A 55,399-nucleotide genomic window follows, 5' to 3' on the forward strand; every position below is an offset into this window, starting at 1 on the left:
CAAGTTAACTTTAAAGACCTTACGATCTATAAGGCAGATGATGTAAAGGTCACCTGTTTCTGTGGACTAGGTTAACGAGGATGTCTTGGCCAGCACAATGACCAACCACCTTACTTTTCCCCAACTAATGTCAAATACCATTTAAATCTGGTTGGACTTAGAGGTATCCCAAAATTCAAATTACCAGTCTTCAACGAGATAGGGTCTCTTGAATGAATAGATCTACAATTTTCATACTAATAGATAAGATAATAATAATTAATATACAAACAATACTTCAATTCATTTCTTTTATTTCCACAAATAAATGAATGCATTATATGATTTGAATAAAAATATATATTAAATTATATAAATATTTCTCATTGGATAGCTTGGATATAATACAGGTATAAAAAAAAATGCACTGTCTCACATTTACACATATTTATATATAATTTAATTTAACTACTATAATTATGAATTACAAAAAAAAATTTTTTTAACACACATTATTTCAAATATTCTAGGTAAACCTGCCTATGTATTAGCTGATATGTTCAAAATTCATCCCACAACTGCATCTAAGATATTCATATACTGTTTTGGATGTTATGTATGTCAACATGTCCGATTTGATTTTCTGGCCCAATAAAGAGAGTCTCAGGCCCAAAGAAATTATTAGTACTTATGGCAGGAAGGTGACAGTAATAAATGACTGTTTTGAAATTTTCATTGAAAGACCTAGCAGCATTAAAGCACAGGCACAAACCTATTCTTCCTGTAAAAAAATATTTGTAAAATGTTTTACATGTTTCGGATGTTCCTTCAGAGTTGAAGATAGTTTACTTCCTAGTCCAAACCTCCCGCAGGATGATGACGGGGGATGGGAGCGGGTAGGGTTTAACCCTTGACCGTCGATAAATCCGAACGACAGTCCAGTGCGCAAACCGCACGACCAGGCAGCCATCCTATAAGCACAACATAGTAAAATATCTGATTGGAATAACACCTCAAGGTGTTGTCTCATTACTTTCAATAAATGAATTAAAAATATTTATACTAAGCTTTATAGTTTCTTTGGATTTAATAGCCTTTAAATTTTTATTTTTAGAAGTGATGTTGTTCACAAGAGAATCAAATTTAACTTTTTGTTTTTCATGAGGTGAAGTCAATCTCAGAAACCTTAGTTGGCAAAACTTTTTTAAGCTCTGATGGATTTATCCAGTAAGATGACAACCTGTAACTAACTGTCTTACTGGTGTTGGCTTCCAGCATAAATAAAGTGGCTGCCACATGAGTGCAGGACTCTCCAAGTCCAACTGTACAAAAACAGTGGGCTGATAGAATAATACCATCTCGACTTATCCAGGGCTGCAGTACCTTTTCTGCTAACCACTGAGAGTGAAGAACCTATACATGCAAATACAATGAATATCAAGATATTAACTATAATATAACAATATTTATTACTTACCTTTGCTAGTGGTTTAAAAGCCATAATATCTTGAACCCAACCATCTAGGAACTGGTTGTAAGCTGCTAAACTCTTGTAAGCCTGTAGACATTTTCAAAAGTAAAAATAGTGATAACATTTTAGTAATAGATGTAGAGCTCTTGTATAATGAAAAGAAAAAAAAAAAAATAAAAATATAGAAATTAAAAACCCAAGTCTACACCAAAAATTCAATCGAGACTAGTCAAGTGCTTCAGCCGCAACAACCAAAAGCTTTGGGCTAAGGTGTAATTAGCTTCAAATCTTAAGGAGCATTTGAAAGTTGTAAAAGAAACACAGAACTAGTATCAGATCTAGGACCATTAGATTTATCAAGTTACTAGACCCGATGAGCCTAGTCCTAGAATAAACTTTAAAAAGTCTTCAGCCCTAGACTTAGATCTAAACTGGATAGTAAAGTTTTCTTTGGTTTAGAAGTTAGATCTGATCTAGATAATACTAGTATCTAATAATAAGTAACTATTATCTGTAACCATAGTCCATATATATATATTTATAAGTTATCTCTAATCTAATAAATTATAATACTAATATGTAATATATATATATATTTATATATATATATATATATATATATATATATATATAATATTATAGATCTATCTTGGTGGTCTCTCAAGATTGCTTGCGGCTACCTATGGAGGGGGCTAGTGGTTTGACATTCGACTTGTGCAGAGATGTGTTTAATGAGCACCTAAAGGCAGCACTGAAAACCTTCCAGATACCTCTCCTCTCCGGTCCACCAATGAGATTGATTGGACCATAGCGCTCTGAGCATGCTATAAGCATGAAAGTAGCGCTATATAAAAGCTAAATTTATTTATCTTATCAAGTGACCTAGAAGTGAAGACTAGATCTAGCTATATCTATTAGATAAAGATTAAGTCTCATATGCTTAAAATATGCAGCAACAGAGATATGTAGATTTTAGATGTTATCTAGATCTATTCTATAGAGTCTAGATGAGATCTAGAATGACCTACTATGCCTAAGTATTATGTAGGCTAGACTCTAGATCTAGTCACACTCTAATCTGAGACATCATCCAGATTTTGTATATAATATATAATAGATCTATATAGCCATAGATCTAGATCTAGAATACTAGACCTTAAAGGCTTGAGTAAAGAGTAGATCTCTATCACAATCTATATGAATGTTGTATATATGAAATATATGTCTAGATATGCTAACTTAAATAGGTAGAATATAGATCTAGAATCTAGTCTAGATTAGTAGATCTAGATCTAATCTAGGTCTAACAATAAAATTGATTCGGAATACCTTGAATTCATCCTTTGTGATTGTGTAGGCACTTTCAGTAGAACAAGATTATAAGTGAAGAGATCTGGATAACACAAGGAGGGCAGCAAATCATTTTCTTTATTATGATGGCTTGCTTTCAAAGTGTAAGGATCAATAGTATTTATTTCTGTAATTTCCTGACTATATCTTTCTTTGCTCGACTTATCCATGGTAAGTGCCTAAAAGCGTGTGTTGACTGTGCATAGAAACCAGATTTTTACCAACAATATGTGTGCCTGATCACATGACTATGTCTACCAACCTAAAGGTACCTGATGTGATGGGGAAGGTAAAGGTGGGTGGTTGTTGTGCTGACAACCTCATTAACCATGGGCCACAGAAACAGATGACCTTTACATCCTCAGCCCCATAGATTGTAAGGTCTGAAAGGGGAACTTTACTTTGATTTACTTTAGTGGGAAAAAAAGTTTCTTCTTCCATTTTTTATTCATTAAACACTGTTTTCTTGTGTTCTTTTCACTCAAAGAACTAAAGGACTACTTTTAGCCTAGTCAATTTGATGGAGGCGTGGTGGCTGAGTGGTAAAGCTCTTGGCTTCCATGCTGGGGGTCCCAGCTATGAATCCTGGTGAAAACTGGGATTTCTAATTTCTGGATGTTTGGGCGCCTCTGAGTCCACCCAGCTCTAATGGGTACCTGACATTGGTTGGGGAAAAGTAAAGGTGATTGGTCGTTGTGCTGGCCACATGACACCTTTGTAAATCATAGGCCACAGATACAGATGACCTTAACATCATCTGCCTTATAGACCACAAGGTCTGAAAGGAGAACTTTTACTTTTTTAATCTGTTTGATATGCTTTCACTCATTTATGCTTTCACTCATACTAACCTTTATAGATTTATGATTGCCCAATCCATGGTTCAACAAATTTAAAGATCTGGCAGTATGATTAAAATGACAGTCTTTAAAGTCAACTAAAAAAAAAGTGAAATTGAAAAAGATATAAAATGGAAATATAAATTGGGAGCAAATCACAACATTTTGAAATAGAAATGTACCAGCTACATCATGCTAGATGCAATGGATACCAAGTCACAACATTTTGAAATAGAAATGTACCAGCTACATCATGCTAGATGCAGTGGATACCAAGTCACAACATTTTGAAATAGAAAAGTACCAGCTACATCACGGTAGATGCAGTGGATACCAAGTCACAACATTTTGAAATAGAAATGTACCACCTACATCACGCTAGATGCAGTGAATACCAAGTCACAACATTTTGAAATAGAAATGTACCAGCTACATCATGCTAGATGCAGTGGATACCAAGTCACAACATTTTGAAATAGAAATGTACCAGCTACAACACACTAGATGCAGTGGATACCAAGTCACAACATTTTGAAATAGAAATGTACCAGCTACATCACACTAGATGCAGTGGATACCAAGTCACAACATTTTGAAATAGAAATGTACCAGCTACATCATGCTAGATGCAGTGGATACCAAATCACAACATTTTGAAATAGAAATGTACCAGCTACAACACGCTAGATGCAGTGGATACCAAGTCACAACATTTTGAAATAGAAATGTACCAGCTACAACATGCTAGATGCAGTGGATACCAAGTCACAACATTTTGAAATAGAAATGTACCAGCTACAACACACTAGATGCAGTGGATACCAAATCACATCAGTGTAACTGGCAACTCAGATGTAGACTTCTTGGACAACCAGGGAAGGCTAACACCAACCACCTAGCAGGCTGTGAGCTTCCATAAGCAAATTACATTTTGAAAAAGAAATGTACCAGCTACATCACTCTAGAACACAGTGCTACATCATATGATTCAGCAGTCAATTCTAAAGAAAATAGACAAAGTAAAAAAGTAAAACAAAAACCTAACTCCAAACAATGAAAACAACAACCTTCAAAGCAATGGAAGAGATCATTTTTTCCCTGGTTTCTCTGGACAAAATAAAAGAAATAATAATCCTTACTCAGTTTACTAAAATGGAAACCTAAGAGAGCTACCCACTCAAAACTTAAACCCACAAGTCTGGCACTCAAAACTAACTGAAAAGACCTCATTTCATACAAGAATCTCAAAGAAACACCACTTATAAAATATAATTTATGAATCAGTTAAACAGTGCAATGAATCTCTTCCCTGGGACCTAAGCTCTCTTTCTGCTGTAAGAGACAGTATTGAAAACATAACCAAAAAATCTTATCACAATCAGAAAGATCTCAAGAAAATGGTGAATATTTTTCTACAAATCTAATAAACCAATAACTAGTGGGTCAATTATACAGATGAATCATCTTAAGAATCCACCAGTAACAGAGGAGCTGTCTTATTCAATAAATGGCTCAATTGAGAAAGATTAGAAAATTTAATTGCCACTGGCGATCTCTCATGCACACTTTCTAATGAATAAACATTTCTTTCTAATGTTTAAAAAAAATCTGATGCCTCCTCTATCAAAAAGGTCAGGACAGCTCTTATAAATCTCAACAATAATAGCAAGAAAACTGTTCTCCAATGGATCCCAGCACACTTTCAAATAGAGGGGAAGAAAAAGCTGACACTGCCCAAATGGGAGAACAACTAAGCAGTCTTAAATTCCATGGGAGGTGCAGTGGCTAAGTGGTAAAGAACTTTGCTACTGAACCAGGGTGCAGGGTTTGAATCCTGCTGAAGACTGGGGTTTTTAATTTTGGGATCTTTGGGCACCTCTTGAATCCACCCAGCTCTAGTGGGTACCTGACATTAGTTAGGGAAAAGTAGAGGTGGTTGGACACATGACACCCTCGTTAACCATAGGCCACAGAAACAGATGCCCTTTACATCATCTGCCCTATAGACCACAAGGTCTAAAAGTGGTACTTTACTTTTTCTTTTCTTAAATTCCACTATATCTGGAAGAGAATAGAAAAAGAAAAAAAGAGTAGTATAAACCAAAAATATAACAGTTGTCACTCAAACATCAGGATTAAGGATGTTTGTTACATTCTATCAGGACACAGTCAATGAATTATTTTTCTTATATAATACAGACGTTACTTCAAAAAAGAAGATGATTACGTCCTACGCGTCATGCATTTAGTCATGCATATTAACCAATGACTTAAATTCTGCCAAGTCACTGGTTTTCCTGGCTAGCTCAGGCAACCCATTCCATGCTCTAATAGCACTAGGGAAGAAGGAGTATTTGTACAAATTTGTCCTAGCATATGGGACGAGGAATGTGCCTTTATCTTTGTGTCTTTCAGAGTATTTTATTAAATTTTGTTTTTGTATTTGAAGATTATGGTTCAGTGTTTTATGTATGATTGCTACTTTACTTTTGAGCCTTCTGTCCTGAAGGCTTTCTAAATTTAGTGATTTTACTAAAGGTGTTCACCTTTGAACAGGGCACAACATAATGAGGCAACACTTATTCTGAATGTTGAAACACGTGGCCTTGTTTTATTATGAGGCCCATTCAAAATACTGGCCCCCAACAGTCCTTTAGAATAAAGATTGTATGGAAAGCTGCCTGATCTGAAAAGAATGGAGTTCATCTTCGATAAATATATATATATATATCTGAACCCTACAATTTATAATGAGAACACAGAGAAAAAAAAAACACAAACAGTATGTAATATTTAAGTTACACTTTTGTCACACAGTCTCATATTTGTTTATATTGACTTTAATATTCACATTTATTCAAATAAAATAGCTGTATATTTTATACATTTATCCTTAAAATGTGGTGCAGTATTGGTCACTAGTTCAAATGTTTGATGTGTTTAAGGCTATATAAGGTTATAACTATTCCTTTGGCTCACATTGAATTAAAATCATACATTGTAATAATTTTTGTGTGTGTCTACATCCTCTTATTGTTTATTTGTGTTTTCAGGTGGCGATTTTATTGTTTACCATGAAGTTGTCTACTTTTCAAATTTTACTGACCAAGTTTTGTACAGTGACTGATCCATCTGCAGTTTCCGAACCAGTAACTGATATCTCAAAAAAATATTGCTTTATTGATGGTGTCTGGTCACCTCAGGTAATCTTTCTCTTTTTCTTTTAATATGTAAAGAAAATTATATGTATGTATTTTTTTTATATAGAAATGGATACTGTTTGTCTAAGGTGGATACTGTTTGTCTAGGGTGGATACTGCATGATCTTTGCAGAAGCTGTAGAACACCTTTCCACCATGGAATCCATACATTGAAATGAAAATGTTCAGATTTTATCCATGATCACCTGTCTGAAGATTAGGAACTAGATATAGGTCTTGAAGTATTACACTCAATGATCTATTTAAACAAATAAAAAGAACTCTACTGTTTAACCACAAATCTTAATAAAATTTGGAAAGACCTTCACATAATCCTTGTTAATTTTTATTACCTTTTCAATATGTTTAATTTGTTGATTTTTTCTTGAAAAATGTGTAGTTTTGGATACTGGATAGACAACACACATACCCACATTCTCATTATAAAATAATTAGTTTATATTTTTGGACATTATGACAAATAATATAATCCATTAGCTTTGTGGAGGTATCAGAATGCTCTATAAAAAGATACTAGATTCAAGAAACACAAGGAAGGGAAAAGAGAAATCTATTGTACATAAGTAAGAAGTAATGGGATGCAGTATGCACAGTGGATATTAATAAAAAAAAAAGTAAAGTTTACCTTTCAGACCTTGCGATCTATGGAGCAAATGATGTCAAGGTTATGTTTCTATGGCTAGTGGTTAATGAGCAGGTCGTCATGTGTCCAGCACAATGACTAACCACCTTAATTTTCCCCACCTAAAATCAGTTACCCATTAGAGTTGGGTTACTGAGGGGCACCCTAAAAATTCAAAATCCCAATCTTCATTGAGGCTGGAGGTTCAAACCCAGGACCCCATTGTTTTCCTATGAGGTACACAAATCCTTTAGCCGACAAAAAATCAAAATATTGATATAGAAACGAAATGAAAAATGACTGAGCTTTTGGCCCATGACTTTGAAAGGATAATATCTATGTATACTTCTTTATGTTGGCAGAGGATCAACATGATTTGTTCATTGAAAGACACTTGAAGGTGTAAGTTGTAAAAGGTTTTGAAAGACTTGCCAAAGCAAGGCATTCTTGACAGGAATAAACATTGGGAGCAGCTCTAGCTGACTCAGCTCAGAGGATGACATCACAGTTAATTGACATCTTTCTGTTAACAATGCATGGATTATCTTATCTTCTTCATTCTAGGGGAATTATGCATTGAGTGAAGACATCTTGCTGTAGAAGAGAAGAACAATTCAGATAGTTCACATGATTTACAATATGGCTTTGATTGTCTTATGTTAATGGCTAGTAGAACTGAAACATGTAGGCTGGAGATCACTTGATAGAAATTAAGGTAGGACTGCACTTTTGCACAGAGTAAAGTTGAAGCATGTAGTTACCAAGTGTAAAATAATATTCAAATTGCTATTAGCTAAACTAGTGAAACCTGTAATTTAACATACATTAACATTCTTTTCTTATTTGAAGTCTACTGTTAAATTTCAATTATAACATTAACCCTGTCAAGTAATTTACAGGTCATGTTTCTGTCTATCAAGCTATTTACTTCTCATATTTCTATGTATTCTGCCATAAATTTCTATGAATGAATTCAGCCTTGAGTGTATAATTTTGTCTGTATTTGCAAATACATATTTGTGTTTCTTTTTGTATTTCTGACTTGCAACTTCTGAATTGAATCTCCTTTCTTTACACAGAAATCTCTGATCTACATTGTATGAGAAAATCATGAAGTGGTAGTTGTCATTGATCCAGAAACTAAGTTGCAATCTGTCTTGATAAATATATCATACAGATTTAATGGTAGCCTACTCAACCCGAGGCGGCTTAAAGCAAAAACAAAAACAAACGCAGCAGTAATCAGAGACTTGCTATTTGCTGACGACTGTGCCCTAAATGCCTGCTCTGAAAACGATCTGCAGAGCATCGTCAGTGACTTCTCAAGAGCATGCTCAGACTTTGGCCTTACCATCAATACGAACAAGACTGAAGTCTTATATCTACCTGCTCCTGGGAAAGCCTACATGGATTCAAGCATTACTATAAATGGACAGGATATAAACGCAGTGGACAAATTCACATATCTTGGCAGCACACTCTCCAGAAATGGAAAAATCGATAGTGAAATCGACCTGCGTATCGCCAAGGCCAGTGCATCCTACGGCAGATTGTCTACAAATGTCTGGAACAGACGTGGTATCTCCACAAACACCAAGCTAGGGGTCTATAGAGCCGTCATCCTCCCTACATTGCTATATGCCTCAGAAACATGGACAGTGTACAGTAAACATGCAAAGAAACTAAACCACTTCCACATGACATGTCTGAGAAAAATACTAAATGTCAAATGGCAAGACAAAATACCAGAGTGTGTCTGCAAAGCATCCACACAATCCTGATGCAGTCCCAGCTGCGATGGGCAGGTCACGTCTACAGAATGGAAGACCACCGCATCCCTAAACGACTCCTGTATGGCCAACTAAGCGAAGGAAAGCGCTCGCAAGGTGGTCAAAGAAAGCGCTTCAGGGACACCCTCAATGCTTCTCTGAAGGCGTTCAGCATAGACCCAGGCACGTGGGAGACAGAGGCACATGACAGAGCATCATGGCGTCGCGCTGTGAAAACTGGCGCACAGGTTGCTGGGGAAAAAAGAACAATGCTGGCAGAAGAAAAACGCCAGAAAAGAAAAGCAAGGCCCACGACACTAGCTCCAGCTGGAATAACCTGCCCAGTATGCGGCCGAACATTCCGGGCTCACATAGGTCTCACCAGCCACATGAGGAGGCATAAAACCCCAGTGCAAAGCCCTCAGCCCCCTGGATGACAAAGTGGTCATCATCGAACCACGATGGACGAACTATAAGTTGCAATCTGTCTTGGTAAGCAGTATTGAAGTTAGGGTGATAGCTTTTTTGGTCACAATAATTTAATTTGAAAATTAAAGAAATTTTTTTTGCTTTAGTAGACAGATTTATAATCATTAAACATTGTTTTAAATGTCTAAAAGATTAATTAAAACTTGTAAAACTGTTGTGAAATTATTTTCACTGTTATCAGTATTTTTTATTCCTAGATTTATCAATGCTTTTAGTTTCCTATATAATCGTTGTGTTACTATTCAAATCTTATCTTATCTTATCTTATATAATACAGACGTTACTTCAAAAAAGAAGATGATTACGTCCTACGCGTCATGCATTTAGTCATGCATATTAACCAATGACTTAAATTCTGCCAAGTCACTGGTTTTCCTGGCTAGCTCAGGCAACCCATTCCATGCTCTAATAGCACTAGGGAAGAAGGAGTATTTGTACAAATTTGTCCTAGCATATGGGACGAGGAATGTGCCTTTATCTTTGTGTCTTTCAGAGTATTTTATTAAATTTTGTTTTTGTATTTGAAGATTATGGTTCAGTGTTTTATGTATGATTGCTACTTTACTTTTGAGCCTTCTGTCCTGAAGGCTTTCTAAATTTAGTGATTTTACTAAAGGTGTTACTCTAGTCAAATGTGAATATTCGTTTGTTATGAATCTCACTGCTCTATTTTGTGTCTGTTCCAGTTTCTTAATGTTTTCTTGAGTTGAGGGGTCCCAAACGGAGGATGCATATTCTATTATTGGCCTAACCAAGGTTAAGTAACATTTTAGTTTTATGTTCTTATTTGATTTATAGAAATTTCTTTTAATAAATCCTAATGCTTTGTTTGATTTTTTTGTAGTTTCATCAATATGTGGATTCCATGATAGTTTTTCATTTATTATAACACCTAGGTATTTTGCGTTTTTAGTCTGTGATACTGGTTTGCCATGAATAAGATAAGTGGAATTAATTTGTTTTAGTTTTTTTGTTACTCTTAACAACTGACATTTTTCTGGGTGGAAAGACATGCTCCAATTTGATTCCCATTTCTGTAATTCATCTAATTCTCTTTGTAAAATATCTGTGTCTTGTGTTGTTTTTATTGTTCTATATATTATGCAATCGTCTGCAAATAATCTGACTTATGTTCCTGAACTAATGCAATTTGGTAAATCATTTATGTAAATTAAAAATAGTAGTGGACCCAAGACTGTACCTTGAGGTACACCTGAGTTTACTGTTATCGGTGTTGATTTAGAGCCATTTATTATTACAGTTTGTTCTCTCCCTATCAGAAAGTCTTTAATCCACTGATGCAGTGGACCATTAATGCCGAAATATTTTAATTTTTTAAGCAAACTATGGTGGTGAACTTTGTCAAAAGCCTTAGAAAAATCTAGTAAGATAGCATCTATTTGTTCACTATTATCTAAACCTTTTGAAAAATCATCAATTAGTCCTATTAGTTGTGTTTCACATGATCTATATTTCCTAAAGCCATGTTGGTATGGTGTGAGGACATTATGTTTGTCTAAGTGGTTTATGATGTTGCTACATATTATGTGTTCTAGGATTTTACATGTGATGCTGGTAAGTGATACTGGTCTGTAGTTCCCTGGGTCAGATTTTTCTCCTTTTTTAAATAGGGGGGTGACATTAGCTTCTTTCCAGTCCTTTGGTACTCTGCCCTGGTTAAGTGAAGCCTGAAAGAGTATTTTGAACACTGGGGCTAGCTCATTACTTAGTTCTTTGAGTAATCTAGCTGGAATACCATCAGGTCCAGAAGCTTTATTTGGTTTGGTGTTGGCTAATAGTTTTTGAATTCCATTTTCTTGTACTACTATATCTTCTATGTTGTCTACTTGGTTCAAATTCAGTAATATGTCTTTGTCTCCTGGGGCTGAGAATGCTGATGCAAAGTATTTGTTTAGAATGTTTGCTTTAGTTTCATTATCATTATGTATTATGTTATGTTCATCTTTTAATGGCGCTACGCCTGTTGTTTCCATTTTCTTAGACTTAATGTATGACCATAGGTTTTTGTTGTTATCTTTAGATATTACATTGTTTATGTATTCACTCTGCAGCTGTCTGCTTACTTTTTGGGTTAAGTGTTTAATTTTTATATACTTTTTGTAAACTCTTTCTGCATTAGTTTCTTTAAATTTTCTATAGAGGTTTTCCTTCTGTTTACAAAGCTTCTTTAGTCTATTATTAAACCAGCATTTATTTATTTTGTTTGATGTGTATTTAGTTGGTATATGATTTTCTATTATGCTTTTAAGATGGTTTTTAATGAAATTCCAGAGGTCATCGACTGGTTGGTTAATGTCTTTTTCTAATAAGAATGTTTGTTGAAAGTTTAGTGCAGCTTGGTGTAGTTGTGTTAGGTTACATTTATTCCAGAGTAAGATTTTTCTTTTGGGTTTTGTATTGGCTACTGCTTTTATCTGACTGTGTATTTTTATGATCTCATGGTCTGATAGACCAGGGATAATTTCATAATCAACTACTAATCCAGGTCTGTTGGTTAAGAAGAGATCTAATGTGTTGTTTAATCTAGTTGGCTTTTTAATGATTTGATCTAAACTTAGGTTGTGTAAAGTTTCTATGAAAAGCTCATTTATGTCCTTAAGGTTTTGGTGTTTATCTATGGTTAGTGTTTTCCAATTTATATCAGGTAGGTTGAAATCATGAAAAAATGTTGTGTAAACATGGGGGTAGTGTTGTAACCCTGCCTTGCACCAGTGCTTGAGGTGCGCACTAGCGCACTAGTGAACGTAAACAGGAAGAGACTAGAATGGAGAGAAGAACAGGGCATCAGGGATTGTGAAGAGTCTGAATGTTTGGAAACTAAGAAGCAAGCTTTTGGTGCTGCCTGAAGGTTGTAGAAGGGACCAGGAACGAAGCGGGGAAGGCTGTCGTTGGTCCACATTCGGGTTGCTGTCTAAAGGACTGGTAAATTAGTAGAAAGACTCTGAGGAAGCTGAAGGATGCTATGTGTTTGTCCTAGTGAATAAACACCTGTCTTTATTTCCTGTTACACTGTGTTGAGTTGCATGCCTATTCGTTGAGTGCCTAGCCGAGAGTTGCAACAATTGGTGTTATGACTCTACAATGCACGCTGTCATTAGGTGTGAGACTGCGCACCATGAGACACAGGACAGAGACATGAAATAAGAGAGGAAGTCAAGATGGCCGATGATTAGAGATGAAAACGACGCTTGTGATGTGATTAGTGTAATTCTAGATCTAGTTTCCTATTTGGTTATTAAACATTCTATTTTGTTATTTTATACTCCTTTCGTTGAGGTTATTTGGCTAAGTTATAGCAATTGTTCTGGGTGGAAAGACATGCTCCAATTTGATTCCCTTTTCTGTAATTCATCTAATTCTCTTTGTAAAATATCTGTGTCTTGTGTTGTTTTTATTGTTCTATATATTATGCAATCGTCTGCAAATAATCTGACTTTTGTTCCTGAACTAATGCAATTTGGTAAATCATTTATGTAAATTAAAAATAGTGGTGGATCCAAGACCGTTCCTTGAGGTACACCTGAGTTTACTGTTATCGGTGTTGATTTAGAGACATTTATTATTACAGTTTGTTCTCTCCCTATCAGAAAATCTTTAATCCACTGATGCAGTGGACCATTAATGCCGAAATATTTTAATTGTTTAAGCAAACTATAGTGGTGAACTTTGTCAAAAGCCTTGGAAAAATCTAGTAAGATAGCATCTATTTGTTCACTATTATCTAAACCTTTTGAAAAATCATCAATTAGTCCTATTAGTTGTGTTTCACATGATCTATATTTCCTAAAGCCATGTTGGTATGGGGTGAGGACATTATGTTTGTCTAAGTGGTTTATGATGTTGCTACATATTATGTGTTCTAGGATTTTACATGTGATGCTGGTAAGTGATACTGGTCTGTAGTTTCCTGGGTCAGATTTTTCTCCTTTTTTAAATAGGGGGGTGACATTAGCTTCTTTCTAGTCCTTTGGTACTCTGCCCTGGTTAAGCCATGCCTGAAAGAGTATTTTGAACACTGGGGCTAATTCATTGCTTAGTTCTTTGAGTAATCTAGCTGGAATACCTTCAGGTCCAGATGCTTTATTTGGTTTGTTGTTGGCTAATAGTTTTTGAATTCCATTTTCTTGTACTACTAAATCTTCTATGTTGTCTACTTGGTTCAAATTAAGTAATATGTCTTTGTCTCCTGGGGCTGAGAATGCTGATGCAAAGTATTTGTTTAGGATGTTTGCTTTAGTTTCATTATCATTATGTATTATGTTATGTTCATCTTTTAAGGCACTATGCCTGTTGTTTCCATTTTCTTAGAATTAATGTATGACCATAGGTTTTTGTTGTTATCTTTAGATATTACATTGTTTATGTATTCACTCTGCAGCTGTCTGCTTACTTTTTGGGTTAGGTGTTTAATTTTTATATACTTTTTGTAAACTCTTTCTGCCTTGGTTTCTTTAAATTTTCTATATAGGTTTTCCTTCTGTTTACAAAGCTTCTTTAGTCTATTATTAAACCAGCATTTATTTATTTTGTTTGATGTGTATTTAGTTGGTATATGATTTTCTATAATGCTTTTAAGATGGTTTTTAATGAAATTCCAGAGGTCATCGACTGGTTGGTTAATGTCTTTTTCTAATAAGAATGTTTGTTGAAAGTTTAATGCAGCTTGGTGTAGTTGTGTTAGGTTACATTTATCCCAGAGTAAAATTTTTCTTTGGGGTTTTGTATTGGCTACTGCTTTTATCTTACTGTGTATTTTTATGATCTCATGATCTGATAGACCAGGGATAATATCATAATAAACGACTAATCCAGGTCTGTTGGTTAAGAAGAGATCTAATGTGTTGTTTAATCTAGTTGGCTTTTTAATGATTTGATATAAACTTAGGTTGTGTAAAGTTTCTATGAAAAGCTCATTTATGTCCTTAGGGTTTTGGTGTTTATCTATGGTTAGTGTTTTCCAATTTATAACAGGTATGTTGAAATCACCCATAATCCAAAAAACTGCATTTTTATCTGTCTCTCTAAGTGTAGTAATCTGATTACATAGTTCCTGCATGTATTCTAAACTAGAATTTGGTGGTCTGTAAATGCTGCCTATTATTAGGGATGTTGAGGTGGTATTAATTTTACAAAATGTAGATTCTATATTTTTGAGTTAGGTAAGGTAATTTCTTCTGCTATAAGAGTGTTTTTTATTGCTAAAAGAACTCCTCCATGATTTTAAGCCCTATCTTTTCTAAAAATTTCATAATTACTATTGAAAATTTCTGCATTATAAATTTCAGTGAACGAATTGTGTGTCCCCTTACCTGTCAATTCTGTTTAGTGATGGTCAAGCTCAACTGATATTATTCTAAGCAGCTTTTATTCTGAGAATCATTCAACCACAGAAGCTGTGAGGGATATCTGAAATCCATTGCTTACTTGTCTAGCAGAAAGATTTCTATCCGTTTAGTGATAAAAGATTGAGATTAATTGTATACAACTTTTTGTAGTCACTAAATAACACACTTTTATGCTCAAGACAATACTGTTCATGAATGGTTTAGTTTTCTTAATGCTGAGAGTGTTCATGAAAGAAGGATCAAAGGTCAATTTGGGTGTTTGTTTTTTAAGACAACTTGCAATGTTTATTAATTTAAATTTACCAGGTACCTATTATTCATTTACTTTGGATTTTAAGATATTTGTCATTGAAATTTAAATAGCTATAAGTACAGTTAATTAACCACAGGATTCCATTAAAAAATTTAAATGCTAAAGAAATTTAAAAAGAAAACATTTCATTTTTGAGATTACATCATCTTTATGTGGAATGTTTTTTGAATAAATGGTACCTGTACAGGTGATTAGACCTATTAATAGATGATAACTGGATATATTTGTATTTCAAACCACTGGCATGTATTTTACTTGTTACTAATAACTTAATTTACTTTTTAATATATGCATTATCTTCTATTTTGAAGTAACATCTGTATTATATAAGATAAGATTATCAACTGTAGTTTTCTTTTAAGAGTTCTTTATGAAAATGTTACCACTGAACACTGCTATATTACTAGACTTTTTTCAACCATGTTTTGTAAATGAAATATTGTACAATGGCATATTTATTGTATTACATAATTAAGGTTTTTATAGCTATATATTAAAAACATCTCATATTTAATGTACTCTCTGCACTGAACAATTTTTTTTAAAGTGATAAAAATTTTGGTTTATTCATATCAAGTTTGTTTTGTTTGTATATATGTAGAATATGTATATCATAGTGAAAGCATTTATTTACTTGCATTTTAGTTTTTATAATCATTTATAGAATTCAGTGTAAATTCATTGTACATTGAACCTCGTTGGTAGTGACAATGTTATTAAGTTGACATGAAGTATTTATGTATAGTCCTGGGTGTTAACTACGTTGTTCATTAGATGACTGCCTGATAGTGTTTTATCCCATGGGAACCAATAGATCAGCATGTCAATATATCTGTTGTAAGATGTTTAGAGTATACAACTCTAGCAATAAATATTCTGATCAAGTTTATATTTTTGGAACAGAATATGCTAATGTGTTAAATACATTTTTTTTTATTTTAAGAATAACAACTGGTACTTTATTTTATCCCTTTGTATCTTTCTTTTTTTTTTTAATGTCTAAGTAGTATAACTTCTAATTTAATTGTCTCCCTTTTAAAATCAACCATCTAAATTAGGGATGGCAAACTTTTTCTGTTGAGGGCCGCATTAAATTTTTTTTTTAGGAATAGGGGGCCACATATATATAATTTGTATTTACAACTTAGAAAAATATGCTAGCTGTCTATTAATTTACTTGTATACTGTATTAGACATTCAAATTGAGGAATTATAACAAGATTTAGCAATTTTTGAAACTAATTTAACTAATATTTTAAAAAATTTTGTTACTGTCTTTTTACATCACATTCATTCTTCACAACAATCCAGTTATACTTAATGTGAAGTATTTAATTGTGCATAATGTTCCGGAACTCTGGAACTAGCTTTACTAGTTCTTATCTTTGTGACTGCTGTTAAATTACAGCCAGTCAGCATCCACTTGTTCTTCTGGTTGCATATGTTCAAACAAAAGAAAATATTCTTGTGCATCCAAAAATGTCAAAGTTTAGCATCAAGTCTTTTTAAGTGTGGAAATACAGCTTATGCACCCTTCAAACTGCTTCTCTTTTGGGTCATAATTTGCTAGGAAGTATTTCCTCTGGAGCTGAATCAGCTTCTGTACTAAATGGTGAAGTGAGGATATTCAAAAATGGTTTAAGTTCTTGACGTCTTAACATTTGTTTTCAAATTCCATAAGTCTTGTTCTTTTCTTTTTACTAGAAATAGTTTCACCTTTCAGCAAAGGAAAATGTGTCACAGTCTTAGTTGACATTGCATGATCTAAAGTTCACGTCATGTTAAGAGTTTAAAAGACACGTGGAATTCCTGATGTTGAAAACAGGAAGTAGAATGAATAAAGTTGACTTTGAGTTCAGTCAAGTCAAGTCAGTAAGGTTTTGCTCCCGGTCCAGGAAGGTTGGACGTTGCTTCCTTGACTGGTGTATATATATGTATATAGCATGAAAGTCGATGGACTAATGATTGTTGATTAATTATATTTGAGAGTTGATTTCATCATGTGCTTATTGAATATTAAAGTATTATTCGTATTGCAATGGATATCTATAGTTGGAGCTCCAGTGTCACTAGTAGCAATTGTTCTTATTGTTACCCGCTGAGATGTGGACGTGATTTGTAACTAACATATATTGGATACTTTTGATACCGCTGTTATGTGGATAGGATTGTTATTATTTCTTGACTTGTAGCACTAACAAGGAGTGCAGTGTACTATTATTATTATTATGGTAAAATAAACTTCATGTTGTCTGCTGAAACGGACTTGAGTCAGTTGTATAGTATGTTTAACATTTACAAAATGATAAAACCTGTTTTCACTTGCTTGACTGGAGAAATGGAAAAGCTTGAAAAGATGCTCATAAATTTCATGATGTGCAAGTAGCCCATTGCAACTCTTCATTAGAAACATTAGTAAGAAAGCCACTGTCAGTGTCATTAAGGAAAAAAAAAATTTTCCTTGAGACCCCATATTCTTTTCAATACCTTGCCCATGTGGTACTTCTTGAAACTGTCTGTGGCTCTGATAAGTTTGATCACAGATGATTAGGTCAATAATATGTCTGATATTCACTGTTTTTCTCAGTCAAAGCATGGGCTCCATCAGTTGTTACACTTGACATCTTGTTCCAAGCCAACCCAACACTTTCAACACAGTTCTACATAAATACTGGTCTGAGTGTGTGTCTTGTTTCGAAATATTACCAATAAGCATAATCTTCATTTGCTTAAAACTTTAGAGAATGTTTATTTAGCTTCTTCATCATAATTGATTGATTTGATTTTAGGCACATCGGCACAATTTAGGCCATTTAAGTATCATAATTGATAAGATATTTAAAATTATTTATTTTTAATATATTTGCATTTTTATATGTTTAATCTGTGGGCTCACCTGAATTCTGTAGGTTTCCGCGGGGCGCAAAAAACACTTTGGCAGGCCGCATGTGGCCCGTGGTCTGTAATTTGCCCACCCCTGATCTAAATGAATTAAGTTATTTCTACTACTAAAAGTAATATCAGGACTACCTATGTACAACTAAATATTTATTTGTGCAGCACTTTCAGTTTTATTGTGATATCGTATACATTGATTTGATTGACTCATTTTGATGTATATGTATACCTTACAATCAAAGTGACATTCATTTTTTTTTTAAAATTGTAACTGGTCTGTGCTAAATTACTGAATTCATATTAAGAGATAACTATTAATGTATTTGAAAGTTAATGGTAAAGGGAAAATAGGTCATTGTGCTGGTCTCAATACACCTTGAAATGTACAGTAATTACTTCAATGAACAAGAAGAAATTAATCAGCAATGAAATTACCAAAAAAGATATGACAGGAAATGCTACTAACATCTAGTCAGTGATTACCCTCTACAAAGTCATAGTCAACTAATCTAATTGACTTCAATATTCAATCATTATCAAAAATAAACCATTCCAAAGACAAAGTGAATGATAGACAAAAGACAAGCTTTTAGATGTAGGGCAAAATGTGAAAATATTCAAGTTAAAATACATTTCCCTTTTCAGACTTTGCGATCTGTAAGACAGATGATACAAAAAATCATCTGTTTCTGTGTCTTATGGTCAATGAGGGTATCAGGTGGCCACCACAATGACCAACCGCCTTTACTTTTCTCCATTAAATGTCAGGAACCCATTTGAGCTGGGTGGACTGAAAGGTGCCTAATTGTTTTTCTTTATATTAGGACTATTATAAAAAAAATGGTCTACTAACCCTAGACCTATGTTTGGCAGCCAAGCACTTTACCGCTTAGCCACCACACCTCCAAGTGAATTCTATAGAAACTTTTAACTGTTTGCTCATCTTTCATTCTACAACTAAAGCAAGGTAATTATGTATTGTTAGGGACAATGCTGTCTGGAATGAGAGAATATGTTAGCCTGTCGGGGCCTAAGGTCATGTCTAGCCTGGGATAACAAGAAGTTACAGTTGCCAGATTGTAACACTACTGGGTGGGTTGTATCTGTGCACCTCTGTGACCAAGGGGTTTGAGTCATCTAAGCAACCAGACAACTAAACTAAACTAAACTAGCGAACTAAAAGAAATCTAGAAACATAAAGAAGAAATTCAAAAATGAGACTTTAATTTCAATGACTAAGGCAGCAGTTACAATCTAGTACATAAACATTAGAAGTGGCCATCATGACAGCACTAGTTTTAAAACAAACTTTAGAAAAAAAAAACTGCTAGTTATTTTGACAGTTGTTCAAATATAAAACAGATTTACACATAGTAAAATTTTAAAAAATAAAAGAAAAATTCTGAAACTTACAGGCAGTCCCAGGTACAGAATAATTAAAACTGACACAGAGACCACTGGTCAACAGTACAGGAAACAGCATAGGCTCTATTTTAAGTACTCCACCCTAACCCATATAATAGGCAGAAATACAAGTATACAGCTTAGCACTAGCCTACAGAAGTAAAATTTAAAATACATAAAAGTAGCTTTGGGAGCGCCAGTTCACAATTATAAAAATTTACCTGTTAATAAAGTCTAGGTCTAATGTTTGTTTTGTTGGTTTTACATGTGTTCCATCAGAAAGAGAGATTACATCCTAGCCGTAACCTCCAACAGGACAGTGAGTGTTAACACCAGAGACTATGGAGATGACAAAGTGGATACCCCATGATCACCAATAGATAATACAAAGTGAATTAGTATTTGAAAATTTTAAACACACTAAGGGGATAAACTCATTGCTTTAGTGAAGACTGACAATACCAAGTAGTAAATATTATTATACTCTTTATAGCAAAATATGTAGGTCCTAGCTGGGGAATACTGCATACTTCTCACTAATCTTCGGACTGGAAGATAAGCCTTATTATTATTATTTATGGAAAATTTCTCCTCTAAGAAATCAGACAAAAACTCAAAACTGTATTCATGGTAACAGCAAAACATTTATATTATAACAGCATAGAATATAATATAAATATAATAATATAACAATATTATAATAGAGCTAAATAATGTCAAGTCGCTATTTATACTGTAAAAAAGCATAGAACAAATTGTGCAGGGATGTGACACAAAAAATTATATGATAGCACACTAAAGCAGGGGAGATAACAAATTGAATTAAAAGCATAATCTAGCAAGGCTTTGGCGTTGTGACTGTACAGAGTATTGAATGTTAACTGAAGACACGTATAGTTGTTACAACATTTTCCGGTGGAAGTGACGTTCTGCTTTAGAATTCATGAATAATTAAAGATATACAAGTTTGCTTAATACTGGTACAATAATAATAAGGATAATATACCAAAGCACCTTCCTCCTTCAAAATACAAAAACATGTAAGATTGAGGGGAAAAAAGGAATATTTAAAAAAAAAATGAACAAATGACTGGACTGATTGTCAAGATATACCTAAACATAGAACAAGATTTATACAAGTCAATTATGGTGATTCCACCTAAATAGTTCTCACAAAGTACATCACTTGAGTACTTGTACCTGTTCATTGTTCTATCCATTGTATCTGTTAGGTTTTCTGACCTTGCGACCACTTCCGGTAATGTAACCATGTTGTGAGGTTGGGTTACAGGGTTCAGGATGTATAACTGTGGGTGTAGAAGTATTTGTCGCCACTCTAGTAGGTGAGCATGGTTACTCAACCTGAGGTTAGGAGCATTCTTCATTGTTTCCTACTGAGTCCCATATTGCAGCTTGGTCACTAAAATTGTCTTGAGAAGGTCTGGTTTTGAAGTAGCATTAGGGAAATGTTAATTTCTTTCAGACGCAGTAGGAATGTAAAAACATCAATGCCAATTAACAATCAAAAGATAATGACATATTCCCTTAGAGCACAAGGAAGTCTCTAAATGATGGTAGAAAAGGAAAATCTCTAATAGATCCGGTGTGTCTGTGTCTTTGCCTCTAGGAATTGTTTTACTTCTCAAGATGTTCACTGTCAATACAAGAGAACAAAATTTGATAAAAACATTTTTATAGTCAGTGAAACACAAAACTTGGCAAAGCTTTACTCAGGGGTTTAGTATAAAGAAAATATAAAGAGATATACACAGCATTGCTTACCATTGTATTCCATACATCTCTTGACCCATTTTTTGGTTTACATTTCATCTTCATGTTGGTCTACATCTTCATCATGTTGGTCTACATCTTCATCATGCTGGTCTACCTCTTCATGTTGGTCTACATCTTCATCATGTTGGTCTACATCTTCATGTTGTCTACCTTTTCATCATGTTGGTCTAAATAAGAATAAAAAAATTAATAAGAAAAACTTTTGCCTTGAAAAGGAAAAAAAAAATTCTTTTGTTGCTTTTCTTTTCATGTTAAACAAAACTATTATGATGATGCAGGTTTCACTTTATGTTTTAACTTAGTATTTTATGAATAAACTTTTAAGAAAAAAAAAATACACCCAAGACATCTAATACAGCAGCAAAGAATAACAAACAAATAAAGTTTTAAAAATTTTAAGGTTAATTAAGTCATTTAAGTCTAAGGAACTTATTGGAGATTTTCAATTATGCCAGAAAACAATAAATAACTAGCTATGTAGTGTATCTGGTGTACAGAATACAGAAAGCTTTAATATTTAGAGTGAAAATTATGCTATTAAGTTTGTGCATTTCTAGCAAAATGAAATCACAACTAAGTTCTTTTGCTTGCAGTACAAACTCATTGGTTTTGTTGAGTTGGCAACAGCAGTCTTTCCTTCAAAATCTCCAGGTTTATTCTTTTTTTTATATATATATTTTTATTTCACTTTATATTGTTTCAGCAAATCTCTTTATTGTTTGCTTTTCTTTTTCTATCCTTATCTATTGTATTTCTTTTAGAATGTACTTAAAAATCAAAAAGTAAGCTAAGAGCAGATTACTAAGTTTAAAATTCCCACCAGATAAGATCCAAACAAATGAAAATTTAGTTTGATTATGATTACCCGGAGGATTACCACTATAGCAACGACAATATAGATACAAACAGGAACAACATTCACACACAAAACATACAAAGACACAGTCATACACAACCACTGGTTAATAAACTAAACCTCTTTGTGATGTGACTAATGACCATGAAACACACTGACAGAAAGTGGAGTAAAAGAGTTATAAAATCTTTCTGTTCTAGCCTTAATGAAGAGGAAGCGACAGGGGTGCCACCCATGAGACCAAGTAAACCCTGAAACCCGAATTTCCAAATTTTACAAACCCTGAAATCATAAACCCTAAACTTTACCAACCCTGAAACGTACGGCATATACAATTTAAGCACCAAAATTTTACGAAAGAAGAACAGTATTAAATTACTACCTAGATCTATATCATAATATGCCCCCCATGTTTTAAATATGTAATTAGTAAGCCTATAATTATAATAAATAGAGCTTGTGTGTATTTATTGATAAAGCTTGTAATACAAGTTAACAGGATTTAGTACAATATATTAACAATGTTTCAAATGTTTGTACACCCCCCCCCCCCAAACACACAGTTATTTTAAATGATGTTTCTCTCTTTAACATTTTTTCCCTCATTATTCATTTGAAGCAGCCTACTTTAAACTTTAATCAACATTGATCAAACTGATTCCATCAATGTACATGCATGGACCTGTAAATCTATTGCAACAAGATATAATTGTTTTGAGATTTAGTCCAGATTTACTCCAAAATGAACATTTAGATTTAGTTTCTAATATTTAAATGTAGTCCTAGATGGCTAGAATGTGCTGGACTGCTTATACATAATTATAATTTATTTGTATAAATCAAGATCTATTGACCAATCGATCTATTTTTTCTAGCCTCTAAGTAGTCTAAGTCTTCAGGCGAACGCAAACTTACTAATTTAATTCTTCAATCATTGATTCTAGATCTAGTTCTGATCTAAAAACGATGTAAATATCCTAAATCTAGATCCTACTTATATAATACTCTAGACCAATATAGCTCTAGACTAGTCTAGACATAGGCTAAGGCCCTATGTCTATAAGGAACCTATACAAATATTAAAATATAAAACACGGAAAGAAAAAAAATAATAATTTCTCACGCGTGAATTTTTTTTTCTTTCTATTTCTAGATCTAGGACTAGCCGCTAGGTACGCGAGTAGATCTAGACTATTCTAGACTATATCTATACTAAATACAAGACTTTACAGTCTAGATCAGTTCTAGATTGATCAAAGAAATAGATCTAGACTCTAAATCGAGCCGATTCGAGGCGCGTTCCGTAGATCTAGAAATTCTCTATAGATCTAGAATGTTTACACTTTTTTGTCACTTAAAAAAAAATACTGTACCGGTAAATAAAGCTTAGTGCGCATGCAAAGTGAAAGTCTCGCGAATCGCGAGATATGAGAAGGGTCGATTTTGTTTAAAAATGGCGGCTCGCGCGATCGGAACTAACAAACTAAAATTAACGGGAGAAAATGACCAGAAATTTCGAAAAAATCTAAATCAACTAAAACCCTGGATTTTAACAAAATTGTAGAAGGCAAACCCGGAGGGGGGAAAATCGGACCCCTCAAAACCCGGATTTCCGGGTTATTCCGGAAAAGTGGCACCCCTGGGAAGCGACCACTTTATCCAGATCTGATGTAACTGGTTTAGTGGCTGCAGATTGTCCTCAAGAATGCATAAATGAGATCAGATGTTTCAACATTACTTACATGTACATTGCACTTGATATTCTTGTCAAATGTTTGACATATTTTGAATGTTTCTTGAGAGCTGAAGAGAATCTACTTCCTTGACCAAATGTTCAGCAGAATAAATGTCATCAGGCAAGATATGAGCATCAAGATGACCATACACAGTCCAGTGCACATATCACATGACCAGGCAGCCATCCTTTCTTATGAGAAGACAAAGTCTTAGTGTAGTGACCTCTCTTGCTTAAATTTTTTCTTGTAACTTGGTGCACAAAATAATTGAGAACTGAAATGACTTCAACAAAAAATTATGAAAATCTAGGAGAGAAAAAAATTCTAAGTAGAGGAAAAGTGACAATTATAATACACATTTTGTTAATGTTTTATTTCTTTGATTTTATGCACATCTGCACAATTTAGGCCATGTCGTGCCTGCAGTCCCTTAAGGACTACTCTCTCTCTCTACATAACAGGGGCTAAATTCTATACAGTTAAATCATTAAAATCAAGGTCTATTCACAGTTAAAATAGTAAGGGTAGTAAAAATTTAATAATTTGGTAAAAATCTAATGTAAATAGTACATGAATAAGATGATAATTCCCCTCTCCCTTTTCGAGTTAGTTGTTAGTAACACCAGGTTAGTAGCAACAAAATCATGTAGAAATAGACATGGCTTTATTTAATTTAGTCTGACTGTTGTTGACTTGTAGCACCAAACTGCTGGTAGGCAACTAAACTGTTGAAGGCATAATATATCTTAGCTAATAAGAACTTGAACAACTTCCTTGTGAACAAAACTAAATATAACATTTATAATACTTGTGATCACATGAAATAAATGTAGTAGACTTAAGTAATAAAATTTCTTACAATCTAACTCACTACAATAACACAACCTTTCAGTCTTACATTCTGGAGTCGTCTCCCCTAACTAAGACCCAGTGACGACAATGCCACTTTTGCATCATTCACATCCAATCGCTTACCTCTTACCACAGTCACCATAAAAACACACACACTCCATAACACTTCTGCTTGTCCAACATTCTTTCACTGAATCAAGCCCCAAGCATCCTACTTGTCCATATGTTAGACTTTGCAATGGCCATGTTTTTAATCATACTAGTTACATTTAGCAGACACTCTGGCACATATTGGAAATAATAGTGCAAATATTATGACTAATCAAGCTTTAAAAAACTCTAAATTAGATTCTTATTTCTGTACCTTGATATCTGTCAACAAAAACAACTGATACATTTGAACCTAAGGAAGAACAAAAAGAATCTGAAATATAAAGTTGTGTAACAAAAACTTGAAAGAGTTCAAGGTAACAAAACTTAATATATAGATATAAATTGCAGATATAGGCAAGAACCTAAAAAATTGGAATTTTATTTTGTAGCTTGATATCTGTTAACAAAAAATTAAACTTCAGTAAAAAGAAGTGTGATTAAACATTTCAAATATATAAATTCATATGTTGCTAATGAAACTGAAAAAAAAAAAGTGGTTGTTGTTAGGATGAATGAGATGCCCCATGATAGGATACTTTAGGTACCCCAACAGTTAATAGGAGATTGTGGTTATCTAACAGTTGGTAGGAAAAAAGAGGTGCCTTACCAACTGATAGGATACTTGAAGTGCCCTACCAAACAATAGGACAAGAGGTGCCCTACAAATTGATAGGACACTAGAGGTGCTCTACCAATTGTTAGGATACTTAAGGTGCCCTACCAATTGATAGGATATTGAGGTGCCCCATCAGTTATAAGGACATTTGAGGTGCCTAAAAAGTGTTGAAACACTTGTGGTGCCCCAACAACTGATTGGACAAACTTGAGGTGGACAACAGTTGGTATGATCGATGAGGTGCCTAACAATTGATAGGACACTTGGAGTGCCCAAACAATTGATAGAACACTTGGAGTGCCCAAAAATAAGATTATTGAAGTGCCCAACAGTTGTTAGGATAAATGAGATGCCCCAACAAATGATAGGACATTTGAAGTGCTTCAACAATAGATACGATACCTAAGGTGCCTCAACAGTTAAAAGGATATTTGAGGTGCCCAAACAGTTGTTAGGACACTTGTGGTGCCCCAATAGCTGACAGGACACACTTGAGGTGCCCAGCAGTTGATATGAGGGATGAAGTATTCCAACAATTGATGACCATATAGGTGCCCAACAGTTGGAAGGTATTGATATTTTTTGTTTTTGGCACACCAGCACAATTAAGGCTATGTCATGCCCATAATCTCTCAAGGGTTATTCCCCCTTCATAGCTCAAGAGCTAAGTTTTATACAGTTGGGTCATTAAAAACAAGATTCATTCACAGCTCAGATGGTGAAAATAGTAAACATTTACATAAATTAATAAAAATCTATTTTTAATATTATATATTCACAATTGCTTTGCTCTATCACAAATCAAACACTCGTAGACAGTTAAAGAATGAAAAAGGTGCCCCAAAAATCGACTAGACACTTCAGGTGCACCAACAATTAATAAGTAAATAGTATATTGAAGTTGGACAGTGATTGTAAATTTTGACACAGGCAGACAATATTTTTATGCCAATGTATATTACATATCTCATCAAGTAATAGTCAGTAATTTTGTGCAGTACAAGTATATATATTGCATTGAAGTTGAACTGTAATTATAAATTTTGACACAGGCAGACAGTAAATTTGTGTATATTATATATCTCATTAATAAATAGTATGTAAGCACTCGTAGACAGTTGAAGGATGAAAAAGGTGCCCCAAAAATCGACCAGACACTTCAGGTGCACCAACAATTAATTAGTAAATAGTATATTGAAGTTGGACAGTGATTGTAAATTTTGACACAGGCAGACAATATTTTTATGCCAATGTATATTATATATCTCATCAAGTAATAGTCAGTAATTTTGTGCAGTACAAGTATATATATTGCATTGAAGTTGAACTGTAATTGTAAATTTTGACACAGGCAGACAGTAAATTTGTGTATATTTTATATCTCATTAGTAAATAGTATGTAAACACTCGTAGACAGTTGAAGGATGAAAAAGGTGCCCCAAAAATCGACCAGACACTTCAGGTGCACCAACCATTAATTAGTAAATAGTATATTGAAGTTGGACAGTGATTGTAAATTTTGACACAGGCAGACAATATTTTTATGCCAATGTATATTATATATCTCATCAAGTAATAGTCAGTAATTTGGTGCAGTACAAGTATATATATTGCATTGAAGTTAAACTGTAATTGTAAATTTTGACACAGGCAGACAGTAAATTTGTGTATATTATATATTTCATTAGTAAATAGTATGTAAACACTCGTAGACAGTTGAAGGATGAAAAAGGTGCCCCAAAAATTGACCAGACACTTCAGGTGCACCAACAATTAATTAGTAAATAGTATATTGAAGTTGGACAGTGTAAATTTTGACACAGGCAGACAATATTTTTATGCCAATGTATATTATATATCTCATCAAGTAATTGTCAGTAATTTTGTGCAGTACAAGTATATATATTGCATTGAAGTTGAACTGTAATTGTAAATTTTGACACAGGCAGACAGTAAATTTGTGTATATTATATATCTCATTAGTAAATAGTATGTAAACACTCGTAGACAGTTGAAGGATGAAAAAGGTGCCCCAAAAATCGACCAGACACTTCAGGTGCACCAACAATTAATTAGTAAATAGTATATTGAAGTTGGACAGTGATTGTAAATTTTGACACAGGCAGACAATATTTTTATGCCAATATATATTATATATCACATCAAGTAATAGTCAGTAATTTTGTGCAGTACAAGTATATATATTGCATTGAAGTTGAACTGTAATTGTAAATTTTGACACCATAGACAGTAAATTTGTGTATATTTTATATCTCATTAGTAAATAGTATGTAAACACTCGTAGACAGTTGAAGGATGAAAAAGGTGCCCCAAAAATCGGCCAGACACTTCAGGTGCTTGTAAATTTTGACACAGGCAGACAATATTTTTATGCCAATGTATATTATATATCTCATCAAGTAATAGTCAGTAATTTTGTGCAGTACAAGTATATATATTGCATTGAAGTTGAACTGTAATTGTAAATTTTGACACAGGCAGACAGTAAATTTGTGTATATTATATATCTCATTAGTAAATAGTATGTAAACACTCGTAGACAGTTGAAGGATGAAAAAGGTGCCCCAAAAATTGACCAGACACTTCAGGTGCACCAACAATTAATTAGTAAATAGTATATTGAAGTTGGACAGTGATTATAAATTTTGACACCGGCAGACAATATTTTTATGCAAATGTATATTATATATCTCATCAAGTAATAGTCAGTAATTTTGTGCAGTATAAATATATATATTGCATTGAAGTTGAACTGTAATTGTAAATTTTGACACATGCAGACAGTACATTTGTGTATATTATATATCTCATCAAATAATAGTAATTTTGTGCAGTACAAGTATATATAATTGTATTGAAGTTGGACAGTAATTGTAAATTTGGACACATTCAGTAATTTTGTGCTGATGTATATTATACATCTCAAGTAATAGTCAGTAATTTTGTGCAGTAAAAGTATATATATTTATATATACATTCTATTGAAGTTGGACAGTGAAAAGATTAAGAAGCACTCTTCAAAGTGATGAGCTATATCAGTGCTAGTATTCAATGACATTACAGGAAGATAATCAGTATTGAAATATATTACTGATAATTTTGATTTTCATTTTTAATTTTTATGTTCTATATTTAGAAAGCTGTTGACAGTATTGTTCTTGTCAAAATTTGGTATCACTGATATTGTGTCCTTGTTAAATTTTGTCTTTTTTCAATGTGTAAAAAAATATATATATATGATCAGAACATAAGGTTTTAGAGGTCGCAGATTTAACACTAGTAGATTTTTGTGTTTAGACTATTGTTTATTTTAATGTTTACATTGTATTATTATTGTGCACAATTTCTTGGGGTCTTTAAGTCATTTTTATTTATATTTGTAAGTATATGTAGTATTTCTTGAAAATTTTCTGTCTTTTTTTCCTGCTGTGCTTGTTTGTTTTTATATATTGACCAAATCTTGCTTTTGGAACAGGATGTGCTTTAGGGTAAGAGAGTGAGGTCAATGTGTTGCTCGAATCCTCCTCAATTTAATCAAAGTTTTCAGTGCACTGAGTCATCATCATATCATCATTTATATAATTGTAACATTTTGGTATAAACTTTGTTACATTTTTTTTTTACATTATAATATTTTATTAATTTTGTTTTCTCTTTCTATATGACCAAATAATATATTGTAAAAACATAATAATTGATTATGACATTGATTATTAGATTGTTGACAATTTAGTGTGTTATGTTAATCACAATAGTATTGGCTTGATAATATTATCAGTGATTGTAAACTATAAAAGATATTAGATATCATTATTATCTATAAAAAAAGTATAGAATGCCATTGTACTTTTGATAAGTATTAATAGATACATGGATGGATATACTGAACTAAAGAAAGTTGCTCAATCGTTTGGTCTTAAAGATGAAGAAAAGAAAGATGTTTTGACATAAATGGAAAGGAAAGAAAATCAAGTTGATATTGAAAGAGTTGGCGAGAGCACAAAGAGGAGAAATGCAACTAGATGCTGAAAGAAATTAAAAGGAAGCAAAACCAGACAAAGAATCAGAAATAAAAAAAAAAAAACTGAAAAATAAAAGCTGCAATTCAAAACAAGGGAGACAAAACAGAAACTACCAAGCGTCAACATATAGAGAATATTTACAAAGCACAAAGAGAAGAGAGAAATGCAACTAGATGCTGAAAGAAATTAAAAGGATGCAAAACCAGACAAAGAATCAGAAATAAAAAAAAAAAACTGAAAAATAAAAGCTGCAATTCAAAACAAGGGAGACAAAAAAACTACCAAGCGTGAACATAAAGAGAATATTTATAGGCAAAAAATGAGGGACCTTATGAAACTGATGAAATAAATAGTTATTTTCAGACTATCTGTAAAACTTGCAATTACAATGAAGATACTTGTTCTAATATATTCATCTGTAAACTAAGTGGCAAGACTTTGAGTGTTATTAACTCATTAATAGAAGAACAAAGAAAGAAATGCATCCTGTTAAAAGCAATATTATTGGAATCTAGATCACCAAAGAGAAATTTATTATCAACATCAAAGACAAGAATCTAATTCTCCAAACTATAATGTACCAAGAAATAAACAGATAAGGAATCGGAAATCGGAATAGGTAACAAAGTAATAATGTTAATACAAATGAAGTCCAACATATGTTAATGGTGTACTAGTGAAATATACCACAGTCATTACAAATGATAAACGTGTTACACAAGATACTATGACAGGTAAAACTAAGAACATATGACAGGCTTAACTAAGATAATATGACATGTAAAACTAAGAAAAAATGACAGGTAATACTATGAAAATATGACAGGTAAAACTAGAACTTATGACAGGTAAAACTAAGAAAAAAATGACAGGAAAAACTAAGAAAATTGGACAAGTAAAACTAAGAAAATATGAAAGGCATAACAAAGAAAATATGACATGTTAAACTAAGAAAATATGACAGGTAAAACTAAGAAAATATGACAGGTAAATATAAGACGAATTTCTTTATTAAGCACTCAAAGAATGATTTCACTGGGAATTGCAAATATATTTTGATCACCACATTAAATGCAGAGGTCAAAGACAAGCTAATTATCACACATTTGTTGTTATATTTATTGTTACAAACGTTCAATGGAATATAGATGAAGACATCTAACACAGTTATACATCCGTATGAATTTCTTTTTTAAGCACTCAAAGAATGATTTCACTGGGAATTGCAAACACATTTTGATAACCACATTAAGTGCAGAGGTCAAAGACCTGCTAATTAATACACATTTGTTGTTATATTTATTGTTACAAACGTTCAATTGGAATATAAATGAAGACGTCTAACACAGTTATACATCCGTATGAATTTCCTTTTCTAAGCACTCAAAGAATGATTTCACTGGGAATTGCAAATACATTTTGATCACCACATTAAGTGCAGAGGTCAAAGACCTGCTAATTATCACACATTTGTTGTTATATTTATTGTTACAAACGTTCAATTGGAATATAAATGAAGACTCTAACACAGTTATACATCCGTATGAATTTCCTTTTCTAAGCACTCAAAGAATGATTTCACTGGGAATTGCAAATACATTTTGATCACCACATTAAGTGCAGAGGTCAAAGACCTGCTAATTAGCACACATTTGTACACAAATGTTTGTAGATATCCTCATTACAATTCAATAAAGTTCAAAACCTCACTGGTTACATCACTTCACAGTGTCTCAATGGATAAGAGATGAGCGTGATACAAACGACAATCCCAACTGTTCCTGCACAATCATTATATATCTGATGGCTTATATTTTCATCCTTTTTTTTTTAACTCTTGTTTTGCAAACGTGCATCAGTTGAATAGTTGGAGCCCAATAAAAAGTTTCAGGCTTGCTTTTTTCACTGACTCCTGTTTTGAGCTTGTTGACCTACAGCTTCATTTTGATGAACTGACTGTAACAATATTTTTGATGACGTCGTGTTCAAGCTATTGAAGGTGGTCTACAAGCATCCGGTTTGAGGGCTGAATCAGCCTCACAAACTTCGCACTCAACTAATGTTGAGTGAGTTGAATCAGCGTCAAAGCTTGCACTCAACTAATTATGTCCCAACTATTATTCAACTGAGCCGAAATAACCGGTTATTTTACAAACTCATTCTTCTTTGTTGTTTTTTTGAATGCCTTTTAACATTCCAAGTTATGATGATGCTTTGTCCAAGGCATTGTAGCACGTGAAAAAAATGCAAAACAAGAAAAAGGATGTGCACTGTTGGGTTGTCTACAAATGCACAGACATAACCAACAATTTCGTCTTGGATCAACAAGTCAATTGATGACAATATTACTACATCTAGTCCTCAGCTAAAAATCCTCAATTTTTCAAAAATGAATACAATATCCTTTCCTATAAGTACGAAGATGGTCATGGAGACCGATCTTCTTTGAAAAAAAATCCTCAACTACATCCTTTAAACATGAAGATGGCTAAAGAGCCCAGTCTTCACTTTTAAAATTCCTCCATTAATCATTCCTATGAACACAAAGATGGCTAAGGAGTCCAGTCTTCGCTTTTAAAATTCCTCCATTAATCATTCCTATGAACACGAAGATGGCTAAGGAGTCCAGTCTTCGCTTTTAAAAGTCCTCCATTAATCATTCCTATAAACACGAAGATGGCTAAAGAGTCCAGTCTTCGCTTTTGAAAAGTCCTAAGCTAAACATAGTAATGTCATCAATTAAATGTGTTTTCTCCGCAACTATTTAGTTGGTCTGCAAGTGCAAATGTTGATTAGTGTGCGCTGCATCACGAGCGGCGATATTTCCTTTGATGGACACGTTCATATGTTCCTTGAGTGTGACTTAATTATTGATTTTTACAAACGTTCAATCGGAATATAAATGAAGACGTCTAACACAGTTATACATCCGTATGAATTTCCTTTTCTAAGCACTCAAAGAATGATTTCACTGGGAATTGCAAATACATTTTGATCACCACATTAAGTGCAGAGGTCAAAGACCTGCTAATTAGCACACATTTGTACACAAATGTTTGTAGATATCCTCATTACAATTCAATAAAGTTGTTACAAAACCTCACTGGTTACATCACTTCACAGTGTCTCAATGGATAGGGTAGAGATGAGCGTGATACAAACGACAATCCCAACTGTTCCTGCACAATCATCATATATCTGATGGCTTATATTTTCATCCTTTTTTTTTTAACTCTTGTTTTGCAAACGTGCATCAGTTGAATAGTTGGAGCCCAATAAAAAGTTTCAGGCTTGCTTTTTTCACTGACTCCTGTTTTGAGCTTGTTGACCTACAGCTTCATTTTGATGAACTGACTGTAACAATATTTTTGATGACGTCGTGTTCAAGCTATTGAAGGTGGTCTACAAGCATCCGGTTTGAGGGCTGAATCAGCCTCACAAACTTCGCACTCAACTAATGTCGAGTGAGTTGAATCAGCGTCAAAGCTTGCACTCAACTAATTATGTCCCAACTATTATTCAACTGAGCCGAAATAACCGGTTATTTTACAAACTCATTCTTCTTTGTTGTTTTTTTGAATGCCTTTTAACATTCCAAGTTATGATGATGCTTTGTCCAAGGCATTGTAGCACGTGAAAAAAATGCAAAACAAGAAAAAGGATGTGCACTGTTGGGTTGTCTACAAATGCACAGACATAACCAACAATTTCGTCTTGGATCAACAAGTCAATTGATGACAATATTACTACATCTAGTCCTCAGCTAAAAATCCTCAATTTTTCAAAAATGAATACAATATCCTTTCCTATAAGTACGAAGATGGTCATGGAGACCGACCTTCTTTGAAAAAAAATCCTCAACTACATCCTTTAAACATGAAGATGGCTAAAGAGCCCAGTCTTCACTTTTAAAATTCCTCCATTAATCATTCCTATGAACACAAAGATGGCTAAGGAGTCCAGTCTTCGCTTTTAAAATTCCTCCATTAATCATTCCTATGAACACGAAGATGGCTAAGGAGTCCAGTCTTCGCTTTTAAAAGTCCTCCATTAATCATTCCTATAAACACGAAGATGGCTAAAGAGTCCAGTCTTCGCTTTTGAAAAGTCCTAAGCTAAACATAGTAATGTCATCAATTAAATGTGTTTTCTCCGCAACTATTTAGTTGGTCTGCAAGTGCAAATGTTGATTAGTGTGCGCTGCATCACGAGCGGCGATATTTCCTTTGATGGACACGTTCATATGTTCCTTGAGTGTGACTTAATTATTGATTTTTACAAACGTTCAATCGGAATATAAATGAAGACGTCTAACACAGTTATACATCCGTATGAATTTCCTTTTCTAAGCACTCAAAGAATGATTTCACTGGGAATTGCAAATACATTTTGATCACCACATTAAGTGCAGAGGTCAAAGACCTGCTAATTAGCACACATTTGTACACAAATGTTTGTAGATATCCTCATTACAATTCAATAAAGTTGTTACAAAACCTCACTGGTTACATCACTTCACAGTGTCTCAATGGATAGGGTAGAGATGAGCGTGATACAAACGACAATCCCAACTGTTCCTGCACAATCATCATATATCTGATGGCTTATATTTTCATCCTTTTTTTTTTAACTCTTGTTTTGCAAACGTGCATCAGTTGAATAGTTGGAGCCCAATAAAAAGTTTCAGGCTTGCTTTTTTCACTGACTCCTGTTTTGAGCTTGTTGACCTACAGCTTCATTTTGATGAACTGACTGTAACAATATTTTTGATGACGTCGTGTTCAAGCTATTGAAGGTGGTCTACAAGCATCCGGTTTGAGGGCTGAATCAGCCTCACAAACTTCGCACTCAACTAATGTCGAGTGAGTTGAATCAGCGTCAAAGCTTGCACTCAACTAATTATGTCCCAACTATTATTCAACTGAGCCGAAATAACCGGTTATTTTACAAACTCATTCTTCTTTGTTGTTTTTTTGAATGCCTTTTAACATTCCAAGTTATGATGATGCTTTGTCCAAGGCATTGTAGCACGTGAAAAAAATGCAAAACAAGAAAAAGGATGTGCACTGTTGGGTTGTCTACAAATGCACAGACATAACCAACAATTTCGTCTTGGATCAACAATTCAATTGATGACAATATTACTACATCTAGTCCTCAGCTAAAAATCCTCAATTTTTCAAAAATGAATACAATATCCTTTCCTATAAGTACGAAGATGGTCATGGAGACCGATCTTCTTTGAAAAAAAAATCCTCAACTACATCCTTTAAACATGAAGATGGCTAAAGAGCCCAGTCTTCACTTTTAAAATTCCTCCATTAATCATTCCTATGAACACAAAGATGGCTAAGGAGTCCAGTCTTCGCTTTTAAAATTCCTCCATTAATCATTCCTATGAACACGAAGATGGCTAAGGAGTCCAGTCTTCGCTTTTAAAAGTCCTCCATTAATCATTCCTATAAACACGAAGATGGCTAAAGAGTCCAGTCTTCGCTTTTGAAAAGTCCTAAGCTAAACATAGTAATGTCATCAATTAAATGTGTTTTCTCCGCAACTATTTAGTTGGTCTGCAAGTGCAAATGTTGATTAGTGTGCGCTGCATCACGAGCGGCGATATTTCCTTTGATGGACACGTTCATATGTTCCTTGAGTGTGACTTAATTATTGATTTTTACAAACGTTCAATCAGAATATAAATGAAGACGTCTAACACAGTTATACATCCGTATGAATTTCCTTTTCTAAGCACTCAAAGAATGATTTCACTGGGAATTGCAAATACATTTTGATCACCACATTAAGTGCAGAGGTCAAAGACCTGCTAATTAGCACACATTTGTACACAAATGTTTGTAGATATCCTCATTACAATTCAATAAAGTTGTTACAAAACCTCACTGGTTACATCACTTCACAGTGTCTCAATGGATAGGGTAGAGATGAGCGTGATACAAACGACAATCCCAACTGTTCCTGCACAATCATCATATATCTGATGGCTTATATTTTCATCCTTTTTTTTTTAACTCTTGTTTTGCAAACGTGCATCAGTTGAATAGTTGGAGCCCAATAAAAAGTTTCATGCTTGCTTTTTTCACTGACTCCTGTTTTGAGCTTGTTGACCTACAGCTTCATTTTGATGAACTGACTGTAACAATATTTTTGATGACGTCGTGTTCAAGCTATTGAAGGTGGTCTACAAGCATCCGGTTTGAGGGCTGAATCAGCCTCACAAACTTCGCACTCAACTAATGTCGAGTGAGTTGAATCAGCGTCAAAGCTTGCACTCAACTAATTATGTCCCAACTATTATTCAACTGAGCCGAAATAACCGGTTATTTTACAAACTCATTCTTCTTTGTTGTTTTTTTGAATGCCTTTTAACATTCCAAGTTATGATGATGCTTTGTCCAAGGCATTGTAGCACGTGAAAAAAATGCAAAACAAGAAAAAGGATGTGCACTGTTGGGTTGTCTACAAATGCACAGACATAACCAACAATTTCGTCTTGGATCAACAATTCAATTGATGACAATATTACTACATCTAGTCCTCAGCTAAAAATCCTCAATTTTTCAAAAATGAATACAATATCCTTTCCTATAAGTACGAAGATGGTCATGGAGACCGATCTTCTTTGAAAAAAAATCCTCAACTACATCCTTTAAACATGAAGATGGCTAAAGAGCCCAGTCTTCACTTTTAAAATTCCTCCATTAATCATTCCTATGAACACAAAGATGGCTAAGGAGTCCAGTCTTCGCTTTTAAAATTCCTCCATTAATCATTCCTATGAACACGAAGATGGCTAAGGAGTCCAGTCTTCGCTTTTAAAAGTCCTCCATTAATCATTCCTATAAACACGAAGATGGCTAAAGAGTCCAGTCTTCGCTTTTGAAAAGTCCTAAGCTAAACATAGTAATGTCATCAATTAAATGTGTTTTCTCCGCAACTATTTAGTTGGTCTGCAAGTGCAAATGTTGATTAGTGTGCGCTGCATCACGAGCGGCGATATTTCCTTTGATGGACACGTTCATATGTTCCTTGAGTGTGACTTAATTATTGATTTTTACAAACGTTCAATCAGAATATAAATGAAGACGTCTAACACAGTTATACATCCGTATGAATTTCCTTTTCTAAGCACTCAAAGAATGATTTCACTGGGAATTGCAAATACATTTTGATCACCACATTAAGTGCAGAGGTCAAAGACCTGCTAATTAGCACACATTTGTACACAAATGTTTGTAGATATCCTCATTACAATTCAATAAAGTTGTTACAAAACCTCACTGGTTACATCACTTCACAGTGTCTCAATGGATAGGGTAGAGATGAGCGTGATACAAACGACAATCCCAACTGTTCCTGCACAATCATCATATATCTGATGGCTTATATTTTCATCCTTTTTTTTTTAACTCTTGTTTTGCAAACGTGCATCAGTTGAATAGTTGGAGCCCAATAAAAAGTTTCATGCTTGCTTTTTTCACTGACTCCTGTTTTGAGCTTGTTGACCTACAGCTTCATTTTGATGAACTGACTGTAACAATATTTTTGATGACGTCGTGTTCAAGCTATTGAAGGTGGTCTACAAGCATCCGGTTTGAGGGCTGAATCAGCCTCACAAACTTCGCACTCAACTAATGTCGAGTGAGTTGAATCAGCGTCAAAGCTTGCACTCAACTAATTATGTCCCAACTATTATTCAACTGAGCCGAAATAACCGGTTATTTTACAAACTCATTCTTCTTTGTTGTTTTTTTGAATGCCTTTTAACATTCCAAGTTATGATGATGCTTTGTCCAAGGCATTGTAGCACGTGAAAAAAATGCAAAACAAGAAAAAGGATGTGCACTGTTGGGTTGTCTACAAATGCACAGACATAACCAACAATTTCGTCTTGGATCAACAATTCAATTGATGACAATATTACTACATCTAGTCCTCAGCTAAAAATCCTCAATTTTTCAAAAATGAATACAATATCCTTTCCTATAAGTACGAAGATGGTCATGGAGACCGATCTTCTTTGAAAAAAAATCCTCAACTACATCCTTTAAACATGAAGATGGCTAAAGAGCCCAGTCTTCACTTTTAAAATTCCTCCATTAATCATTCCTATGAACACAAAGATGGCTAAGGAGTCCAGTCTTCGCTTTTAAAATTCCTCCATTAATCATTCCTATGAACACGAAGATGGCTAAGGAGTCCAGTCTTCGCTTTTAAAAGTCCTCCATTAATCATTCCTATAAACACGAAGATGGCTAAAGAGTCCAGTCTTCGCTTTTGAAAAGTCCTAAGCTAAACATAGTAATGTCATCAATTAAATGTGTTTTCTCCGCAACTATTTAGTTGGTCTGCAAGTGCAAATGTTGATTAGTGTGCGCTGCATCACGAGCGGCGATATTTCCTTTGATGGACACGTTCATATGTTCCTTGAGTGTGACTTAATTATTGATTTTTACAAACGTTCAATCGGAATATAAATGAAGACGTCTAACACAGTTATACATCCGTATGAATTTCCTTTTCTAAGCACTCAAAGAATGATTTCACTGGGAATTGCAAATACATTTTGATCACCACATTAAGTGCAGAGGTCAAAGACCTGCTAATTAGCACACATTTGTACACAAATGTTTGTAGATATCCTCATTACAATTCAATAAAGTTGTTACAAAACCTCACTGGTTACATCACTTCACAGTGTCTCAATGGATAGGGTAGGGATGAGCGTGATACAAACGACAATCCCAACTGTTCCTGCACAATCATCATATATCTGATGGCTTATATTTTCATCCTTTTTTTTTTAACTCTTGTTTTGCAAACGTGCATCAGTTGAATAGTTGGAGCCCAATAAAAAGTTTCAGGCTTGCTTTTTTCACTGACTCCTGTTTTGAGCTTGTTGACCTACAGCTTCATTTTGATGAACTGACTGTAACAATATTTTTGATGACGTCGTGTTCAAGCTATTGAAGGTGGTCTACAAGCATCCGGTTTGAGGGCTGAATCAGCCTCACAAACTTCGCACTCAACTAATGTCGAGTGAGTTGAATCAGCGTCAAAGCTTGCACTCAACTAATTATGTCCCAACTATTATTCAACTGAGCCGAAATAACCGGTTATTTTACAAACTCATTCTTCTTTGTTGTTTTTTTGAATGCCTTTTAACATTCCAAGTTATGATGATGCTTTGTCCAAGGCATTGTAGCACGTGAAAAAAATGCAAAACAAGAAAAAGGATGTGCACTGTTGGGTTGTCTACAAATGCACAGACATAACCAACAATTTCGTCTTGGATCAACAATTCAATTGATGACAATATTACTACATCTAGTCCTCAGCTAAAAATCCTCAATTTTTCAAAAATGAATACAATATCCTTTCCTATAAGTACGAAGATGGTCATGGAGACCGATCTTCTTTGAAAAAAAATCCTCAACTACATCCTTTAAACATGAAGATGGCTAAAGAGCCCAGTCTTCACTTTTAAAATTCCTCCATTAATCATTCCTATGAACACAAAGATGGCTAAGGAGTCCAGTCTTCGCTTTTAAAATTCCTCCATTAATCATTCCTATGAACACGAAGATGGCTAAGGAGTCCAGTCTTCGCTTTTAAAAGTCCTCCATTAATCATTCCTATAAACACGAAGATGGCTAAAGAGTCCAGTCTTCGCTTTTGAAAAGTCCTAAGCTAAACATAGTAATGTCATCAATTAAATGTGTTTTCTCCGCAACTATTTAGTTGGTCTGCAAGTGCAAATGTTGATTAGTGTGCGCTGCATCACGAGCGGCGATATTTCCTTTGATGGACACGTTCATATGTTCCTTGAGTGTGACTTAATTATTGATTTTTACAAACGTTCAATCAGAATATAAATGAAGACGTCTAACACAGTTATACATCCGTATGAATTTCCTTTTCTAAGCACTCAAAGAATGATTTCACTGGGAATTGCAAATACATTTTGATCACCACATTAAGTGCAGAGGTCAAAGACCTGCTAATTAGCACACATTTGTACACAAATGTTTGTAGATATCCTCATTACAATTCAATAAAGTTGTTACAAAACCTCACTGGTTACATCACTTCACAGTGTCTCAATGGATAGGGTAGAGATGAGCGTGATACAAACGACAATCCCAACTGTTCCTGCACAATCATCATATATCTGATGGCTTATATTTTCATCCTTTTTTTTTTAACTCTTGTTTTGCAAACGTGCATCAGTTGAATAGTTGGAGCCCAATAAAAAGTTTCATGCTTGCTTTTTTCACTGACTCCTGTTTTGAGCTTGTTGACCTACAGCTTCATTTTGATGAACTGACTGTAACAATATTTTTGATGACGTCGTGTTCAAGCTATTGAAGGTGGTCTACAAGCATCCGGTTTGAGGGCTGAATCAGCCTCACAAACTTCGCACTCAACTAATGTCGAGTGAGTTGAATCAGCGTCAAAGCTTGCACTCAACTAATTATGTCCCAACTATTATTCAACTGAGCCGAAATAACCGGTTATTTTACAAACTCATTCTTCTTTGTTGTTTTTTTGAATGCCTTTTAACATTCCAAGTTATGATGATGCTTTGTCCAAGGCATTGTAGCACGTGAAAAAAATGCAAAACAAGAAAAAGGATGTGCACTGTTGGGTTGTCTACAAATGCACAGACATAACCAACAATTTCGTCTTGGATCAACAATTCAATTGATGACAATATTACTACATCTAGTCCTCAGCTAAAAATCCTCAATTTTTCAAAAATGAATACAATATCCTTTCCTATAAGTACGAAGATGGTCATGGAGACCGATCTTCTTTGAAAAAAAATCCTCAACTACATCCTTTAAACATGAAGATGGCTAAAGAGCCCAGTCTTCACTTTTAAAATTCCTCCATTAATCATTCCTATGAACACAAAGATGGCTAAGGAGTCCAGTCTTCGCTTTTAAAATTCCTCCATTAATCATTCCTATGAACACGAAGATGGCTAAGGAGTCCAGTCTTCGCTTTTAAAAGTCCTCCATTAATCATTCCTATAAACACGAAGATGGCTAAAGAGTCCAGTCTTCGCTTTTGAAAAGTCCTAAGCTAAACATAGTAATGTCATCAATTAAATGTGTTTTCTCCGCAACTATTTAGTTGGTCTGCAAGTGCAAATGTTGATTAGTGTGCGCTGCATCACGAGCGGCGATATTTCCTTTGATGGACACGTTCATATGTTCCTTGAGTGTGACTTAATTATTGATTTTTACAAACGTTCAATCGGAATATAAATGAAGACGTCTAACACAGTTATACATCCGTATGAATTTCCTTTTCTAAGCACTCAAAGAATGATTTCACTGGGAATTGCAAATACATTTTGATCACCACATTAAGTGCAGAGGTCAAAGACCTGCTAATTAGCACACATTTGTACACAAATGTTTGTAGATATCCTCATTACAATTCAATAAAGTTGTTACAAAACCTCACTGGTTACATCACTTCACAGTGTCTCAATGGATAGGGTAGGGATGAGCGTGATACAAACGACAATCCCAACTGTTCCTGCACAATCATCATATATCTGATGGCTTATATTTTCATCCTTTTTTTTTTAACTCTTGTTTTGCAAACGTGCATCAGTTGAATAGTTGGAGCCCAATAAAAAGTTTCAGGCTTGCTTTTTTCACTGACTCCTGTTTTGAGCTTGTTGACCTACAGCTTCATTTTGATGAACTGACTGTAACAATATTTTTGATGACGTCGTGTTCAAGCTATTGAAGGTGGTCTACAAGCATCCGGTTTGAGGGCTGAATCAGCCTCACAAACTTCGCACTCAACTAATGTCGAGTGAGTTGAATCAGCGTCAAAGCTTGCACTCAACTAATTATGTCCCAACTATTATTCAACTGAGCCGAAATAACCGGTTATTTTACAAACTCATTCTTCTTTGTTGTTTTTTTGAATGCCTTTTAACATTCCAAGTTATGATGATGCTTTGTCCAAGGCATTGTAGCACGTGAAAAAATGCAAAACAAGAAAAAGGATGTGCACTGTTGGGTTGTCTACAAATGCACAGACATAACCAACAATTTTGTCTTGGATCAACAATTCAATTGATGACAATATTACTACATCTAGTCCTCAGCTAAAAATCCTCAATTTTTCAAAAATGAATACAATATCCTGTCCTATAAGTACGAAGATGGTCATGGAGACCGATCTTCTTTGAAAAAAAATCCTCATCTACATCCTTTAAACATGAAGATGGCTAAAGAGCCCAGTCTTCACTTTTAAAATTCCTCCATTAATCATTCCTATGAACACAAAGATGGCTAAGGAGTCCAGTCTTCGCTTTTAAAATTCCTCCATTAATCATTCCTATGAACACGAAGATGGCTAAGGAGTCCAGTCTTCGCTTTTAAAAGTCCTCCATTAATCATTCCTATAAACACGAAGATGGCTAAAGAGTCCAGTCTTCGCTTTTGAAAAGTCCTAAGCTAAACATAGTAATGTCATCAATTAAATGTGTTTTCTCCGCAACTATTTAGTTGGTCTGCAAGTGCAAATGTTGATTAGTGTGCGCTGCATCACGAGCGGCGATATTTCCTTTGATGGACACGTTCATATGTTCCTTGAGTGTGACTTAATTATTGATTTTTACAAACGTTCAATCGGAATATAAATGAAGACGTCTAACACAGTTATACATCCGTATGAATTTCCTTTTCTAAGCACTCAAAGAATGATTTCACTGGGAATTGCAAATACATTTTGATCACCACATTAAGTGCAGAGGTCAAAGACCTGCTAATTAGCACACATTTGTACACAAATGTTTGTAGATATCCTCATTACAATTCAATAAAGTTGTTACAAAACCTCACTGGTTACATCACTTCACAGTGTCTCAATGGATAGGGTAGAGATGAGCGTGATACAAACGACAATCCCAACTGTTCCTGCACAATCATCATATATCTGATGGCTTATATTTTCATCCTTTTTTTTTTAACTCTTGTTTTGCAAACGTGCATCAGTTGAATAGTTGGAGCCCAATAAAAAGTTTCAGGCTTGCTTTTTTCACTGACTCCTGTTTTGAGCTTGTTGACCTACAGCTTCATTTTGATGAACTGACTGTAACAATATTTTTGATGACGTCGTGTTCAAGCTATTGAAGGTGGTCTACAAGCATCCGGTTTGAGGGCTGAATCAGCCTCACAAACTTCGCACTCAACTAATGTTGAGTGAGTTGAATCAGTGTCAAAGCTTGCACTCAACTAATTATGTCCCAACTATTATTCAACTGAGCCGAAATAACCGGTTATTTTACAAACTCATTCTTCTTTGTTGTTTTTTTTAATGCCTTTTAACATTCCAAGTTATGATGATGCTTTGTCCAAGGCATTGTAGCACGTGAAAAAATGCAAAACAAGAAAAAGGATGTGCACTGTTGGGTTGTCTACAAATGCACAGACATAACCAACAATTTTGTCTTGGATCAACAATTCAATTGATGACAATATTACTACATCTAGTCCTCAGCTAAAAATCCTCAATTTTTCAAAAATGAATACAATATCCTGTCCTATAAGTACGAAGATGGTCATGGAGACCGATCTTCTTTGAAAAAAAATCCTCATCTACATCCTTTAAACATGAAGATGGCTAAAGAGCCCAGTCTTCACTTTTAAAATTCCTCCATTAATCATTCCTATGAACACAAAGATGGCTAAGGAGTCCAGTCTTCGCTTTTAAAAATTCCTCCATTAATCATTCCTATGAACACGAAGATGGCTAAAGAGTCCAGTCTTCGCTTTTGAAAAGTCCTAAGCTAAACACAGTAATGTCATCAATTAAATGTGTTTTCTCCGCAACTATTTAGTTGGTCTGCAAGTGCAAATGTTGATTAGTGTGCGCTGCATCACGAGCGGCGATATTTCCTTTGATGGACACGTTCATATGTTCCTTGAGTGTGACTTAATTATTGATTTTTACAAACGTTCAATCGGAATATAAATGAAGACGTCTAACACAGTTATACATCCGTATGAATTTCCTTTTCTAAGCACTCAAAGAATGATTTCACTGGGAATTGCAAATACATTTTGATCACCACATTAATTGCAGAGGTCAAAGACCTGCTAATTAGCACACATTTGTACACAAATGTTTGTAGATATCCTCATTACAATTCAATAAAGTTGTTACAAAACCTCACTGGTTACATCACTTCACAGTGTCTCAATGGATAGGGTAGAGATGAGCGTGATACAAACGACAATCCCAACTGTTCCTGCACAATCATCATATATCTGATGGCTTATATTTTCATCCTTTTTTTTTTAACTCTTGTTTTGCAAACGTGCATCAGTTGAATAGTTGGAGCCCAATAAAAAGTTTCAGGCTTGCTTTTTTCACTGACTCCTGTTTTGAGCTTGTTGACCTACAGCTTCATTTTGATGAACTGACTGTAACAATATTTTTGATGACGTCGTGTTCAAGCTATTGAAGGTGGTCTACAAGCATCCGGTTTGAGGGCTGAATCAGCCTCACAAACTTCGCACTCAACTAATGTTGAGTGAGTTGAATCAGCGTCAAAGCTTGCACTCAACTAATTATGTCCCAACTATTATTCAACTGAGCCGAAATAACCGGTTATTTTACAAACTCATTCTTCTTTGTTGTTTTTTTGAATGCCTTTTAACATTCCAAGTTATGATGATGCTTTGTCCAAGGCATTGTAGCACGTGAAAAAAATGCAAAACAAGAAAAAGGATGTGCACTGTTGGGTTGTCTACAAATGCACAGACATAACCAACAATTACGTCTTGGATCAACAAGTCAATTGATGACAATATTACTACATCTAGTCCTCAGCTAAAAATCCTCAATTTTTCAAAAATGAATACAATATCCTTTCCTATAAGTACGAAGATGGTCATGGAGACCGATCTTCTTTGAAAAAAAATCCTCAACTACATCCTTTAAACATGAAGATGGCTAAAGAGCCCAGTCTTCACTTTTAAAATTCCTCCATTAATCATTCCTATGAACACAAAGATGGCTAAGGAGTCCAGTCTTCGCTTTTAAAATTCCTCCATTAATCATTCCTATGAACACGAAGATGGCTAAGGAGTCCAGTCTTCGCTTTTAAAAGTCCTCCATTAATCATTCCTATAAACACGAAGATGGCTAAAGAGTCCAGTCTTCGCTTTTGAAAAGTCCTAAGCTAAACATAGTAATGTCATCAATTAAATGTGTTTTCTCCGCAACTATTTAGTTGGTCTGCAAGTGCAAATGTTGATTAGTGTGCGCTGCATCACGAGCGGCGATATTTCCTTTGATGGACACGTTCATATGTTCCTTGAGTGTGACTTAATTATTGATTTTTACAAACGTTCAATCGGAATATAAATGAAGACGTCTAACACAGTTATACATCCGTATGAATTTCCTTTTCTAAGCACTCAAAGAATGATTTCACTGGGAATTGCAAATACATTTTGATCACCACATTAAGTGCAGAGGTCAAAGACCTGCTAATTAGCACACATTTGTACACAAATGTTTGTAGATATCCTCATTACAATTCAATAAAGTTGTTACAAAACCTCACTGGTTACATCACTTCACAGTGTCTCAATGGATAGGGTAGAGATGAGCGTGATACAAACGACAATCCCAACTGTTCCTGCACAATCATCATATATCTGATGGCTTATATTTTCATCCTTTTTTTTTTAACTCTTGTTTTGCAAACGTGCATCAGTTGAATAGTTGGAGCCCAATAAAAAGTTTCATGCTTGCTTTTTTCACTGACTCCTGTTTTGAGCTTGTTGACCTACAGCTTCATTTTGATGAACTGACTGTAACAATATTTTTGATGACGTCGTGTTCAAGCTATTGAAGGTGGTCTACAAGCATCCGGTTTGAGGGCTGAATCAGCCTCACAAACTTCGCACTCAACTAATGTCGAGTGAGTTGAATCAGCGTCAAAGCTTGCACTCAACTAATTATGTCCCAACTATTATTCAACTGAGCCGAAATAACCGGTTATTTTACAAACTCATTCTTCTTTGTTGTTTTTTTGAATGCCTTTTAACATTCCAAGTTATGATGATGCTTTGTCCAAGGCATTGTAGCACGTGAAAAAATGCAAAACAAGAAAAAGGATGTGCACTGTTGGGTTGTCTACAAATGCACAGACATAACCAACAATTTTGTCTTGGATCAACAATTCAATTGATGACAATATTACTACATCTAGTCCTCAGCTAAAAATCCTCAATTTTTCAAAAATGAATACAATATCCTGTCCTATAAGTACGAAGATGGTCATGGAGACCGATCTTCTTTGAAAAAAAATCCTCATCTACATCCTTTAAACATGAAGATGGCTAAAGAGCCCAGTCTTCACTTTTAAAATTCCTCCATTAATCATTCCTATGAACACAAAGATGGCTAAGGAGTCCAGTCTTCGCTTTTAAAATTCCTCCATTAATCATTCCTATGAACACGAAGATGGCTAAGGAGTCCAGTCTTCGCTTTTAAAAGTCCTCCATTAATCATTCCTATAAACACGAAGATGGCTAAAGAGTCCAGTCTTCGCTTTTGAAAAGTCCTAAGCTAAACATAGTAATGTCATCAATTAAATGTGTTTTCTCCGCAACTATTTAGTTGGTCTGCAAGTGCAAATGTTGATTAGTGTGCGCTGCATCACGAGCGGCAATATTTCCTTTGATGGACACGTTCATATGTTCCTTGAGTGTGACTTAATTATTGATTTTTACAAACGTTCAATCGGAATATAAATGAAGACGTCTAACACAGTTATACATCCGTATGAATTTCCTTTTCTAAGCACTCAAAGAATGATTTCACTGGGAATTGCAAATACATTTTGATCACCACATTAAGTGCAGAGGTCAAAGACCTGCTAATTAGCACACATTTGTACACAAATGTTTGTAGATATCCTCATTACAATTCAATAAAGTTGTTACAAAACCTCACTGGTTACATCACTTCACAGTGTCTCAATGGATAGGGTAGAGATGAGCGTGATACAAACGACAATCCCAACTGTTCCTGCACAATCATCATATATCTGATGGCTTATATTTTCATCCTTTTTTTTTAACTCTTGTTTTGCAAACGTGCATCAGTTGAATAGTTGGAGCCCAATAAAAAGTTTCAGGCTTGCTTTTTTCACTGACTCCTGTTTTGAGCTTGTTGACCTACAGCTTCATTTTGATGAACTGACTGTAACAATATTTTTGATGACGTCGTGTTCAAGCTATTGAAGGTGGTCTACAAGCATCCGGTTTGAGGGCTGAATCAGCCTCACAAACTTCGCACTCAACTAATGTCGAGTGAGTTGAATCAGTGTCAAAGCTTGCACTCAACTAATTATGTCCCAACTATTATTCAACTGAGCCGAAATAACCGGTTATTTTACAAACTCATTCTTCTTTGTTGTTTTTTTTAATGCCTTTTAACATTCCAAGTTATGATGATGCTTTGTCCAAGGCATTGTAGCACGTGAAAAAATGCAAAACAAGAAAAAGGATGTGCACTGTTGGGTTGTCTACAAATGCACAGACATAACCAACAATTTTGTCTTGGATCAACAATTCAATTGATGACAATATTACTACATCTAGTCCTAAGCTAAAAATCCTCAATTTTTCAAAAATGAATACAATATCCTGTCCTATAAGTACGAAGATGGTCATGGAGACCGATCTTCTTTGAAAAAAAATCCTCATCTACATCCTTTAAACATGAAGATGGCTAAAGAGCCCAGTCTTCACTTTTAAAATTCCTCCATTAATCATTCCTATGAACACAAAGATGGCTAAGGAGTCCAGTCTTCGCTTTTAAAAATTCCTCCATTAATCATTCCTATGAACACGAAGATGGCTAAGAGTCCAGTCTTCGCTTTTAAAAGTCCTCCATTAATCATTCCTATAAACACGAAGATGGCTAAAGAGTCCAGTCTTCGCTTTTGAAAAGTCCTAAGCTAAACACAGTAATGTCATCAATTAAATGTGTTTTCTCCGCAACTATTTAGTTGGTCTGCAAGTGCAAATGTTGATTAGTGTGCGCTGCATCACGAGCGGCGATATTTCCTTTGATGGACACGTTCATATGTTCCTTGAGTGTGACTTAATTATTGATTTTTACAAACGTTCAATCGGAATATAAATGAAGACGTCTAACACAGTTATACATCCGTATGAATTTCTTTTTTAAGCACTCAAAGAATGATTTCACTGGGAATTGCAAACACATTTTGATCACCACATTAAGTGCAGAGGTCAAAGACCTGCTAATTATCACACATTTTTTGTTATATTTATTGTTACAAACGTTCAATTGGAATATAAATGAAGACGTCTAACACAGTTATACATCCGTATGAATTTCTTTTTTAAGCACTCAAAGAATGATTTCACTGTGAATTGCAAATACATCTAGATCACCAGATTAAGTGTAGAGTCTCAATGAATGAGAGATGAGTGTGATACAAATGACAATCCCAAATGTTCCTGCACAATTATATACATGTAATGGATTAAATCTTTTTTTTTTACATTTGTTTTGCGAATGTGCATCAGTTGAATATCTGGAGCCAAATAAATAGATGCATCATGAGCGGCAACATTTCCTTTGGTGGAAACGTTCATACTGATTGTTCATTGAATGGGTTAGGGTTAGGATTTTTTGCATGCAATTGTATCACATGGAATAGTAGATTTTTGTTTTCACATTAACTCCCAACATGAAAATATAATGCACATTTTTCCACACCTTAGAAATGAAACATTTTAAGAGTATTCAAGTCAACTTAATATGTCATTATATTGCACATAATCACAAGAAACCATAAATGTTTTTTTTCACACTATCACACACTGAAGAATTGAAACAGTTTATTTAGTTAAAGATCTACATGAAGTCAAGTCAACTTGTTTATGCAATAGTACATATCACTGTGAATTGGAGATCCTTTTTTTTTTGTCCAATTAAGTACTGGGGTGTTAAGACCATGCACATTAACACATAGTTGCTACAATAGTAACTTTAATCATCCCAATCTCCAGTAACTTGAATCATCCCAATCTCCAAGTGGCAAAGTGAAAGTTGATGGTGATTCACAACTTTTCATTTTTGTGTTTGAATTCCATATTTAGAATACATTACTATTGAATTAATCCAAATGACAAAGAATCCAATTCCATTATTTGTTGAAATATATTTACATTTATACAGTTGGAATTATTTCAGAGCAATGCAGTTTTTCTGAAAAATTTAATAGGAACATCCACATATTTTAACTGAAATTAAAATGGTATATCACTAAGTTTAACAAATGAAAATTCAGTTTACTTTCATAACTAGACACTACTAAAACAAATACAATACAGATTTCTTTAACTAGACAGGTGAACTTACAAGTTGTGTGTGAAGTGTTTGTGAAGTAATTACTGACATCATAATATACAAAACAAATACAGGAACCATGCATACATATACAACTAATGCAGGATATTTAAAGTATCATGCACATACAACATACAACTAATGCAGGATATTTAAATTATCATGCACATACAACATAAAACTAATGCAGGATATTTAAAGTAACATACACAAACAACATACAACTAATGCAGGATCATCACTTTACAAAAAAATAAATGCTGTGAAGTATAAGAATATTTCTTACCTTATTCTTAATATGGCTCCATTTGAAGAAATGGCAGACGAACTTAAGATAAAACATGTTGATCATTTGTAGATCGGTAGAATCTTTTCACAGTGAGAGAGACGTTTAATGTTCCTTCAGTAGCCTTGAAATGTTCATCCTTTTTCCTTGACCTCATGTTTAATTGACCATTTAGTCTATAAGTGAGATAAGAAAAATGCACTGTTTAACAAATACATCACATTTAAATGCATAACCTTTAAATGCAATATTGATAAAATTTCTTTTCATTCAAGAAGAGCTTTTTCTGTCTCAGACCTAATGTTTAAAAAGAATGTGTTTTTTAGTGATGGTCATTTTGTTTTCAAATAATAGTCATACTATCTCACTGTGTGATGGAAAAATAGAAAAGGTTTATGAGACTTCATGGTATTTTAATGTCAATTTTTTTATGTATCTCTCTTTGATAGGAGGTATAGTGGCTGAGCGGTAACACACTTAGCTTATAAAGTTGATGTCCCAGGTTTGAATCCTGATATTTTAAATTTTGGGACCTTTGGGTACGTCAAGATTCTACCCAACTCTAATGGGTACCTGACATTAGTTGGGGAAAGTTAAGGCGGTTGGTTGTTGAGCTGGCCACATTACACCCTGGTTAACTGTGGGCCACAAAACATGACCTTTACATCATCCTTCCTATAGATCGCAAGGTCTGAAAGGGGAACATTTTTTTAAATAAGAAAATCACATTCAACTTTTCATTTGGCTATATACATAAATGTGCCACGAAGAATGAAGCAAATTGCTTATTTTAAATTTTTAGGAAGTAATGCAGTCTAATGTGAGTTCATTAATTTGTGTTTTTAACCCAACAGCTCCATCTTTTAGGTTTTAAAATGCTATCCAATTAAACAAAAGGAGGTAACTAATTTTTTTTTTAAATAATAATTAAATAAATAAGTAAATAATACAAACAAAATAAATAAATTACATAAATAGAAAAATATAGCTAGTTTTAAAATACTTCAAATATCAAAAGTATAAGTACACATTTTAAAAATATCTAATTTCACAAGTAGGCCTTATAAGCTACCCTATCTAGACTTTTATTTAAAATATTTTTAGAAAACAAAAGACTATACAGATCTGGCTTAAGTTTTGTGTTTTGGTTCTAAACTAGCTCTTATTGTCTGAAAGTTTAAGAAACTATTGCTAGGGTCCTAAAAAAATACATCAGAATTAGGCTCCTATTGTAAAAACAATGCATCTTAAAGCAAAAGCTCTTGGGTTATAGTGTAAACAAATATTTATTACCTTGATATGTAGATCACTAGATAAACTTTATGACAATAAAGTTGACAGTGGAGAATCAAGGCATCAGTGAAGAATCAGTGCACAATGATTGAGCCACTAACCTCCAGATCAGTAGCATGTAGAGTCTGTCTTTAAAAAAAAAAAAACTTGAATGTTGAAGCAAATTTACAAATTGAAAGAAAAATGTCAATCTTAAAAAAAAAAAAAAAAAAAAAAAAAAAAAAAAAAAAAGGAAACAGTAACAGCCCTTGCCCAAGTGTATTAATATATATATATATACTAGATATATTTTACCAGCGACCCGCGGGTCTTTATTTGCTTATTACTGTCGATATAGTGTTTTTAAAACATTTAAACGAAATAATAATGTAATAAATAAAGCGAATGTGTAAATGTAAAAATAGTATGAATGAAGCCATCAAATCAAAATAGCTAATCTACTTAAATCCATTTTTTCAAATTAAAACATTTGCTTGTAGGCCTACATATATTTGATTAAAATTTGAAATGAATAGACTTAATTTTGTATGTTCATGTGTTAAAGTATAAAGTAGATCTTGAGGTAGACAAAGATCTAGATCTAGACTAATCTAGAGTTAAAAATTGGCTTTTATAGAGTTCATTCTGTGCTGCGCATGCGTGAACTTTTTTCATGAATGAATATAGGCCTATCTCAACACGGCTACGCAGCTTTAGCGAACAGCAAACGAATGTATTAAAAAAATTTAAATGTTACTTTGATTAAAATATGAAATGAATGGACTATAATTAGTATGTTCATGTGTTAAAGCATAAAACTATCTTTGCTAAAAAAAGTTTTATCATCTTAGAGTTCAATAAGAGTTTTAGACCTAGGCATAGACTATAACGAACTAATGTAAAAATGATTTTGTAACACAAATTTGAAGGTTAATTTTATTAAATAATGAAATAAATAAACTATATTTTGTATTTTCATGTGTCAAAAAAAAAAAAAATAAGTGCAAAGTTTAGTTCTAAAAATTAGATCTAGATCTAAATCCTTTCGATCTTTTCTCATGTCAACATTGTAAACATCGCCTAGATCCATAAAATACTATAGCTGTAATAGAGCTGGTCTTTTTTTTTTTTTTTTTGATGGTCTTAAGTTTGTTTTAGGGCCACAATACATACACTACGGTCTAAGTTGGTACCCAAGGAACATTTCTGCCAAGTTTTATCAAGTTTTTATTTCTATACTGGAACATACATACATACATACGCCAAACATTCTGCTTTATATAATATATATATATATATATATATATTAATAAAATATCAACCTTACAAATCAGAAGGTAAGTTATAAAAATGTATGCACCATTCAAACAGTAAATGTGAAGCAGCTCTTGTGTGGTTGCAACTACACCACCTTATTAAAAGTTCACATTTTGGTCCTAATTTGTTAACTTTAGAAGAAAACATGTAGCTTATAAACCTAAAACTAGAGCAATGTTTGAAAATTTGCTGGCCAAACAACCCATGGTTAACCAATGGCCATATAAACAGTTGAGCTTGACACTATCTGACCCATGATCACTTGGTCTGAAACGAGTACTCTAAAACTAGTACTCTAAAACTAACATTTTATGTTTTTATAACAGATTTTTATATGCTTTTAAAATTATTTTTTTTTTTTACTTTGCTTTAAGATATTTGACTGGTACACTAGAATTCAACTCACCTATTGTTCTTAGAGAATTAACTAAGTAACCTTGGACACAAACTTGATCTCCTTGGCCTGACATATCCAGACTCATGACAGTAAAGTGGGTCACTACCAATGCAAGAAAGGTGTACACACTGTTTGGCAGAGTGACTTGGCAATGAAGACTTGTGTATCATAGGGGTGCACTGCTGATAGCTGATACCCTGAAAACAGTTTGTGATTACATAATCTTATTTGATTGACCTAAATGTGGTAAATTAATAAATGCCTTTTAATATTATATTAGTTATGATGATGCATTGTCCAAGGCTAAGTAATGCATCAAATAACAAAGATAGTTATCTAACAAAATAAATACCTATAGCTTTTAATATTTTCTTCTTTTGTAAAATTTGTTTGGTGAATGAAAATAAAACTTTGTACTCACTGTGTAGCCATCTTCATAGTCTTGAGAAATGAACCAGACAGACCATTAGACATTTGTTGATATGCAGTTCAGGGTTATGCTAACCAAATCTAAGGCTTGACCAAAACACAGAAAATAGTTCAGAATAATGTTTAAAAAATTGGAATAAATTGTTTCAGAATTAACTGTTGAAGAAAAAAAATGTCTTACTTTGGCTTTGAAAGCTTTAATTCATACAAATGCCAAAGAGAAAACTGTAATCATCTGATAGCAGATTACCAAGGAATAGTAGTTGCTTGGATAGGATGACAAATTGGTACTGTTGGCAACAGAATGTTTGCTTGTTAAGATTCTGAAATATGGAAACATCATATACTGAATTAGAATCTCTCTTAAAATACACTATCTCATGATATTAAAATAACATTGTTATATAATAATAGTAAAATAATATATTTAATTTAATTTCCATTATCTTTTTTGTAAAATGTGATTTGAATGAAATTAAAACTTTGTACTCACAGTGAAGCCATCTTCATAGTGTTAAGAGATGAACCAGACAAACCATCAAACATTTGTTGATATGTAGTACAGGAATATGCTAAGCAAATCTGAAGCTTGACCAAAAACACAGAAAAATGTATAACAAGTTATTTTTAACATGCAATGATAAATTATTTTAGAATTAGCAGTTAAAGAAAAGAAAAAATTAAGTCTTACTTTGGCTTTGAAAGCTTTAATTCATAAAAATGCCAAAGAGATAACTGTCATCTGATAGCAGATTACCAAGGAATATTTGTTGCTTGGATGACAAATTGGTACTGTTGGCAGCAGAGAATGTGCACTTGTTAAGCTGATTAAATATGGAAACTTGAACTACAATATCTCTTAAATACACTATCTCATGATATTTAAAATAACATTGTTTCTATGAAAACAATAGTTAAGCCTATAAGTATTGCATGGTTTGACTATGTTAAATAAGATATGAAGGAAAAATACTTGCCCTATAATTAGACTTCCCATGATGTTTACTTCTAGTTTCAATTTCTTCATTCATATATTTACCTGACCTGTCTGTTTACACCTTTGGCTTTTATCTCCCAGGCTAGTAGTTGATTGGTAATCAATACTCAACATCTTGAACTGATTAAAAAAACAACTACAAGGTAAATAAATAATTGTATAATTACACATTAAGATGCAATTATTATCATTTGAATTCAACCAGATATCAAGTAGCTGAGCATTTAAACAAATAAATGGCATCTAATAAAAAATTGCTATTCAAAAGTCTTAGTGAAGATACTGGGATTTTGACTAAGCTTCATAATGAGATAATCCCCAATTGGATCTAGCACTTTAAATATTAAAGTGAAGAAAATTTATTAAAGTTGTTATGTATACATTTGAAACTAATTACCATAAGGCTAAGAGATAACAGAAAACAAATATTCTTAAATTGTTAGGAAAATATTTAAAACATTTTCAATTAGCATGCAATAAAAAAAAAAAAAAAAAAGAAAAATGCAATTAAAATATACAAATACATAGAAAAAAAATATACTTGCTTTGATAGGTCTGTAGTAAGAAACTGGTTCTTATTTAACATACATGAAAAGAAATGAATTAAATTAAAGTAGTTAAATGTAACATTGGAAAGAACCACTTGCCTTAAAAAGAGAAATATGGTACAAGCTTGCTACAATTCTGATTATAGGTGCTTTTTATTTCTCAGATGTCTCTTAGTCATAGTTCTCATAATCTAGATCCCATTTCTAGATCACTTGGCTGTAAACTGCATTTGGAACTGAAAATGTTATAAAATATGAGAATATGGATGTTATGACTGCAAAGAGAAAGAGTTTATTTTGAAGATATTGACTTTATTACCAAGTTAGTAAGGCTAAACCTGAGTTTACCTATCTCATAAATAATACATCAATCATAATCAGGCTTTTCTAATATGCATATATTTAAAACTAGTTTCCAAAAACTAAGATAACAGAAAAATATACAAAGTGTTATGTTAATATTAAAAACAAGTTTAATTAGCATGCAGTACAAAGTCAAAAAAACTATACTATTACTTACTGTGCTGCTCAATATCTATATATACCAACTGCCTGCCTATTCTTTATTAAGCAAGCATCAAAAGAAACTTAAGTCTAAATTACATAAATTATAGCATTTGAAGCAATGTCTTTGGAAAAAAAAAATTGATCATCTTATCTTCACTACTTTCCATCACAACACCCTCACCTGTTCCTTTGTTGAACTGCTGGGGCACCACACACAATCTGTCAACTGTCCTTTACTTCGCTCACAAGGCTGTACACCTTAATATCTCGTTCTGAACATTTTTAATGTGATATGAAGCTTGTGTTGAAACTTTGGCTGCTAACAAAAAAAAGTTTGAATTCATTATTTCGAGATGCACATCAAGCATTATGAAATTCAACCATTGTTATGCATATATTTTTAATTACAAAATGTTCTATAAA

The 55,399-nt window shown here is 33.7% G+C and overlaps 2 long non-coding RNA genes across 7 annotated transcripts; both read right to left on the reverse strand.

Moving 5' to 3' along the window:
- Nucleotides 1-1,081: 1,081 nt before the first annotated feature.
- LOC129924802 (uncharacterized) lies at nt 1,082-3,701 on the reverse strand. Its single transcript, XR_008776735.1, has 4 exons — nt 3,652-3,701; nt 2,780-2,843; nt 1,457-1,537; nt 1,082-1,392 (listed from the first exon to the last, which is right to left on the reverse strand). It is a non-coding gene; the product is annotated as an uncharacterized LOC129924802 (long non-coding RNA).
- A 15,817-nt stretch (nt 3,702-19,518) lies between these two features.
- Nucleotides 19,519-53,998, reverse strand: LOC106072031 (uncharacterized). 6 transcript variants are annotated; one of them, XR_008776730.1, is made up of 11 exons: nt 53,616-53,998; nt 53,418-53,512; nt 53,106-53,247; nt 52,917-53,011; nt 52,505-52,692; nt 50,803-50,927; nt 49,510-49,685; nt 25,324-25,383; nt 24,114-24,832; nt 21,504-21,682; nt 19,519-21,375 (listed from the first exon to the last, which is right to left on the reverse strand). It is a non-coding gene; the product is annotated as an uncharacterized LOC106072031 (long non-coding RNA). The 6 variants fall into 6 exon arrangements; XR_008776727.1 differs by having other exon boundaries at nt 25,324-25,362; nt 50,803-50,931; nt 53,616-53,996; XR_008776725.1 differs by having other exon boundaries at nt 50,803-50,931; nt 53,616-53,996.
- Nucleotides 53,999-55,399: the final 1,401 nt, after the last annotated feature.

This window comes from Biomphalaria glabrata, chromosome 2, assembly GCF_947242115.1.
Source record: "Biomphalaria glabrata chromosome 2, xgBioGlab47.1, whole genome shotgun sequence".
Taxonomy (NCBI): Eukaryota; Metazoa; Mollusca; class Gastropoda; family Planorbidae; genus Biomphalaria; species Biomphalaria glabrata.